Source organism: Sycon ciliatum, chromosome 3 (assembly GCF_964019385.1).
Source record: "Sycon ciliatum chromosome 3, ocSycCili1.1, whole genome shotgun sequence".
In the NCBI taxonomy this organism is placed as follows: domain Eukaryota; kingdom Metazoa; phylum Porifera; class Calcarea; order Leucosolenida; family Sycettidae; genus Sycon; species Sycon ciliatum.
Window position 1 is genome coordinate 21,312,996 of NC_088645.1, and position 72,089 is coordinate 21,385,084.

At 47.3% G+C, this 72,089-nt stretch overlaps 1 protein-coding gene and 1 long non-coding RNA gene across 2 annotated transcripts; both read left to right on the forward strand.

Moving 5' to 3' along the window:
* Positions 1-21,343: 21,343 nt before the first annotated feature.
* LOC135812926 (large ribosomal subunit protein eL8-like) lies at positions 21,344-24,221 on the forward strand. Its single transcript, XM_065326144.1, has 2 exons — positions 21,344-22,139; positions 24,208-24,221. Exons 1-2 carry the CDS (start codon positions 21,353-21,355, stop codon positions 24,219-24,221), a joined length of 801 nt encoding a protein of 266 aa, XP_065182216.1. The 5' UTR covers positions 21,344-21,352.
* A 9,043-nt stretch (positions 24,222-33,264) lies between these two features.
* On the forward strand, positions 33,265-36,832 carry LOC135812577 (uncharacterized). Its single transcript, XR_010552853.1, has 3 exons — positions 33,265-33,318; positions 36,094-36,216; positions 36,789-36,832. It is a non-coding gene; the product is annotated as an uncharacterized LOC135812577 (long non-coding RNA).
* Positions 36,833-72,089: the final 35,257 nt, after the last annotated feature.

Here is a 72,089-nt window from a genome sequence, read left to right on the forward strand (position 1 = left end):
TAATAATAATAATAATAATAATCCTCGTCCGCAGCTGCACAGCTTGAAATACACCACAAGAAAATCCTTAACATTCTCCTTCGTCAACCCCGCATGCTCTCATCATCCGCTCTTTATAAACTCGCTCGCACAACCCCGCTATCAGATTGACGCAGTGCACACCTCGCTGCTCTTGTCAATTCCATTACGCTTGAATTGTGCCCACCTCATCATGTCATGTGTTTTGAATGGTTCTCTTCTCTAAGAAGCTAGGGACTTGCTCTTAATCCACAATTGTAACTTATCCACTCTTTTACGCTCCCCTCTCTGTCTTACTTGTTCTGTTTGGCTCACTCTGCTCAGTGAAGCTAAGGAACTGATCTAACTTTCTTCGCCTGCTCAAGATCCGTGCCGCCCCATATTTACTACGACATAAGTAGTGCGTTATCCACATGTCCTTTGTGTCTCTGTTTCGTTTCACTGTTTTTATTTGACATTCTCTTTCTTTACGCAGTTGTTGTAGATGTTGATTTTGCTACTCTTTCGTTTTCCCTCCCCTTACTTTTATTTATCGCCGTGTTTGACAAGCACCCACTCTATGAATATTGGCCGGTGTTTCCACCAAATGCTTCCACCGAGTCGTGAGATGTTGTAATAATTATAATCACTCGCCGTTTATCACTCACCGGTGTACTCAAACTTCAAAAGTGTGTCTAGGTACAGTGTAGTTAGCGGACGCAGTGTTGGCTTCTCCCTATGCTCGAAAGTTCCCATCTTCAAATGCATTACACAGTGCTGGAAACTGAAATCCGAACGCTGAGCGGTAGGTACACATTCTTTGCGATGTGAGCGCACCGCTCAGGGGGTCGGATTTCAGTTGCCAGCACTGTACATTATATACTGGTATGTAGCTTGCATTGCAACGAAGTGAGATTTGCGCAGACTCAGAGCAAATAACGTTTTGGCGCTACCCGCAAATAGCCTTAGTGCTCCGGTCAGGCGTGAGCGTGCAACACACGGTGGACTGCAATACATGTATATGTGATCATCACTATAACCCTTTTCATTGCTCACGGATAGCGCTTTATGAGCAGCTTGTCTTGACCTATCCATACTGGAAATTCTCACACACACAAAAAAATGTTATGCTCTTGTTTATAAATGAATAGAATCATCGCCCTCGCGCTAATCTTCAAAATAGCGTAACACGAAACATTTGATTTGACTCCGGATAATTGCTCGCATTTTGTAAAGTGAGACCTGGTCAAGAGAAGAGTGATACGTGCTGCTTTCCATGGTTTAGTGTTCTTGACTGGTGATTAAGGGCCTAATTATGTACATTGTACAATTTACATGTTACACAAAGAAAAGTTGAAACATCCACTTTGTAGCTGTCCGGAGAATGATTTCCAAGAATAGAACGTATTCCGATGGCACAAGAGCCTAGCAGACGTTGCCATACACTTGGCGTACAATTAATGTCGTATTGCATTTCAGTAAAATTGTCGTATGCATATTCTCACGGGCTCTCGCGTATTCCATTTTTTCGAGCCCTGATGATGTATAAAAGGAGTTATGGTCGCAGAGCTAGAGGTTGTGCATCGGGGCCGATCAATTGGTGATTTGAGTACTTTACGATTACGGAACATATTCATATTAGTACTGCCAATTTTTGCTCCTTACAACAATGGAATGGATAGAGATGAAGCCTTTAGTAGCCCCTACCACGGCCACCTCACAGCCAGTAATGATGCGGCAGGGGCAAGAACAGAAATTCGACCAGCCGGTAAGTACCCACGTACCTACTACCCCTGCTCTCATCCGTCGCCCGCCAGCCTCGCGGCCTATACCAGTACCAGAAAGAGCTGAAAGACCGGTTGCCAAGACGAGGTATGACAAGGCTTTCCGATTCATAGACAAGCATCCGGATCTCACTGTGGGGGAAAAGTGCCGGGCCATATTAGAATTGCGCGAAGCCACACCACCAATTGAGCGCCGGCCCCGATAACTAGTCAGTCACCCCATATACTGGGCTACTATTGTTCCGTTTTTGACGTTACGTACATTCAACTGTGGCGGTTTTAGTCTGGGCCCTCAGTGCCTAACGTTACTTCCAAGATTACTTCGGTGTGCAAGTATCGACCATTTTCATACATACCTCGAGTCTGTTCATTTAGCTGCATCAAGGCACTCAGTTATGTTGCCCTTCATGGTTCATGTTACAGTACTAGTGTTCCTGTGTTTGAATTATTATTGTTCCTGTGTTTGAATAAAATTATTTTGCTACACACCAAATATGCTGAGAGGATCTGGCCTAGCTCTTGGAATCAGATCTTTGTTGAAAATGAGTTTCGCCGCCTACCTCCAATTACAACCCTAGGACTTCCGGAGGCATCATATGATGCATTTGCGTATTTCAAATTGGGATTGCTGTGACATGAAGAGTTGGAATCTCCCCAAATTTCGTGACTTTTAAAATTTAGTATTTGATATGTTGTTCATGACACTGGGCTGTATCTCGAGAATTTTACTATAGTTCAGAAATGCAATGGGGTGCTAACGTTACCTAGAACTAACGCACAGCATCATATACTCCACATACTATAGGCATCAATAACCGGGCGAATTTCGTTTTTAACCACACGTGAATAACTCAACCGGGAATATGTTTGGGGACAAGGAAATGGGAAAATATGGAGACGGCCATACACGTAATGGAGGCGATGATATGCATATTTCTTCTGTAGCTATGGTCAAAATCGTAAGCCTTAATCTTGTCGAGACAGACAAAATATTTGTTTTTCCCGAAGTTTGGATAATGATCCACTATAATCTGCAGCATAGAACAATGAGGTGGCAGCGCATTAAAAATACGATGAACATCAGAGTTTAGGTTAGTCTGGTGGTAGCCATGTTCTGCAGGCGTAGTGTCGCTGCCAGTATTGAGGCAGGGGCAAGACCAGAAAGTCACTCAGCCGGCACACGAACCTACCCCTGCACTCATCCATCGCCCGCCAGCCTCCCCACCCATAACAGTACCTGAAAGACCAGTGGCCAAGACGAGGTATGATAACTTGATAAGGGTTTCAAATTCATAGACAAGCATACGGATCTCACTGTAGAGGAAAAGTGTCGGGCGATTTTGGAATTACGCGAAGCCACACCACCAATTGAGAAGTGGCCCCTATAAACATAGAGTTTATGCAGACACCCTATGTACTGGACTTGTACATGCATGTTCTGTTATTGACGTTAAGTACATGCAACTGTGGCGGTTTTAGTCTTGGCCCTCAGTGACTATTGTTAGGATTGCTTCAATGTACAAGTATCGATCATTTTTATACATAGCTCATTCTATTCATTTAGCTGCATCAAGGGACTCGTTATGTTGCCCTTCATGGTTCATGTTACAGTATTATTGTTCCTGTGTTTGAATTATTATTGTTCCTGTGTTTGAATAACATCATTTTGCTACACACCAAATATTCTGAGAGGATCTGGTCTAGCTCTTGGAATCCGATCTTTGTGGAAAATGAGCTTCGGCGCCTACCTCCAGTTATAACCCTGGGACTACCGGAGACAACATAATAACAATGCGTTTGCGTATTTCAAATTGGGATTGCTGTGACATGGAGAGTTGGAATCTCCCCAAATTTCGTGACTTTTACAATTTATTATTTGATATGTAGTTCATGTAACTGGGCTGTATCTCGAGAATTTGACTATTGTTCAGAAATGCAATGGGGTGCTACCTAGAACTAACGCACAGCATCATATGACTCCACATACTATAGGCATCAATAACCGGGCGAATTTCGCTTTTAACCACACGTGAATAACTCAACCTGGAATATGTTTGGGGACAAGGAAATGGGGAAATATGAAGAGGGCCATTCACGAAATGGAGGCGATGATATGCATATTTCATATGTAGCTATGGTCAAAATCGTAATCCTGAATCTTGTCGAGACAGACAAAATTTTTGTTTGCCCGAAGTTTGGATAATGATACACTATATCATCTGCAGCATAGAACAATGAGGTTGTAGCGCTTTTGAAAATACTTTCAACATCAGAGTTAAGGTTAGTCTGGTGGAAGCCATGTTCGGCAGGCGTAGTATCGCTGCCAGTATTGAGGCAGCGGCAAGACCAGAAACTCACTCAGCCGGCACACGAACCTACCCCTGCACTCATTTATCGCCGGCCAGCCTCCCGGCCCATAACAATACCTGAAAGACCGGTTGCCAAGACGAGGTATGACAAGGCTTTCAAGTTCATAGACAAGCATCCGGATCTCACTGTGGAGGAAAAGTGTCGGGCCATATTGGAAATGCGCGAAGCCACACCACCAATTGAGAAGCGGCCCCGATAAACATAGCGTTTATTCATGTACTGGACTTGTGCATGCATGTTCTGTTCTTGACGTTAAGTACATGCAACTGTGGCGGTTTTAGTCTTGGCCCTCAGTGAATACTGTTGGGATTGCTTTCTATGTACAAGTATCGACCATTTCTATACATAGCTCAGTCTATTCATTTAGCTGCATCAAGGGACTCGTTATGTTGCTCTTCATGGTTCATGTTACAGTATTACTGTCCCTGTGTTTGAATAAAATCATTTTGCTACACACCAAATATCCTGAGAGGATCTGGCCTAGCTCTTGGAATCCGATCTTTGTGGAAAATGAGCTTCGGCGCCTACCTCCAGTAATAACCCTAGGACTACCGGAGGCATCATAATCACGATGCATTTGCGTATTTCAAATTGGGATCGCTGTGACATGGAGAGTTGGAATCTCCCCAATTTTTGTGACTTATTTTTTGTTTGATATGTTGTTCATGACACTGGGCTGTATCTCCAGAATTTGACTATAGTTCAGAAATGCAATGGGTTGCTACCTAGAACTAACGCACAGCATCTGACTCCACATGATATAGGCATCAATAACCGGGCGAATTTCGCTCTTAACCACACGTGAATAACTCAACGGGAATATGTTTGGGAACAAGGAAATGGGGAAATATGAAGAGGGCCATTTCACATAATGGAGGCGATGATATGCATATTTCATATGTCAATATCGTAATCCTGAATCTTGTCGAGACAGACAAAATTATATATTTTTTCTAAGTCCATCAGCCGGTAAGTACCCATGTACCTACTACCCCTGCTCTCATCCGTCGCCCGCCAGCCTCGCGGCCTATACCAGTACCAGAAAGAGCTGAAAGACCGGTTGCCAAGACGAGGTATGACAAGGTTTTCCAATTCATAGACAAGCATCCAGATCTCACGGTGGATGAAAAGTGTCGGGCGATATTGGAATTGCGCGAAGCCACACCACCAATTGAGAAGCGGCCCCTATAAACATAGTGTTTAGTCAGGCACCCAATGTACTGGACTCGCATGTCCTGTTTTTGACGGTACGTACATGCAACTGTGGTGGTTTTAGTCTGGGCCCTCAGAGCTTACTTCAAGATTGCTTCGATGTACAAGTAGCGATCTTTTTTATACATATCGTTGAGCAGATTTGAGTAGCTTTGAGTCGATTAAATTAGCTGTATTACGGGACTCGACATGTCTTTCGGGGTTCATATCATTATTATTCCTATGTTTGAATAAAATAACTTTGCTACACACCAAATATCCTTAGACGATTTGGCCTAGCTCTTGGAATCCGATCTTTGTGGGAAATGATTCTCGGCGCCTGGTTACAAGCACTCGTCCCCAATGTTAATGGAGCACTCTAATAACGCGTTTTGTTTTCGTTCACATTAGAATGAGATCGTCACAGTCAAAGACGTCCAAAAGAAGCCAACAGTAATGGCGCGCAGCGAATAGCAAGGCAGGGTCAAGAACGAAAGCCCAATCAGCAACATCAGCCTGAATGTACCCACGTACGCAACGATGTACTCGTTCGTCGCCAGCCAGCGACCCATACCAATACCGGAAAGACTGGATGCCAAGACTAGATACGACAAAGCGTTAAAGTCTACAGGCGCCGTGATCGATTATAAAACAACTACCGGTAGTATAAAGGAAACATTTGAGGCAATGCTTGAATAGAGCCAAGCCACACCAGCGATACCCAGCAATGCCACGCCAGCAATAGGGAGGCGGGCCCGGTGAACCCAGTCAAGGCGTTAGGCAAGTGCCCTACGTTCCAGACTGTTGTACATTTACGTCCTGTATCGAAACACCGGTGAGTCTCCTCGACATCCTCGCAGGCAGTCCCAGTAACGAAGAGAGAAGATGGTGAGATAAGGCGTGACCAGGTGTGACATTATCAAGATTATAATTAACTTTTTTTTATCTACTCTTGATCAAATTGATGAGCATTCTCCTCTAACTGTGCAGGAAAATTGGAAACCTATTCTTGATTAATACCAGGCTAGAGCCTAGCTTGACAAGCGACTCCGCCAACATCAGCTTGTGGTCTTGTCTTAGATTGTATGCGCATGTACATGTATGTCATGACTTAGAGGTTAGGCAGGTGCAAATTTTAACAGATGAAAACAACTGAAATAAATCGCATTTAATACATACATGTAAACGAACATCTTGCAAGTTTTTGTTTTCACAAGTATACTTTCAAGCCTTCTCGTCAGGTGAAATACAGAACAAAAACTTTCAAGATGTTCGTAATGAGCCTGAAGTGTGTCCTTTTCATGAGTATTATTGCATTTTTGTCTCAGAGGAAACTGTTTACATGTAAACGCCTTCGAGAAAGCATAGATAGGGATATGGTAAGAAATCTTTTGTATCGTGTTCACAAGAGCTTCACCAACTGGCGGAATATGTCTCGGACGGGCGGGAACAATGCATGCAACCAATCGCGAATGAGGTGATGCCGCAGGAAGCCTTTGGAGGTCGCCAGTAGCTTACACGTTTTGTATTGCGCACGTATACAGAAACGCGGACAACAGGTCGACATGCCCAATTCATGTTTGCACTACTAGTGACCAGCACTGCTGGTCTCTACCATACCTACATCGAGTGGAAATATCGGCCTAAGCTTGCTCCACTCCAACAGATTCATACAACAATACAATCAGTCAGGAGACGAGTATTTTTGGAAAAAGAGAAGAAACGAACCGTTACAAGTTATCCGTTGTTTGTGTCCAACACTAACAATATAAGCTAGATACCAGTTAGTCATTCTTGGCTCACCATCCGAGGCTATGTTGGCTGTAGTTTACAAGGGGCTAAGTTCTCCAATGGGCGATAAAAGTACTATTTTCATGTCAAAACAGCGCAGAATTGTAACAAACTTATGGTAGCGACCTCGGCGATAATTGTATAAGGAATTCGGTTGCTCCCACCCCGGGAGCTCGCGCTTTCCCCGCCGACCTCACTTGACACTTGACTGACTCACGACTGCCAACCAGAGCACACAAGAAGTCCATTGAACCTTCCACTGGGCAAATCTGCGAGAACAGTGAGTTGTTCGTCAGTCAAGTGTCAAGTCATTTCGGCGGGAAAAGCGCGAGCTCCAGTGTGTGTGTTAGCAACCAACTTCCTTCCACAATAATTTTAACGGTAGTAATTAAATAGTATGCAAAAGGGTGTGAAGGTGGTGTGGCTGGGGCTTCCGTACATGCGTAAACTGCGCAGTGATGTAACAGTAGGGACCGTATTACGCAGTTAAAATGTGATGAATAGTGTAAAAAAAAGTAAGTTTGCACGTCGGCGTTACCACCGGCTATACAATTGCGTTGAGAAACACAACCAGCTTAGGAAGTTTCGCATGTGCCAGGCCACCACCATGCCTGTGATACCAGGATGGTAGATGCAGCGCCTAATGGCGAGCGCGAGGTGGTAAATCTCACAACCAATGCCCGACAAGGGGGCTAACCTCGGTAGCTGCATCCATGTTACCCTCACTCATGGATAGCGCGGCAGGAGTAAAAGATAAGGTGTGGAGCTGGTCTCACATACTTTCCGTGTAATCCTGTGGCGTTCTCCCATGCTCTGTCCTGGGATACTTGCAGATGATCGAGACCTTTGGTCGGAGGAGCTACTTTTGCTCCCCCCCCCCCCCTCCACTTCCATCCAATATGGCACCGCGTACCGCCCCCGCTGTGCATCATCTGATGGTTCTGTGGTATTCGGTTAAAAAAATAAAAATACATCCATGGTGGCACTGACACACGCGAGATTCCATTGCACGCTGTGATGCGATTCCGGTTTGGTTAGTTTGCAGATCGCATTCCCCAGATCTACAGCGCTACACATCCCGCGCACCAGTGTCAGGAAGGCTATCCTGATTGATAGCAGAAGTCTCTTAAAAAAGCCTCTTTCAGTCGGTAAAGAAACATGGCCGCAGTCTGTGTATGAATTGCTATGGTGTTTCTATCGCCGTGGTTCGAGTTGCATGTACGACAAGTTAAAGTGTGTGGTTCTGACAGATATTCAATGGACGAGTGGTGCGACTGAATAGTGTAGACGGTCTGGTGTGTTCCATAGGGTGCAGTGGTAACAGCAGTCGATCTCCAATCGAACGGTCGTGGGTTTTTTTTTTTTTTTTTTTTTTTTTTTTCTACAAAATCCACATATCTCCAGACACTGGGGTGAATAATGGAGTGTGGTGGTGGGGCCCATTAAGCTCCGCCGACCAGAGGTCTCGGCTTCATAGCTCCATGGACGCACCAAATTTGCATTTATTCAACATAAAATTTTATTCAACATTTACCGGCTCGTCAACCGACTGCCAATGAATGTTCAATTCCCGATTTCATACGTCTTTCTTCTGTTTCTCATTCTCCTGGATGGTTACCTGCGGCAAGCAATAAAGCAGTCTCTCTCTATCTCTCCTCTTCTCTCTCTCTCTCTCTCTCTCTCTCTTCCTCTCAGCTATTTTGACCTACATGTATCGTGTGAGCAAGACGCACACGACGGGATGTATGGCTGATCCCTGTGTCATTTTTTTTGTCATTGAAAACCAGCGCAGCACGTTCGGGCTGTCCGCCTTCCCCGTGATAATTAGTAAAAAATACAGGAAATAAAAGTGATACGTAATATAGTCAAACCTGTGACTAACGACCACCCCTTGGGGCCAGAAAAAGCGGTCTTTAGTGGCAGGTGGTCCTTAGTTTGTGTTTTCACCGCTCAATCATGTATTAATGTGAGACAGTCCGTCCCTGGCGAAGTGGTCTTTAGTACCAGGCGGGTCACTAGTCACCGTGGTCTTTAGTTACAAGTTTGCTGTAGTACCAGGCTGGTCGCTAGTCACGGTGGTCTTTAGTTACAGGTTTTACTGTAGGTCCAGGCTGGTCTCTAGTCACGGTGGTCTTTAGTTACAGGTTTTACTGTAGTACCAGGCTGGTCGCTAGTCACGGTGGTCTTTAGTTACAAGTTTGCTGTACAGTGATTGGGCGGTGAAAACACAAACTAAGGACCACTTGCCACTAAAGACCGCCTTTTATGGCCCCAAACCAGGCAGGCACAGTGGGTTGGTCAAAGACCATGATTGAGATACGAGCGGTACCTGGTTCAAGTCCTGCCTGGGAGCGGTTCTCCAGCCGTGCTGCTACCCACAGTCAACTGGGAACTTGTGGCCAGGCATAAGGGGTACAATGTACATGGATGCAGCTAATGGGGTCGTTTTCGGCACTTGTGCCAGTGGTTGTGAGACTTACCCACTCACCCCCACCGTTAGGCGCTGCATCTGCCGCTAGGGTTTATCGGGTGTTAGCGGCCGTCGTGGGTTCCCTTCGGGAACGGACACGATAATTTACTTCTTACTTTCTGGCCCCAAGGGGTGGAGGTTAGTCACAGGTTTCACTGTGCATGGATCAAAAAACGATGAGAGGGCTTAACACTGTACGCTTAGTCGCTTACCCTATGTCAGTTGAAGCTAAAGGGAATTCGATACCGTACAGAGTTGTATACGGTGCATAGCCTAACTACCTGTAGGCTGTAGCATGGTTTCGGGAGGAGCTGACTTCTAGTACAATCATGTACTTAGGCTACTATGATTTGGTACGCGGACAGTTAGGCACGGCATTATTGTACGGTGCCTACTACTCAAGCCGTATGCATAATGTGTACGAAATGGCCCAGCCAGGAGGCGCACTTGCCTCATCTTGTCCAACCAGACCATAGATTTGAAACTCAACGCAGCATCTGTCGAGACATTTCTACACCGTCCCACACTGTACTGCTCTTCAGCAGGAAGAAGCCAAAATTGTCCTTGAATAGTGTGTGTCCTCTTCACTGGTCCCCTAATCGAATCTGACCAAAAGTCACAGTTCACTGCGCCCTATAACTACAAGTTCCGTTCTCTTACCACCAGTGTTGTCAAGCCCATTTTGCATACAAAGTGTCATCGTATCCCTATGGGTTCATTTGAGATAGATCCAGATTTATATGATATATCGCCGCCGCCGCCAGCGCTACTTGTCCCTGACAGCATCTTGCGCAGCATCCGACCAAACGCGACGAATCAGTACACAGTAGGAAATTTCGGAGTGGGTTATGGGAGTTTCGGAAGGTATTGGGAAGGAAAGGCGCTCCTTGGTTGGGAAGCCCGCTACCCCGTTTTCTTGAAACCTCTTGGCTCAGCCAAATGCAGCCTGTACACCGAGTCGGGAATCTTGGAGTGGCTCCACCTCGGAGGCGGCCATCCGCATGTGGCGCAACTTATAGACTTGGCGATGGAGGAAGGACACCAGGACCGCTGCGTTACGCTTGTCCTGGCCAAGTGGGATATGCCACTAGACGTTTGGTTAGCAACGAGGGATACCATACCGCCTGGTGTTTTCGACGAAATCACTCGCCAAATCTATTCAGGACTGGATTTTATTCACCAGAAAAATGTCCTTCTCATTAATCCCACACTCAGAAAGATCCACATCACTCGCGCTGAAGGGTGTGTCAAAATCTCGGACTTCGAGTTTTCTGAGATGCTCGTCGGGAACTCGGACCTGGAAGGGCGTATGCGAAACGAGCTGTATCTCCTCTCATGCGAACTGATTAGTATGTGGCTCGGGCGGACATGGTGTTCGGCGACGTTCTCCAACTCGAGTAGTCGGGGCCAGGTCGAGTTTCAAACGCGAGGTGTATCACCAGAATCCATGAGAGAAGTAATTGGCCTTACTTACCATCACAGTCTAAATATGTCCACGAGCGAAGACTTCTACGAAAGGCAGAACTGGGAAAAGTACATGAAACGGCGCCCCGTTGTCCGTCGGCTCGCTGAAGATATAGTGGCCTTTGATTTTAGTCTACCGTGCGCAGGAAAACATCACGCAATTCCTCGCCAGTACGTACCGGCCTTCATGACTGCTCTGCTGGTTGGTCCCTTGGAACATCTTACCGCTGAACACGCGTCAAGGGAATTCGACAGACTGGTAACCAACGACGTACGTAATTCGGCGCAACGTTTCCTTCAGTCCGAGTGAAGAAGAACAGTAGTGTGAATCGTCCGCCCAGCAGCAATATAATTCCATGTCCAAAGCAATGTTCTTCGACAATTGTCCCTTTGCACCTTAGCCAAGCCATTCAGAAGCCATCAAATGCCACTAGCCAAGTATAACCACGTGACGACCACGAAAGCTTCAAACCAAACCCAAGCCCGCTGCCCGTTAGAATCGGGAAGGCAGCCGTTACTTAGTGCGAATGGAGATACAGTGAAGCCCAGCTCGCTCTTTACAATCTGTTGTATCATGTATTTCGATGCGCTCATGGCACCCGAACCACGGCATTCTCGCCAGAAAGATCATTCTCCGGTTGAAACCAAAGTTCTGCCTCTGGATTCCTGGTGCAGACCGATCATTTACCCTTTTGTTGCCTTTTAAAATTCATGTATTTGTCTTTGCTTTGATAAAAGCCTATTTTTGTACTCTTGGCGCTCCTGGACTTAGATTTTGTTGTGTATGAATAGACTCGGCTTGAGAACCAAGGATTAATTTATAGCAAAGAAAAGGATCCAGGAACTACATGCTGATGTCAGGGTGAGTTATGGTGTTAGTGGACATTATAGCGTAACTTGTAGTTCCTTGGTCCTTTTCTTTGCCATCATTTATTTATTTCTGGATTCCCCCTCCAGGCTGGAAGGCCTGTCGAGGGGGTCAATATCAATATGAATGGTTTTAACCGTAAAACAATTTAAGCTGACATTGGCCAAAGTGGGAGAGACTGGATGGGATTGAGTTTACTGCTGCAAATGATCCAATCAACATACTGATGGGCAAAAGAAGGAATGAATTGGCTCAATGATCAGTTTCTCAGGGTATTACCAGTTTGATTACGGAACGACATTAACCCTTTGCATGCTGAGCCCCTTTTCTCCAATCCACTGGCTTTCCAGCGCACTGACTTGAGCCCCTTTTCTCCAATCCACTGGCTTTCCAGCGCACTGACTCTCTTGGTGGAGTATGCACTCACAGCTCCGAACGAAATTTATTTTATTCACATCTACAAATATTTTCAAAAAATTTATTTTATTCCCGTAGCTATGCAGAAGACTTTACTTCAGTAACGTCTGGCGCTAGCCAGGGTCCACACAGCTTTAATTCCCGTAGCTATGCAGAAGACGTTACTTCAGTAACGTCTGGCGCTAGCCAGGGTCCACACAGCTTTAATTCCCGTAGCTATGCAGAAGACGTTACTTCAGTAACGTCTGGCGCTAGCCAGGGTCCACACAGCTTTAATTCCCGTAGCTATGCAGAAGACGTTGCTTCAGTAACGTCTGGCGCTAGCCAGGGTCCACACAGCTTTAATTTGGTGTTTGTTTGTTTGTTTGTTTGTTTGTGTCACGCCTGGCGCTAACCCGTATCTGTCCCGTACTGTACCGTACCAGCAAAGATAGCTGGCCACAATCTTTTTGTTTGTTTGTGCCATCGACATGCCTGGCGCTATCCCGTACCTGTCTCGTACCATTAAGAGTACGGTACCATCAAGAGAATGAGGATATATATATGCGAAGTGTATCGGGGGAATGCATTCAGTGCAGTAACATTTTGTGTGGATTTGTGTGCGAGGCCAAGATCCCACTAGCAGGCTGGCTGGGCTGCCTGTCGACCAGCCCGGGAATCGCATGTAGGCGGATAGCATAATAATTATAGCGTTTATACAGTCATGTAGATGTATAGCAGGGAGTCATATTATGTAAACGACTCCCTGCTGTATGGGGAGATTCTCTGGAAAGAAATACGAAGTAGGGAGACGAGTAAATGCAATCAGAATGGATTGTTAGTTGCCGTCAGTATAATAATAAGAAGAAGATAAACGCCCGTGATCGGCAGAGTCAGCGCCGGTCCCGGGAAACGTCAGGACAGACATCCCGTCGACTCCAGAACGCCCGTGATCGGCAGAGTCAGCGCCGGTCCCATAGCTATGCAGAAGACGTTACTTCAGTATCTCATTGAAACGGTTTTCGAATCCAATGATGTAGCTAATCAAAGAAAAAAGCATTTCCATCAGTTCTAACAACATGCACGAGGAGCTAGGCAACGAAGCATAGCGCAGGGCCCTGAGCTTCCAAGCTCTCTCGTTTGGTGTTTGTTTGTTTGTTTGTTTGTTTGTTTGTTTGTTTGTGTCACGGCTAGAGCTATCCCGTATCTGTCCCGTATCTGTCCCGTATCTGTGACTACAAAGGCTCTACAGGATTGTACATTACAGCTGTCCACAATATTTGCGGGCTCCTGTATCTGTCCCGTACCAATATTCGTCGTATTATGTATACGACTCCCTGATGTAGATGGAGATTTGGAAAGAAATAGGGAGACGAGGAGGAAATTAAATTAGAATAGACGCCGAATAGGTGATAGGATGCGTCAGCATAAACATACTTTGGAAGAGAGATCCCGTCGTCTCCAAAATAAGCGTGAACGAGCGATTCAGCGCCGGTCACAGGAAACGTCGGAAGAGAGATCCCGTCGACTCCAGAATGCCCGTGATCGGCAGAGTCCGCCGGTCCCAGGCAACATCAGGACAGACATCTCGTTGAGTCCAGAACGCCCGTGATCGGCAGAGTCTAAGCTGGTCCCAGGAAACGTCAGGACAGACATCCTGTCGAGTCCAGAACGCCCGTGATTGGCAGAGTCAGCGCCGGTCCCAGTAAACGTCAGGACAGACATCCCGTCGACGCGCAGAAAAACTAAATCTGCAGCTTCCTTTGGCGTCGGACAGGATACGTATTTAAGGAGACTGTAAAGTTATGTAATGTCCAACTTTCGACGTGAGCAGCAGGTCACTCGCATTGATTTTTCGACGTGCGAGCCAAATAACGCGAGCTGAACTTTCGCGTCGCAATCATCCCGTCGACGCGCAGAAAAACTAAATCTGCAGCCTCTTTTGCCGTCGGACAGGATACGTATTTTAGGAGACTGTAAAGTTATGTAATGTGCTCCACAGGCAACCATGCATTCGGCGTCGTCATTGGCTCAACAGGTCAATGTACATGTGTTACTACAAAAAGGCCAGAAAATCCGATTACTGTATTAAAATCAACTCATTTTCGCTGGCGATTTAATTTCGCTGATTTCGCCGCTTGGTACCAACCGGCCAAAGTAAATCGCAGGCCAAAGTTTGTCATAATTATGGGCAAATGATGCATGATTGAGCAATGGATGCATGTGAGAGCAAAAATACCGATCGATTTCAAATTTGACGTGAAATGTGGAAAAGTTTTTGCAATACAGTGATGTGGCCAATCAACGGAAAAAGACATTTCCATCAGTTCTTAAAACATGTACGATGAGCTAGGCAAAAAAGCATAAAAGCATAGCGTAGGGCCCTGAGCTTCCAAGCTCTCTCGTTTGGTGTTTGTTTGTTTGTTTGTGTCACGGCTGGAGCTATCCCGTATCTGTCCCGTATCTGTCCCGTATCTGTGACTACAAAGGCTCTACAGGATTGTACATAACAGCTGTCCACAATATTTGCGGGCTCCTGTATCTGTCCCGTACCGTACCAATATTCGTCGTATTATGTATACGACTCCCTGATGTAGAGGGAGATTTGGAAAGAAATAGGGAGACGAAGAGGAAATTAAATTAGAATAGACGCCGATTAGGTGATAGGATGCGTCAGCATAAACATACTTTGGAAGAGAGATCCCGTCGTCTCCAAAATAAGCGTGAACGAGCGATTCAGTGCCGGTCACAGGAAACGTCGGAAGAGAGATCCCGTCGACTCCAGAACGCCCGTGATCGGTAGAGTCCGGCGGTACCAGGCAACGTCAGGACAGACATCCCTTTGAGTCCAGAACGCCCGTGATCGGCAGAGTCTAAGCCGATCCCAGGAAACGTCAGGACAGACATCTCGTCGAGTCCAGAACGTCCGTGATCGGCAGAGTCAGCGCCGGTCCCAGTAAACGTCAGGACAGACATCCCGTCGACGCGCAGAAAAACTAAATCTGCAGCCTCTTTTGCCGTCGAACAGGATACGTTTTATATAGGAGACTGTAAATTTATGTAATGTCCAAATTTCGACGTGAGCAGCAGGTCACTCGCGTTGATTTTTCGACGTGCGAGCCAAATAACGCGAGCTGAACTTTCGCGTCGCAGACATCCCGTCGACGCGCAGAAAAACTAAATCTGCAGCCTCTTTTGCCGTCGGACAGGATACGTATTTTAGGAGACTGTAAAGTTATGTGATGTGCTCCACGGGCAACCACGCATTCGGCGTCGTCATTGGCTCAACAGGTCAATGCACATGTATTACTACAAAAAGGCCAGAAAATCCGATCACTGTATTAAAATCAACTAATGTTCGCTGGCGATTTAATTTCGCTGATTTCGCCGCTTGGTACCAACCGGCCAAAGTAAATCGCAGGCCAACGTTTGTCATATAGGCAAATGATGCATGATTGAGCAATGGATGCATGTGAGAGCAAAAATACCGATCGATTTCAAATTTGACGTGAAACTGCGCGTCACGTCGGAAATAACGTGCATCTTAATTTTAAAGGGGAAGTTAAGGCAAAAATTAAAATTTCACCAGTTGTAGTCTTCGGGGTGCTGAGTCGAATGGTCTTGGTCCGAGAAAGCTGAGACGCTCCCTTCCTACTTGAATCCCAATCGAACTCGCGCACTTCCACCGAAACTGGGTGACTGCGCCCTACGAGATGGGGATTTGTATGCAAAATGTCACTAAAAGCGCCATTTCGTTCTTCTAAAAGCACGGATGACCGCGATTGGCCCATATGTTGTAGTCTTTTGGACGCTGAGTCGACTGGTTTTGGTCCGAAAAGGCTGCGATGCAGCGTTCGCCCCTAATTCCCAATCGAACATGGTTGAAGAAGCGGTCACGTGCTCCTGCGTACACCAGTCACCTGGTCACCGTGCCTGCAGGGTACAACTTACAGCCTGTTTTGACCTTTTTTGGGTGCAGTCCTGTCACTCGAGTTGAACCTTGGTGTGAAAGTTGTCGCCTGCTGGCGTGGTGACCAGGTGATTTTGGCACCCAGGAGCACGTGACCGCTTCTTGAACCATGTTCGATTGGGAATAAAGGAGGAACGCTGCATCGCAGCCTTTTCGGACCAAAACCAGTCGATTCAGCGTCCAAAAGACTACAACATATGGGCCAATCGCGGTCATCCGTGCTTTTATAAGAACGAAATGGCGCTTTTAGTGACATTTTGCATACAAATCCCCATCTCGTAGGGCGCAGTCACCCAGTTTCGGTGGAAGTGCGCGAGTTCGATTGGGATTCAAGTAGGAAGGGAGCGTCTCAGCTTTCTCGGACCAAGACCATTCGACTCAGCACCCCGAAGACTACAACTTGTTGAAATTTTAGTTTTGCCTTAACTTCCCCTTTAACCTCTCTAATAGAGAGGTTTCTATTTCTCATCGGCCAAAATTTGTTGATTTACAATATAAGGAGATAAAAAGAAAAGAAGGAGCAAAACAAAAGTAGATGATTATTAGAGAAATAACAATCCGCAATAAATTCTGCAAATACTTTTGCCTAACTCATAAGCAAACCGATTGAAACGTTTTTGCAATACAGTGATGTGGCCAATCAACGAAAAAGACATTCCCATCAGTTCTTATAACATGTACGATGAGCTAGGCAAAAAAGCATAAAAGCATAGCGCAGGGCCCTGAGCTTCCAAGCTCTCTCGTTTGGTATTTGTGTGTGTGTTTGTTTGTGTCACGCCTGGCGCTATCCGTATCTGACGGCAAAAAAGCATAGGATGTTATAAATTTTTCAATTCTCCTATTTTTTCAGGCATATCCTGGGATTCGAACCCGCACTATCGCCCTACATGCATTCCCCCATACACTTCGCATTCATACCCATTCTTCCAAGTTGCTTCACGTTATTATCTTGCGTTTGAAAGCCCTATTTGAATATTGCGGGCAGCTGTATGTGGCCAGCTGTGTTTGATGGAACGGTACGGGAGACGGTGTCGTATTACCCTCGATCGTACCTGTCCCGTACCTATCCCCTACCGTACCGTGCCATCAAAGACGGCTGGCCACAATGCATATTCAAATAGGGCTTTCAAATGCAAGATCACAATGTGAAAAAACTTGGAAGAATGGGTATGAATGCGAAATGTATAGGGGAATGCATGTAGGGCGATAGTGCGGGTTCGAATCCCAGGATATGCCTTAAAAAAAATAGGAGAATTGAAAAATTTATAACATCCTATGCTTTTTTGCCATCAGATCACATTGTGAAACAACTTGGAAGAATTAGTATGTCTGCGAAGTGTATCGGGGGATGCATGCAGGGCGCGCGATAGTGCGGGTTCGAATCCCAGGTTATGTCTTAAAAAGAGGATTTTTTTTTTAAATTTATAACATCCCTATGCTTTTTTTTGTCTAGGTCATCAAGGCAAAAAAAGCATAGCGTAGGGCCCTGAGCTTCCAAGCTCTCTCGTTTGTAGATGTGAATAATCGACACTCTTCGTATCGCTTTAACCTTATACTGAAGGTCAATCCAGATAGCTGAGACATTTAGCAGAATTTGTGAAGACCTGTACAGCTGGTACTTCAGTACATGGTTACCCGAACATTGATGGACATCTCGATTTGATTTGTAGATGCAAATCATCGTCAGCCTTCGTATCGCTATTCTCGTTAGCTGTGTACTTGTTTTGCTGTTTGTTTGGTGTATTTGAATTCGCACAGTAACCGTGTACTTCAGCTATTCTCTCCTCCCTCTTCTGAATTTGACTCTCCGCTGGCCTTCTCTCCTCACATCCCCTTACATTGTATTGGGCCTCCACAGCTGTAGAATCGAACTTTCGTAATGTTAGTGTCCGGTTCGTCTACACAACAGCTCGTTCCTTCATGGTGAAGAAGGATGTCCTACCCACCCTTAAATTATCACACCTTATTTAAAACTTCGAGTGCCGGCAATGCGAGAGCCGGTATGTGGGTAGGACCCTTCAGCACCTGGAGGCACGGATCCACCAGCATGTGCCTCTTCACGTTATGCCTGTTGAGGCACGGTCGAAAAGGCCTAGACGAGGTCGTCCCCCAAAGAATGGTACTGAGACTGGAGGTGCACCCTCGCTGGGGACGGAACCAACTGGGGTGTCGTTGTCTTCTTCGTCGGCATCGGCTTGTTCGTCATTGCCTTCGTCTTTACCGTCTCTTCCTTCTATCCCGTCATCATCGTTGGTATCTGCGGTTTCGTCTTCTTTGACTTCCTTGGTACCGTCATCCGGTGTGTCCACCTCCGGTGGCAAAAAGCGTGGCCGGCCACCGAAGAAACCACCGGATGGTGTGTCTGCGGGACCAGTGACTCGCTCTAGGGCGAGGTTGGCAGAGTCTTTATCGTCTCCGTCGTTGTCGTCATCGTCGTCGTCAGCATCTTCCTCATCTCCTTCCTCCTCTTCATCAACATCAACAGCCATTGGAACGTCAAAGGGAGCATCATTGCAGCAGGCAGTGCCATTAACGGACGTGCCTTTGGTACTGACATCTACATCGGCCTCGTCTGGATTGGCAGTAGCGGCAAGGAATGTCGGGTCGGTTTCATTGTCACGTAATTCCAAAGTATGTACTGGTTCTAGTAGTGGTGTTAGGGTGTATGAATCTTCTGTTGCTAACCATCTTGTTCAGAATAGTGATTGTCGTTCTAGTTATACTGATGATTGCTTTTCTGTTTGGTCTCGTTCACGTAGTCAAAGGTATTTGCGTGTATTGGAGTCTATCTACATTTTTACCACCAAGCCGATTTTGTGTAGGCAGAAAAAGAATTTGTTTACGCTTAAATTGTTTGTGAATTTAGATCAGTAGTTCTCGTTTGTGGTTGCATGGTTACTTTCTAGTGGTGAATTTATCGAATCTGTTGTCACCTGATATCGTTGATTGATGTAATGTTTCTTTCAGCTCTCATTTTCTCGCGCTAGTTAGGGTCTAAATTATTACTTGCATTGTGCGTATATATATTGAGTTTAGAGCTAATGTTGATTTGCCAGTAATCCTCTGATGAGATGGCGACGAAAACGTTTAGGGACAAGCTTCTTTATTTACATGAAAACAAGTTTTGCTAATGGTGTTTGCACTGAGTGCGCAGCTTACTCTATTTATTGCATTGATTACATTTTTATCTCCATGTAAGCTTAATAATAATAATAATAATAATATTAACTGGTTTGAGGGAAACAGACAAACGGGAAAAGTCTGAAGAAAAAATTGACTGTCACCACCAGGACTCGAACCAGGGACCCTCGCTTGTAGCCAGCGATGCTCTAACCACTGAGCTATGGTGTAGTCGTCATCCCAGCAGAGGCCGTTCAACATTTTCTTCAGACTTCGTAACTCACACTTCCTGTGAATCCACACAGGCGGGTGGGACGCAGCCCTCACTGTAACCCACACACTTCACGTACAAACTAGCACGCGGGGAGCCCCAAGTCATAAAATATTAACTGGTTTGAGGGAAACAGACAAACGGGAAAAGTCTGAAGAAAAAATTGACTGTCACCACCAGGACTCGAACCAGGGACCCTCGCTTGTAGCCAGCGATGCTCTAACCACTGAGCTATGGTGTAGTCGTCATCCCAGCAGAGGCCGTTCAACATTTTCTTCAGACTTCGTAACTCACACTTCCTGTGAATCCACACAGGCGGGTGGGACGCAGCCCTCACTGTAACCCACACACTTCACGTACAAACTAGCACGCGGGGAGCCCCAAGTCATAAAATATTAACTGGTTTGAGGGAAACAGACAAACGGGAAAAGTCTGAAGAAAAAATTGACTGTCACCACCAGGACTCGAACCAGGGACCCTCGCTTGTAGCCAGCGATGCTCTAACCACTGAGCTATGGTGTAGTCGTCATCCCAGCAGAGGCCGTTCAACATTTTCTTCAGACTTCGTAACTCACACTTCCTGTGAATCCACACAGGCGGGTGGGACGCAGCCCTCACTGTAACCCACACACTTCACGTACAAACTAGCACGCGGGGAGCCCCAAGTCATAAAATATTAACTGGTTTGAGGGAAACAGACAAACGGGAAAAGTCTGAAGAAAAAATTGACTGTCACCACCAGGACTCGAACCAGGGACCCTCGCTTGTAGCCAGCGATGCTCTAACCACTGAGCTATGGTGTAGTCGTCATCCCAGCAGAGGCCGTTCAACATTTTCTTCAGACTTCGTAACTCACACTTCCTATTATTATAATAATAATAATAGTTTTTAGCACAATGTCTGACTGTTATTATATAATGATTTAGCACCGTCGTTAAATTGTTTTTCAACGTCTGCATCACCTGTACTCGTCATTGCTCTCAATAAATTGCTTTCTCCACATAAATCCCATGTAATGCGTGCTTCTGTTTGACCACTTCGCTCCCGAATTACATCCGACAGCTAATATATATACAGGTTCGGCCTCATTTTCTCTGTGCTGCGCTGATGAGTTCAAAAAGAACGAAACAGCATGCTGTCCGCAGATTGAGTATTTCGCTCCTGCTCTTGTAGCAGTTGAGCACTCTTGCGTGGGGTAGTGCCTTTGCTGTTTGCGTTATGCAGAGCTCACTGACTTGTCAGTTTGAGCACTCTGGCAAGGTACGTTCGGGCCTGATTGGAAATTTTTATTTCCATTGCTATCAGGTTCGGCCTCATTTTCTCTGTGCTGCGCTGATGAGTTCAAAAAGAACGAAACAGCATGCTGTCCGCAGATTGAGTATTTCACTCCTATATATATATAACTGGTCCCCGTGGCAAAAGCCATCAGGCGCAACTATATGTAGTCGTTCGTAGGACGTTGCATTCAACCTGGGCGGCTGCACCAAGCAGAGCTGCACACCAGTGCCTGATGTACATAATAATATGTTTGTTCCTGACACAGAGCTAAGAGTGCTCAACACTGCACAGACCATTCATAATAGTAACAAAAAATAATAATGATATACAAAATTAATGATCTACGCGCAGATAAAAAAATTAGTAGTCTTCTACAGCAGCCATGCCGAAAGTCCGTAAGGTCCGCGGCAAGAAGGTGGCCGAGGCCCCCTTCAAGGCCAAGGGTGGTGCCAAGAAAACCGTAAATCCTCTCATTGAGAAGCGCCCCAAGAAATTTAGCATTGGTGGCGATGTTCAGCCCAAGAGAGACTTGTCACGCTTTGTGAAATGGCCCAAGTACATCCGCATGCAGCGGCAGAAGAAGACGCTTTTCCAGCGTCTGAAGGTCCCTCCTGCAGTGGCCCAGTTCACTAACACCGTGGACCGCAACCTTGCTAAGCAAATTTTCAAGCTTGCAACAAAGTACAGCCCTGAGACCAAGCTTGAGAAGAAGGTTCGTCTTCAGGAGGAGGCCAAGAAGAAGACCGAGGGCAAGGAGGCTGCTCCTGGCAAGAAGCCAGTCATGTTGAAGTATGGCATCAACCATATCACGCACTTGATTGAGCAGAGGAAGGCTCAGCTCGTGGTCATTGCCCACGATGTTGACCCCATTGAGATCGTCGTTTGGCTGCCCGCTCTCTGCCGCAAGATGGGCATCCCATACGTCATCATCAAGGGCAAGGCCAGACTCGGCAAGCTTGTTCACAAGAAGACCGCTACCGCTGTTGCCTTCACCAGTGTCAAGACCGAGGACCGATCGGCTCTCAACAACATTGTCGAGGCCTCCATGACCAACTACCTTGACCGCTTCGACGAGATCCGCAAGCACTGGGGTGGTGGTGTCATGGGAGCCAAGACCAATGCTGCCATGGCTAAGCTTGAGAAAGCCAAGAGAAAGACCCACCAGCCCTGTGCTCGCCCAGCTTCTGACCCCGGCACAAGGCACCCCTACCCGCCATCAGCAGTCAAATGGCCTACTTAGGGCGCGCTCACACTGCGACCATGAGCACGCGTCCATGCGTCGTCAAAACGCAGAAACGTGGCAGTCGTGCTCACACTAGGCCTCGTACACGCGTAGACATGAAGTTGTCACACAAACTTGACGAATCGCAGTTCGTATCCAAAAGAGTTCGTACGTTTCCTAATAAAGTTGTGGCCCGTTTTGGATGTAAATTTTCGCATGTTGCATGTTGGAGGAAGTGCCTCGTGGCTCGTATTCTTGAAGTCGACGAAAATAATTCATACAATCAGGTAGGTTTGGACTCTTTGAGGGACTGCCGCTGACATCCAAGAGCTTTCGCTTTCCAGACCTCGTGGTCAGAGCAAGTGCCAGTGCAGTGGAAATTCCGGTAGTGGTTTCTTTCGTCTGTTGCCGAGATGAGAACTGTATTTTTCGATGATATGTAACTGAAATGTCTTGAGGTACATGTATGGCATTCCATCATCGCAGAAAATTAGAGAAAGATGATTTCCCAAACCGAAAAGCCAGACCAAGCTGCCATCGTATTGAACGAGTACACTGTACAAATGGGTCACTGACCCGATCAACTGACAACGAAGCAACTACAAAAACAAAAAACAAAATTGACATCGTCCAAAAAGGGCAAAGAATGCATATATGGCGGTGCGTGCGTGCAGGACCACAAATACAAAATTTTAAAAATGTGCAAATGTCGAGGACGACATCGACAACCGCCGAGTTTCATAAATCAACACACCGGAATTTGAGAAATTGAACATACTTCAGGCCAGGTTGTACACAAATACGCTTCACGTCTACGATCATGTTGCCGCCAAGTCGTGGCACCCCCCTCCGGAGGTCGCGGTCACGATTTGAAACGTGGCCGCGACGTTTTGGTCAAGTTCATGCCGTTGCCATGCAACTTGGCCGCATGGCCGCTTGGACGCTGGTTTTGGTCGCAGTGTGAGCGCGCCCTAAGCCAGGCAAACCGTAGCCGCCGCGGTCAGCGGAGATTTTCTGTTGCTGGTGCTCTGCTGTGGAACGCTCTCCCTGGTGAGGTCCGCACAATTACCCGGCTACCTGAGTTTAAGCATGCATGTGTACCATACGCCTGTAGGGAGTAGTTCGAGTTGCTGCTGATCGCTCTGCTCTCCCTCCCCGTGCAGTTCAGTAACCCGCACGCAGTATCACAGATACATCGTATTCTCTCTCTCCCCCCGTTTACCCGCAGTTATTAGTATCCTATTCTCTTACTATGTGCTTCCATAGCTTTTACTATGTTCTTCCATAGCCGCTTCTAGGCTAAGCCTTCGCCGTCATTTTATTGGGTCGTCATCCCGTTTGAATGTGCGAAGTGAAATAAAAACCAACCAACCATCCAAGTATAGCTATGAATAGGAAGAAGGGCGCAGATATCACGCAACTGCGTTACTTGTTCGATATGTATGTGTATTTTCCAACAATAATATTATTGAAACTCAGAATCGATTTTCTCGTTCCTATCATCAGCGGGGAAAAATACGGAACTAAAGGATACAAACCAATGAAACTGAAGTTAAGTAATAGAAAGGTTTTAGAAATACCGCATAACATCATGATACAGGTGCAATAAAGCCACTAGAGGAAACGCAGAAAGGTAGCAAGATAACGTAACCAAAGGTGAGAAGGCACTGAACGAAGTGTCAACCTACAACAACGACCTGAGTGCAACAACGGAGGATGAGACGGATGAAGAGAAGATGGAAGAGGAATTAAATGATTAAACGGTCGGTGAAGAGACAGAGGAAGAGGCGGATGATGGTGGTGATGATGATCGTGAGGATGACGAACGGAACGAGGAAGAGGACGATGAGATGGACGAGGATGAGTCGGATGGGAAAGAGCGAGATGAGGCGGATGAATGTGTTGTTCGTAAGAAGTCGGCTGTGTATCAACACTTGTTATCTCGTCCTGACTTTCTTGGTGTGTATGATGACTCCCATTTTTCTGTACTGTGTCGTCCGCGTTATGTCCGGCAGTTGAAAGTCCTTGAGGCAGTTTGGATACGTATTCATACCCCTGTTTTGTGTAAGCATAAAGAGCACGTTGTTGCACTGAGGGTATATTCGTAGGTTGACACTTCGTTCAGTGCCTTCTCACCTTTAGTTACGTAATACTGTTACATTTTTGCGTTTCCTCTAGTGGTATTATTCCACTTATACGCGTATCATGATGTTATGTGGCATTTCTAGCTTTCCATTACCTTTGTAGAGAATGACTCGCGATGTCCGAGATATTTATGAGGGTTTGTGAGAATTCTTATTTTATGGCTTTCCTCTCTGAGTCAGTACAATTTTTTCAGTAGCTGTACTGCTGGAACTGGGCTAGCTGAACATTGATGGACATTTCTATGATTTGTAGATGTGAATAATCGACACTCTTCGTATCGCTTTAACCTTATACTGAAGGTCAATCCAGATAGCTGAGACATTTAGCAGAATTTGTGAAGACCTGTACAGCTGGTACTTCAGTACATGGCTACCCGAACATTGATGGGCATCTCGATTTGATTTGTAGATGCAAATCATCGACAGCCTTCGTATCGCTATTCTCGTGAGCTCTGTACTTGTTTTGCTGTTTGTTTGGTTTATTTGAATTCGCACAGTAACGGGGTACTTCAGCTATTCTCTCCTCCCTCTTCTGAATTTGACTCTCCGCTGGCCTTCTCTCCTCCCATCCCCTTACATTGTATTGGGCCTCCGCAGCTCCCCCCCCCCCCCCCCCATCACCACCACCACCACCACCACCACCACCACCCCACGCACACACTACATAGTCATTGTCACATAGCACAACTCAACCATTCGCTACCCTGTTATTGAGCACTCCTGCTCGTTTGGTCTCGAGAATCCAAATAAAATCAATCAATCAATCGCCTATACAATAGAGAGTCGATACAGATGGTCGAGACATTTTGCATAATTTGTGAGCTGTAATAGTACTTCAGTAGACCTACATGGCTAGCTGAAGTATGGAGATCATGGAGATCTGGATTTTGATTTCTGGATTTGAATCACCCTCTGCACTTACCAAGCCATCCATAGAGAGTACACCTAAAGAGGTGATGATAATAATCGTGAACTACGTTGAAGGCATTGGCCAGGATCGTCGTGGTCAAGATGAGTGTTACTACGTGTAAAGCAATCTGCTGTCCACAGGCATTTGGTACCTCACCCTGGACGTTGTCAGTCATTCTCAAATTTGTGTTTCACTTTGTTGTGTGGTGCGAGCCAGTGTCACACCCATGCTACTCAGCTGAATGTATACCGGCAATCTACACGCTCGCTCACTGAAGTAAGCCAGATGTGTGTGTGCATACAAAGAAATAGTTATCACCCTTGAGCGTTTCACCACCTAGTAGCGATTTGGGAGTGGGGCCTGTATGTAGGGTATCGATTGTTTTGCCCCCCCCCCCGTTCATTGTTCAATGCTTCTGTTCCAGAATATGATCAGGTTTAGACTCTTTATTATATCTTTAAGACTCAGGCATTGCGCAGATATCGGGGTTGTAGAATTTCGAGCAGAATAAAGGCGGACGGATGGTTCAGATTCACAAAGAGATGTGTGCTTCTTTATTTTCATAAATTACATTCGATTTTCAGTGAAAGGAAATGACTTCGAAGTTCTCACAAACAGAAAGTAACATAGAGCAAAAGAGAACGCGGACACTAACCGGATTATTTCATCCTACTGGATACTGGTAAGTGCGTTAGAGAACTAGTGGAGCTAGAGGGCGCATAGCGGAACTTGTTATAGTGAATACTAGCAACGAAATCGGATGCAGATGGCATGTGCTCAAAAACAATGACAAGAACTATGTGGGCAAGGGAGAGGGGGGGGGGAGGGGCAAAAACGCAAGACTCCGCCGACTTTTAAGTAAAACTAAACATGCCGACCGCTGGAAGCTTCTTTTCTTGTTGAGTCCTCCTCATGGCATTCTTAGCTTGCTGTGTCTCTCGCCGCTCTTGTCGCTTCGACATATAATCCCAGGTGAAGATCGTGCAACTCGTGACCTCATTAGTCTGCGGTGTTGACCTCTTGACCAACTTCTTCGCCATATTATCTGGATGTTGACCAAAGCTAGGGGGGGGGTCTTTGCAGTAACTCACGAACTGCTGTTTATCGCTGTACAACTCGGGAGCTCCTTAATCAGAGATTATGCTTTTGTACATGTACTGGCTCTCGATCCTCGATACAAACGGCTTGAGTAGGTATTGATCACGCATGTACATATACCTCGTAGAGTGTACTCTGCCGATCTCGTGTACGTGTGGTGATTATAGAACCCGGACCTAAGGCTGGATGGTTCTATTCCCGCCAATTTCCCGAGACTAATTCTTGCCTTTCAGACCGTTATCAACACTGGGTATAGCTCAGGTTTGGGGGTTCTAGACCCTGGAAATGACGCCACGAGAATTGCTATGGATCCTGGACTGAGTCCGGAAGGGCTCGGCGGTCCTGGATATTGCCTGACTTTCAATCCAAACCTGCTCCCTGGACCGTCCGACACCCCACCCATTGTACCCACCTACACAATGCATACCGTACAGTGTATGTGCAGCTAGAGACCTTGCTCGTACCGCTACAAGTACTCTGGGTGTACATCATATCCCGTATGTCTCGTACACACAAGTAGAAATGCCTTAACCCTTTGGCTCCCCACTATACAAATTTCGACGGTATTCCGTCGATGACTTCAAACAGCCATAACTCATTCAAATATTGCACTATCGTGAAAATCGAAGTATGTAGGGTGTAGCTGAAGTCCTCAGCTTTCCGTTGGTGCAATCGTTTTCACGATAGCTCCAACGGTTGTTGAGATATCGCGCTCGAAAGTTGGAGGACGGCACTTTTCTCGTTCCGAGCACATTTTTGAGCATGAACCGGGGAATTCCCCTTGTTCTCAAGTACCTGTGATGAATTTTTTTGCGTAAATCATGGTGCAGGCTACCTGCTACGGCAGTACAAAAAAAATCAGAGCTGGGCGAGCAAGGAAATTGAAATGGCTGAAGAAGAAAGGGATTGAGGGCATTCCCAGCGATGTGGTACCTTCGCTGGGCTGTAGAGCTGGGCCTGCTACTCTGATTTCACTCGGTGATGGCGCATTGTGTTCGCGCTGAGAAGAGCTTTCCGGAGAGCCCAAGAATGTGGAAATCAGGCTACTAGAACGTAAGTTATGACCAAAAGTTGACACAATTTGAGCGAAAATTATGGCTATTGCTAAATAGTGGAGTTATGGGGGAGCCAAAGGGTTAAAATCAATCGAATGCTATTACCGGTATGTGCATAGTCGAACTCGGATGGTGTGCCAATTTAATAATGGTAAAAAAAGAGGACAAAATGTTACCAGTTAAGTTGTGACTAAGGGGGTGACCACCACACTCCATCATTCACCCCAGTGTCTGGAGATATGTGGATTTTGTAGAAAAATATATATATATACCGGTATGTGCAGCTCCAGCCTGGGCTGGTCCACAGGCGGGCCAGCCCGCCTGCAACAGCATCTCGGGGTTGTACACAAATCCACACAAAACATGTTGTGCGTTTACATGTCAAGCGGGCTGGCACGGCGAGGCGGGATCCCGCCCAAAGGAACCTGGGATCCCGGCTAGGCGGGCCAGAAAAAGCACATACCGGGAATTATAAACAGACCAGCCCGGGCTAGAGTTGTATTATTATGGTGTCACAGAGGCAATATGCTTTGGTTCTGCAAGAGTGCTCAATGCCAGATTCAGGCAGAGCGGCGTACACAAAGGCACACAATGAAAACCTTGGCAAATTTATTCCGTTGTGACTCAGAGTTTCATGGCTGAACCAATCATCAGACAACGATAATGGAATAGGAGGCAGCGCTGGTATATCTAAGTGGAGAGAGGTGTGATAATACGATAGCGAGAGGAGTAATCGCGTGAATGTATACAGGGACGGGCTATTTCAGAGGCAGATGCAGTAGGCGCAGGTCTAGCACTAACAAGTACGCGCTTAATCTCGCTCACACACCACACACACACATACTAACACGCACACACATAGTAACACCCACACACACATACACACATACACGCACACACTAACACACACATACACCCACCCACAACACCCTAACTTGCACACGGGCGCACGCACACACAGGACACCCACCCACCCACAACACCCTAACTCGCACACGCACAAACACACGCACACACGCATATACACACACCTATAGACACATGTCCACACGTATACACAGGCATCTGCGTTCGTATGACAAATCTAAGCGCACACAAACTCCTGCAATCACGCGTCAAAAAACCTGCAGCGGTCATAGCTGTCTATGTAATAGGGGTGGCCAGCAGAAACTTGCGCTGGTGAGGGCATTTAGATACCAGGTCACTTCTCTTGTTTAGGGAGGTAGCTTTTGAAGCTTTCAGGATGTGGAACTTTTCGGTTAAGCATAGGCCACACTTCTTGCTGATGTTACTGTACGAAGGTGCTCTATCCTTGATCTCCCATCTGATGTCGAATCCGCGGTTCTCGTTTTTCAGGTCCCAGATGTGCTTGGACAACTTAGTCGATGCGGCGTACTTTTCATGGCGGAAGTCCGAAGTGTGTTTGTTGTAGCGCTGCTTGAATGTGGTAGCAGTCATGCCGACGTAGGTCTTGACTTCGTTGGATGCTACATGCGCCTCGTACACGACGTCGGAAGACTGGCAGTCACCGTTGAGGGGGCACGACGCCTTGACCCGACAATTGCATGGCACAACTGGCGGTCGCGAGTGAAGTTTTGCAGCATTGTGCCCTTTGATAATCGACGCTACGTTCTTCATACAGCTGTAGCTTACTTTTGTTGTGTTCTTGTTAAACACCTTGTGTAGCGCGGACCCTTCAGGGAAGTGTTTCTTGACGAGGTATAGAAACTTTGCGCCAACGTTGGTTTTGACCGTGGTACTGTACGGCGGGTTAAACCAGATGACGTCGCGGCTGCGCCCTTTCTTCGCTTTTTTCTTCGTGTTGCTCGGTTCATCCTTGTATGTCATGGTTTTCGGGTGGCCACTTGAGGCCAGTGCGTCCTCGTATAACGTTTTAGCATCGTTGAACACTTCCTCATTGCATGAGATACGTTGCAGCCTCTTGTTGATGCCAATGGGTATTTGTCTCAGCACCTGCGGTGGGTGACAGGACCGCACATCGACGTACAGGGGTGTACTATTCGGTTTCCTGTATGGTTGGAATGTTCCGGTGGCGAGATTCAGGGTCACATCCAAGTAGTCGACGATCTTCTTGTTGGTTTCGATTGTTATTTTTAAGCCGTGTGCTTGGAATATCTGTATGATCTGTTTGCGCGTGCGGTCGGCATCATGACCCGTGGCGTCCTTCATTATCGCTAGACCGTCGTCACGGTAAAGACCCACGCACTAGTCGCCCAGGAGTGGACGGAGTTTGCTGAGGATTAAAGCCCCAACAAGCTCGCAGGCTTCTGCGCCGTCGTACGACCCCATTGTTACGTCGAATGACCCGTCCTTCTCCTTCTTCATCCATGCTTTGCCGCCGTCGAACAACAATGACTTCCGTGCGTGCAGTATCGTCTCAATGTCCTTCTTGGACATTGGAACGTGCGTCCCGGCGTACGACAGGGCATCCAGCAGAAGGTCTTTCGTTATGCTGGGGTAAAACTCGACGATGTCGAACACGACGAAGGTGTACCGCGGCTTGTCTTCAATGCCCTTGAACCACTCGATGACCACTTGCGTGTTCTGCCACAGATTCTCACATACGCTGCTCCGCATGGGGCCGATAACACCATCCAGTATGGATTTGCTTACGACGCCTATTTCGGACTTGGCGGGGTTAATCAGCCTGCATTGCAGCTTGTCATGGAAGTCGGCTTTATGATCCTTTAATGTGACGAACGCTTGTGCCTTGGCCAGACATTCAATTGGGCATCCAGGTGCAGATCGGCAGCTATATCGCGGGCTTCGGCATTAATCGCCGTGTAGTCGGTGTCTGGGGCGAGTTTGTACTGCTTCGTCACGTTGTCATGTAGCAGCTTTTCATACTGCGGGGCTGATACTCGGTACAAGTTTCTTGTCTTGTCCGCTGGTACCACTATATCATCACACTCTTTAAATGCATTGCGCCCACTAGCCATGGCTGAGGGACGGATGTAACAGTGGTGTGTATAACCTCGCTAATGGCAGTGTCCTCAATGCTAATGGACGCGTCATGTTTTTGTTTATAATTTAAGGTGCAATTTAGCGCTGATGTGGGTATTTCTTTGCTTTTCTTCATTGACCAGGCAGGCACAGTGGGTTGGTCAAAGACCATGATTGAGATACGAGAGGTACCTGGTTCAAGTCCTGCCTGGGAGTGGTTTTTCCAGCCGTGCTGCTACCCACAGTCTACTGGGAACTTGTGGCCAGGCACAAGGGGTACATGGATGCAGCTAATGGGGTCGCTTTCGGCACTTGTGCCAGTGGTTATGAGACTTACCCACTCACCCCCACCGTTAGGCGCTGCATCTGCCGCTAGGGTTTATCGGGTGTTAGCGGCCGTCGTGAGTTCCCTTCGGGAACGGATACGATAATTTACTTTTACTTTTACTTTTTCTTCATTTGGTCCTTTAAAATGAAGCGGCTTTTTATTTCCTTTTTTCTTCTTTTGCACCGAGATATTATTTCTTGCTGTTTTTTACCGGATGTGTCACGACTTTGAATTGAATTGAATTATCACACTCTTTATGGTGTCGACACTGCGTTCATACTACAAAATAGGCACTTTTACAATTTGAGGGAAGTTATAATGTGTAATCCTGATATTGTCTTGCAACTCTATGAAGCTTTTTGTACAGCAACAAGAAGGGCGTTCCGTAAGCACTGTTTATTTGTCGACATGCATGAATTTTTTACAATAGAAAGGGAACTACTTGCAAAATACAGTGCACTTCGATATGGACAACTAAAAATGAGAAAAACAGGAAAAGAAACGAAGTGATACAACACACCAAGCATGTGCCATAGCGCGAAAAGAAATCAGCAGAAGAATACATTGTGTGAGAAAAAAGTCGCAATCGAGCTATGTCGTTGCTGTGTCATCTGCTATGTGCCATGCACTACTTGATGTACCAGCCTGCTATGCCGGATACCGCCAACCATGCATCGACCAGGCGCCAGGCGCGAACTGATGGTGGTGGTGGTGAGAAGGAGAGCTCTGTGCCAGAACTTTGCAGCCTAGAGAGCGTGCGTGGGCAGGCGTGTGTTTACCGCCATATTGCCAGGTGTGTCTTTACCACCATATTTATCAACCATAAGTACAGCTGCAGTGGTGTTTTCAAATTCATTCTCCCGAGAAAAAAGCTTTTAGGTTTACAACATGAGTGTACTCTCTCTATTGTTGTTGTTGTTGCTGTTGCTGTTGTGGTTGGTCATTTTGTGAGAGCTTGGACAATTCACTTGTCCAGGCAATAAAGCAGTCTCTCTCTGTCTCCCCTCTTTCTCTCTCTTCCCCTCTCTCTTTCTCTCTCTCTCTCTCTATTTCTATCTCTATCTATCTCACCTCTCTCATCATGCATGCGTCACGCTCTCATGGAATTTTCTCTTATAAGATTGCACGTTTCACACTCGTTCCCTTCGGGAACGGACACGATAATTTACTTTTACTTTACTGCTGTGCATAATCAGTAAATTGATGTTGCTGGGTTTTTTTGTTTTTTTTTGTTTTTTGGATTTTTTTGGTTTGCCGCTCTCGGGGCCTTCTATTCGGTACTCTTTTTAGTTGTACTTCTGTACTGTTGAGCTATCCGAATTCAAATAAACACTAAAAATAAAAATAAAATTACACTGTCATGTAATATTTCTTTCCTTTCTTAGTCTTTTTGTGAGAGCTTGGACAATCCACTTGTCCAGGCAGGAAGGCAGAAATGCCTGTCCATTCTGGCGAAGTAAAATAAAATACACCAACCAACCAACCAACAGTATGGCTTGCAGCCCTGCGTTTCAGCCCGGGGGCAGCGCACTAAAGTCGTACCAGCCCGCCGAGAGTGTTTACATCTCCCCATTTCTCTCCTCATCAATCCCTACTTGTCTTTGTACATACAGTCAAACCTCGTTAGGACGAACACTGATAAGGCGAACTTTCCATTAGTACGAACTAAGGTCAATCCTATGGTTGGCCAGGCATCAATTCTAGTCAAAATTGTTCGTTTAAGACGAACTTCTGTACAGCGAACTTTCGCGAAGACGAACTATTTTCAAGTGTGATTTGAACAAAGTCAGTGTGGTCATGTACATGTAGTACGAACTTTCGGTCCAGGAGCGTGCGCGTGCGCTGGCTGCCTTTTTTCTTCTTTTTTTCAATAGTCGAGGTCATTACTTTACGTACAGTGCAAATTGTTTTCAAGCGTGTTTTGAACAAAAGAATCAGTGCGTTGTACGAACTAACTTTCGACACAGTCGTGATTCATTGCACTTTAAACTTTGTCATTGTACTTACATGTACATGTACCTGTTTCTGGCTTATGCTAAGAATAACGTGCTTCCCATGTACCACAGCATGCACCTTCACGTAAATACAATCCATCTGATATGCATATCGATTTTTTGTCAGATCTGGATAAGAAGAACTCCCGATAAGACAAACAAATTTGTTCAGTCCCTTGAAGTTCGTCCTAACGAGGTTTGACTGTATATCTACATGTACATGTGTTGTGCGCCATCTATGGATCTGCCACATCGATCGATTTGGCTGCGCGATCGATCGATTTGGCTGCGCGATCTGTCGATCGACAGATGGCGCAACGATCGATCGATCGCGCAACTATCGATCGATCGCGCAAAAAAAGAAAAGCCAAATCGATCGATTGTGAGCCGTTCGCGGAGTAGGTATTTTACTACTCAAAGAACTTTATAGGTAGGTATTTTACTACTTCCTGGTGAACGGCATCAATGCAATCAGTACTTGGCGACTGGCGGAACATCACTCAGTAAATAAAACAGTAGATGACGACGATTCCTTGCTTTGAAGAAGTAATGGCCTACGTTGTCGAACATTCAGATCCACTGGAGGCGTTCTACAGCCTGGAGCCCACTGATAAGGATTTTGATGCGACTTGAGTAAGTACTAAAGTGATGCATAGTATTTTTGGGGTCAACTAGCCATTGGGAAATTCACTCTTTTCTTTGATATTCACCTGGAAATAATTGACTCCATCAAATCTTACACAATATCCGAGATAGCAGAAAGATAGTCCTAACCCTCTTGTGCAATGATTTTGTCATAATTATGTCTATGTCCAGACCTACTGCTAACTAAAATGGCATGAAATGGAAATATTTTTGGTGATTATGTGTAAAAAGTAGTGGTTGCGACCTCGGCGATGATTTGTAAGAAAAGGGTTTGCTCCCCACACCGGAGGACGCGCTATTCCGCCGACTTTACTTGACACTTGACTGACTCACGACTGCCATTCCTCAGCCTACTCAAGCTCAACTGATGAGGGGTGAATTCCCCGAAACACTGTGTATTGAGCAGGGAGTGGTGCTTTCTTGCAGGTTTGCCGAGTCGAAGGTTCGATGGACTTCTCGTGTGCTCTGGATGGCAGTCGTGAGTCAGTCAAGTGTCAAGTAAAGTCGGCGGAATAGCGCGAGCTCCGGTGTGGGGAGCAAACCCTTTTCTTACAGATTGTGTGTAAAAAGTCCATTAAAAGACATTTTCATCACAATATACACCAGCCTACCACTACAATTTATAGTGTCTCACCCATATGACTGCAGATGGATTGTATTCTCGGTATATTCCCGTTTCCATCGGAAGTATTGTCTTTTCCGTGTATCTGTTCCACGCATTCTGAGAATGGCACGTATTCATCTAAAATGGCGGACGCCCACGCTGCATACATGGTATGGGCGCACGTGAGCCACGCTGTGGGGACACTTGTTCGATTCCGCATACAAATGTATACAAATGCGTGGAAAAGAAGTTTCTCTAATCGCTGGAACTTGTGAGTTTCTTTCGATATAGACTACTGGTCTTCAAGGTATAATAGTAGTAGCGACTTCAATCACGTGAACAAAAGGCAGAAATCCTTCGTCGTACGAATGTATGGTGCAAGCATGGCGTGCACGGAACAATTTTTCTCTCGACGTTCCACGCCTGCCTACGCGTTATTCACGTATCTGGCGCCTTCATTTTTACATGATGGTCAAGCACACATTTAATAGCTTTCCAACGGTGTGTCGCATGTCAAGAGTCATCGAATTTTGGATATATCGCTCCGTATTTTTAGTTTTCAAAGCAAACTTTCGGCATCTCAGCTACCTTGCCCGTCAATGACCGAGTCACCATCGTGTTCAGAGCCCTCAAATTAGTTTAGATGGGTTCATGGTAAGGTTCTCCTCCGTAGCCGTTTTTAGCAGTTTGAAGAATTTGTGCGCAGCGGCTGAAGTCGGCTATGGAGTGCACTATTTTGACGGGCTCTGCGTGACGGAGCGAGCAGACCTTTGGCTTGTAAATCCGCTAGTAATGATTATGTTCTTCACGTCAAGATTCTGGAGGTGCTTGACCAGTGAGGAGGTGATTATTTCAATCCATCGGCATCGAAGCAGAGCACGTCCCGTCCAACATCTATGTGTCCGACGGTTTCTCCGTCACCCTCCAAGAACCCCAAAAACCCGCATATCGCGCATACATTTACTGTGTTGCATGATATTCATGAGGTCCGAGAAGCCCACTTTTGTGCCATCGCTCTGCATACAATTGCATACATGGGCTCCAACGATTGCATACCAACTTTGGGGCCTGATATCTCCGGTTTGGGACAAGATATACTCATGAAATTTTCTGTATGTGCTCTGCAGAGGTTTCTCTTTCCAGTCGTGTAATTTGTTGGCCCTAATTCCGATTGTAGAATTTTGGACTGAAGTCGCTAATAGTAGTGACCCAACGAAGTGGAATTTGCGGAATACAACGTTCGAGGCGGCTCAACAAGTCAAGAGTAAAGTGCGAATTTTCTATGTACGCAAATGAGAAAACCTACTTGTTTCCCCGCAGCGCTAGTCACGTGCGCCTTCAGTGAATACGTGCCATTTGCGCGATCTGCAGATCGCGCTGCGCAATCTGGGAAATTTCAGATTGCCCACACGGACCACAGATTGCGCCCCACAGGGAATCGCCGTGCTCTTCATGTTTTTCAACGCAATCCACAGATTGCACCCCGCCTGGATTCGCTGTGCTCTTCACTGTGTTTTTCAGCTAAATCCACAAAATTGTGCCCCGCACAGATTCGCCATACTCTTCATGTTTTTTCAGGGAAATCCACAGATTGCGCCCCACATGAATTCGCTCTGCTCTTCAGGTTTTCGATGAAGTCAACAAATTCCATGAACCACTAACGTGAATTTTTCCCCACGCGTACTTGGGTGTGTTCCCAAAAGTCTCACCGTAGCTCAGGGACGCGGATTTAATTTCCACCATGCCTAGCCGTGTGCCACAAATACCTTTGTGTCACCCCAGAATGCATGCGCAATCTGGAGTCTTCAGATTGCGCAAATTCTCAGGATGCGTGGGACGTATCTGTATAGTCAATGCCCACTTAAACTTGGGGAACTGTGTGTATTTTCTGTATATCGTGTCAGAATTCATGGTATATTCCAAGTCTCCATCCATATGTCTAGTAGTCAAAATAACACCTGTGTGGACATTGATTCAGTCTTGGTCTAGTTTATTACTGGTTGGTTTCTTTCTTTTCATTCTCCTCACTTGAATCAACCTCTTGCTCACTGGAGCTGTCTCATTCTTCCCTTACAGAGGTGTTGGTGCAAGTGTGGCATTTGTACCCTGGCACGCATGGCTGACTTTCCTTTTTTCACTTGCATTGTGTGGTCTTGCAGCTGGAATTGCACCCACAGCCTTTTGTCAGGCCTGTGACAGGCTGACTGTGGTTGCAAGATGTTAGCCGAAGCCCCACACCATGATTAGGGCATTGGTTCTTGGTCATCGGTTACCTTAAAGAGGTGGGCAGTTGATAGTAAATTTTGTGACTTGAGCGATAACCAGAGACCACACTGTTAGTGCATCTTAATTGCACTGTTCTAGATTGCACAGTATCAGCATTAAGCCACACGTTTTTCTATGTTTCTCGTCACCCGCGTGCATACGATTCAGGAGTCTGGAAGAAAAAAAAACTGTGCTACACTGTGGGGACCATGTGCAGCCTGGCCTGGCCTGCGCGACACATGATGTTGTTGGAGTTGACTCTTCCATTTTCTCCTCCTCCTTTGGTGTCGGCAAATGAGGCGGAAGCTCTGTGGGTGGGAGCTCTACTGGGGTTTGATCCACAGCACGTTGGTACATCACGTGGGTTAATGACTTAATGTCACCACTCAGTGGTGGCTGATTTACATGTTGGATCGATTTGCCATGTAGCACTCTGCTGGCATCCTGGCAATGCATTCATTTCCACGGTGCCTCTTTGTCGATTTTGTCCATAGACCCCACAGGCACACTGAGCATTTGTAGCTGAAGTAGGTCCTGAATGCTATTATCTTTTACTGTGTGCACCGTTGTCATTCTGTATCCAATGTAGGTACCACAGCCTGGCGTTATTCTCCGTTGACAATAGATCCCTGGAAAGTGTACTTGACTGGCTGCACCTGTCTAACACGACTGCAACCAGCAGCTGGAGTGGGTGAGTGTAAACTGAATAACCTACCGTTATGCCGCGTATTCCTGCTTGGAAGCGGAAGGATTTTTTTCCAACCGTGCTGCGACCCACAGTTAATTGGGAACTCGTGGCCTGGCATGAGTAATACATGGATGTGGCAAATGGGATTGAGGCCTTTGGCCTCCGGTTGGTGGATCTGATCTATCCTCCCCCACCGTTTAGGAGCCGCATCTGATGCCTGATCATGAGGTGGCGTCTCACGGAAGCGGAAACGTGGTTCTTGACCAGGGAGATGTACGACTCCTTGCTTTTGTTTTCGCTCACTGCTGAGCTCATTACATGATGCATGTTTGTCCAGAAACGCCCCTTGACATAGGCACTCCACTGTACCAGCCTTCGGGTTATCCATAAATATCAATAAATAAACATGTAACCTGTTGTCATGTACCATTGCTGTACATGACTTATTATCACTGTCGAGAAGGAAAACACCAATTTTCCACAGGCCTAAAAGTCTGAATTATACATATCAAATGCACTGCCAAAGCAAACACCAAATATGAAATCCAAGCTCATGCCTGAGGGGAAGACGAGAAGGGGAAAACGTGGAGATTTTTGGGACAGCACGAGAATCCAAAAAATCTGGCTGTCGCGAATTCAATATTACGTAACATTCGCCAATGCTAAAATAACTCAGTTTGAATGTTTCACGTAACTTTTCTCCTTTTTTTGTCTATCGCCATATTTGCCATGGCGATGTGCAGTGCAGGAAGTTTTTCATGCGCATGCTTGATCCTTTGGCGATCATCTTTTTGCTTGCTGACTACACTCGAGGAGTTTCAGTTTTCTTATCCTAATGGTACGTCTGATGACGATCAAGTCCAATCCTTGTTGCTCTGTGTCTAATGTCAGTAACAATTAATCCAGTAATGATAGAGCTACAATTGTAGAGCTCTCTCGACTCAGCGAATAGAATATTTCAGTCATACAGTATTTTGTGAGTGGCAATCAGGCCGGGAAATTCAAACTGTATTTATGCCACCACAAACTGGTGCCGAAACCCGGGATTTGATAATTTAGAGCCATGAGCTCCCCGGCTGTTACTTCGAGACTTTCTCCGAAGCAGAGAACTGACAAGAAGTTATTGGACAGAAAACATGCTGACCTGGAAAAGGACCTTGAGAAGTCAGATGAATTCTCAGCGTACCGAACAACTCCCAACGATCAACTGGAAGACGCCATAGCAAAGCTAAGTCCTTTTTTGATTGAATTTCGTACCTCTGTCTCTTCTTATGGGAAGGTGTGTGAATCATTTGGGGATAGTCTGTCAAACCCTGCGGAAGACGTTGAGGCTGCTGTTGACTGGCACCTAGACCAATTTGTCCAACTTGAGAGACGAGTCCTCTCTTTGAATGCTACCCTCTCGTACTTGGAGAGCAGACGCCCCTCAACTCAAAATGTACAACAGCAAGTACCCTCGCAGGATGCTGCCACAGCAGCACTCATTAGCACCATGGAATCTTTGATAAAGGTCCAGACCAGTCAGCAGCAACAGCAACCAGGTCCAAGTACCAGTACTAATTCTAAGACCACAGCCAATGTTTCGTTACCGAAACTTTCATTGCCTACGTTTGATGGGAATGTCATGAAGTATGCTGAATTCTCAGATATGTTCCGTTCTTGTGTTGATAATAACTCACTGTTATCTAATGCCGAAAAGCTCACGTATCTCAAGTCTTGCCTCAGGGGGGATGCACTAGATGCAGTGTCTGGTTTCCTATGTACGGATACAAACTACCAACCTGTTGTCGATATCTTACAAGAAAGATTTGGTAATACTGAACGGGTCATTCATGCTCGTTACACTGCACTCATGGGTATCCCTGCTTGTTCAAACAAAACCCAGTGCATCAGGTCATTCTACGACCAAGTTGAAGAGCAGTTACGCCCCTTGCAAGCATGTGGACAGGATATCAACCAAAGTGTATTTGTATCGATGATATTGTCAAAGCTTCCCCAGCATGTTGTTCTCCAGTTGGAGTTGAAGAAAGTTAAAGTTCACTGGTCGGTGAAAGATCTCCGCAAAGCAATTCAGGAATATCTCATGGCCAAAGAAGCAGCAGAGGCACAGTCCTCACTGGCCACACCAAATCAGCCGAAACATACGGAACACAAACCGAGATCAACGTCAAATCAGTCTGCTGCTGTTCTGTTAGGCAATTCACGTCCCACCGAACAGCAACCACGGTGTCACTTTTGTCAAGGCAAACACTTTTCTGACGAATGCAGTACATACACGTCTGTCGATAGTCGAAAAGCCAAGCTGAATGACCAGTGTTTCCGGTGCCTCCGAAAAGGACACCCAGCGCGAGCGTGCTCTATTTCTCGTCTTTGCTATCATTGCAGACAACCCCATCACCGTAGCCTGTGTCCGCAAAAGTTTGCAACAAGCGTATCCACTCTGAATGCTGATGCCGAGGCGTACACTCCACAGCATACTTTAATAGCACTAGGCGAGCACACTTTCATGCAGACGGCGGTCACTACAGCACATCATGGAACCGGACAGTGTGAAGTACGGATTCTTTTTGTCACTGGCGCAACTAGGTCATTCATCACATCTAAGGCACGTGACATTCTTAGCTCACCGACGATCCGCAAGGACACCTTAGCGACATCAGGCTTCGGTAGCTCCGACAGAAGAATTCAGTGTCTAGATGCCACGGAAGTACTTATCAAGATAGCAGATGGATCGAAAATGCCACTGTCACTAAAATTAATGTTGTACCGGTCATTTCCAGCCCGATTTTGAAAGTGCCGGTAGTCGTGAAGAACCGCCCTGAACTAGCAGGCTTCCGTCTAGCTGAACCGTTGTGTGAGTCAGAAGAACGTGTCAGCATTGATATACTGATAGGAGGAGATTACTACTGGTGTACTAGCTGTGCTAGTACTTGTTAGCAACAATCCGAACTAGCGCACACACTGCACTGCATTGCTTTGTACTGCATTCAAGACTGACGTCATGCGCTTTGTTTTGCTGCGTAATCACAAATGGCACTAGCCCATTTTGCGGAAAAGAAAAACAAATCTTGCTTGCCCTGTTGTGCTCTTCCAGACAACGGATCGTGCTTCAGCAGTGTTTCTTTTCCTTTCGTAGCTTTGCTGCCAGCCCGAGTGTCACCTCGACACTGTATTTCTTCAGTACGTCTGACCTAACTGTCGACACTGTCAAGGCAATGCCTTGCCAAGCCCTCCGCAGCGAGCCCTCTCAGCGCGGCTTGAATCCGAAAGGAAACTTAGTAAAAGTATTTTACAGGACCGTTTGCTGGCACAACTAGCCCTTGGTAGTGAGGTCTCCTCCGGCCAGGAGAACCAGCAACATGACAGTGCGGACATGGCTCGCGAGCCCATAAGCCCGACTGACACCAATGCCTCCTCCGCCAGCTCAGGTGATGCGGGCTCAACGGATCTCTGCGCTCTCGTACGGGACGAGGTGTAGTCGGCTTTGTCGGCCGCCATTATATTATTATCGGAGAGCATTGTGCCGCTCCTCACCCATTGCCAAGGCAATGCGGCTGCTGCCGCCACTACGCCAGGCCAATCTCCTGTAACCCACCCGATCAGCCACCTGCACCAGCTGTGCCCAAGGCTGTGCAAGAACGTATCTTGGGAGGGGAGTTCGTAGATTTTTCAAGTTTGTTGCCTGAAATTCTTGCACACTTCCGGCCCAACATTCCGGCTGGCGCACAGCCCGAATAACGATAGCCAGCTAAATATCGTTGAGTCGGATGACGCGAAGCAGGTGCGTCGCAAGGTTCACGATAATTATACATGTACCTACCCGGCTCGAGGCATGGACCACATACATGTCTGTTATCACGGCTGCTGCCCTACACCGCACTGCTGAACTTTCGCACTGATTGCGTACCAGCAGTTGATCCTGACTGCTAACCGCCAGTTCTTCCCAAGCGCGTGGCTAGAGTACGACCGTCAGCTGCGGATGCTTGTGGCCCAGTAACCAGGCACGAAGAGGTTGGACACCATTGACGTTAACCTATGGCAGATAGCTGTCACAGGCCATGCACACCCAAAATGCGCTTAATGTAAGACGGTCCATCCAGGGGCGGTTTGCGTCCTTTTCGTCCCCAAGCCAGCAGCATTTACCTCCAGCGACGGCCAAGAAATCTGCCGCAACTTCAATGGAGGTCGCTGTTCTTCGTCGTCGTGCCGCTTCTACCACACCTGCAGCCAGTGTGGCAAGGACCACCCATGCATCATGTGCAACCAGCGGCAGCACAGAGCCAATCGGCCACCCCGCCGCTCCTAGCAGAATGGCCACTGAATCGCTTGACTCGGTACGTAGCTTCTTTCCTATACACTCTGCAGACACCACACTGCTAGCTGACCACTTTGCCCGCGTGTTACGTAACCACTCAGATCAATCATGTGTTGCGTATGTTCTCAATGGCCTGCGCCGTGGCTTTACTCTTGGATCTGCCGGCCAACACGACATTTCGGTTTTCTCTAATAATCTACCCTTGGCTTTCACTCACGCGGCATTATATCCGAGCAATTAGCCGCTTCCTGCACCCGCAGCGAGACCACAGGCCCATTTCCGTCACCTCCATTTCAGTTCATGCGCCGCTCTGGTATTGGTGCCATCCCCAAAAAGAACGGCAAGCTGCGAATGATCCACCATCTGTCTACTCCGGAAGGCACCGGCGCGAGCGACAGCATTCCTGCCGAGCTGCTCTCTCTGCACTACGCGAGCATTGACAAAGCGATCAACATCTTCATGTCATGCCCACAGCCTGTATATTTGTCCAAGCTCGATGTACGCAGTGCATTTCGGCAGATCCCAGTCCGCGGTCAGGACTTCGCTGGGAAGGCTCCTACTACTACGAGCGCTTTCTGCCTTTCGCCTCCGCTCCAGCCCAGCCGTGTTTGACTCAGTAGCCACAGCAGTCAACTGGATCATGCAGCACGAGTTTGCTATAGATCACCGGCTTCATTACCTCGATGACTTTCTCGATATCTCCACTGGCTTGGCTGCAGCCAACCAGCAACTCACCATCCCCCTCCGGGCATTCACGTATCTCGGCACTCTTTGCTCCATCCCAGCTCAAAGAGCCATCACCATCATTGACCTTCCTTGGTATTGTCCTAGACTGCGAGCGCCACGAAGCTTGGCTACCAGAGGACAAGCTGTCCGAGATCCATGCACCACTCATGGCTACTATCAGCGAGTGCAGCATCGGCCAGCGTCAACTCGAGTCCCTCCTGGGGAAGCTCACTTTTGCTGCCCGAGTCATTGTTCCTGGACACACATTCATGCGTGAACTATGATCAGCGTGCCCTGAACTGTATCTGTGTATGCGAGTGCGGTGCATAAAGCCCACCTTGAGAATGGGTTTGCCGGCCCCTTAGTAGATGCGTGGCTTCTGAAGAGGGTGTTGAAGGGCATCCAGCAATGCCATGGTACGGCTGTACTCACCCCTCGCCTTCCTATAACTATGCCAATCCTACGACACCTGACGGATGCACGCCGGAAAAGTAGTATCCTGAATGGCCATGACAAGCTGCTCTACCAAGCCGCCATGCTGCTTCTTTGGATTTCTTCGGTGTGCTGAATTCACTAATGGCATCACACGGGGCTGTACTAGCTCCCCTGGTGACGGACGCCTGCAACTCTTCCTGCTTTCATCCAAGACAGACCCATTCGGTAAAGGCGTTACTAGTGACATTGGCCCGTCTGTACCGCCGTACTGCCCTGTCCGTGCCATTGTTAGCTACCCATTTGTCACTCGTCGCGAGAGACCGGAGCAACCCTTGTTCGTACTCTCGAACAGACAGCAGCTGACCAGGCAGTCATTCACAGTAACAGTATGGTCTCTTGTCGCTGCGGCCGGTGTACCATCCCAGTCGAACTACTCCGGGCATTTGGTCCACATTGGTACAGCCACCACCGCTGCTATGGCTAGTGCCCCCGACTCCTTCTTCCGAGTGGCAGGTCAGTGGAAAGAGCGATGCGTGTCTATGCTACATCCGGACTACAACAAGCGCTAAGCGCCAGCTATCGTCCCGGCTTGCTGCCGTGTCATAGATGCCATGATCCCCAACTCGGGTGAGTAATGAGCTACTGAACTCTAGCTGCGCAATGCTTGCCTGTGCTGACAATAATTGACCCTTGCTGCCCTTGCTGTGCGTCAATAGTGCCTAGCTAACGGAGTGCTGGTTTCATGGGTCCACTCTCACAACTGGTGTTATCTAGCTATTTGCTGCGGCTCTGCCTTGCGCTATATTACATCCATTTAGCATTGCAGCTCTACGTTGAGCTAACAGCAGCTCTACTTTGAGCTAACAGCAGCTCTACTTTGAGCTAACCGCAGCTCTACTTTGAGCTAACCGCAGCTCTACTTTGAGCTAACAGCAGCTCTACTTTGAGCTAACAGCAGCTCTACTTTGAGCTAACCGCAGCTCTACTTTGAGCTAACAGCAGCTCTACTTTGAGCTAACAGCAGCTCTACCTTGAGCTAACAGCAGCTCTACCTTGAGCTAACAGCAGCTCTACTTTGAGCTAACAGCAGCTCTACTTTGAGCTAATCGCAGCTCTACTTTGAGCTAACAGCAGCTCTACTTTGAGCTAACCGCAGCCCTACTTTGAGCTAACAGCAGCTCTACTTTGAGCTAACAGCAGCTCTGCTCTGAGCTAACAGCAGCTCTGCTCTGAGCTAACACCAGCTCTGCTCTGAGCTAACACCAGCTCTGCTATGAGCTTCAAACCAGTTGTTTCGAAACCAGCACTCCTCAATCCAAAGATGCCTCTTTGTTGACTTGTTTGTGTGAGGGATGGGGCGAATGGTGTACTAGCTGTGCTAGTACTTGTTAGCAACAATCCGAACTACCGCACACACTGCACTGCATTGCTTTGTACTGCATTCAAGACTGACGTCATGCGCTTTGTTTTGCTGCGTAATCACAAATGGCACCAGCCCATTTTGCGGAAAAGAAAAACAAATCTTGCTTGCCCTGTTGTGCTCTTCCAGACAACGGATCGTGCTTCAGCAGTGTTTCTTTTCCCACCATCCCTCCCTATCCAACTTATTCACACCATCACAATTATCGTACCCACTAATCGGGTCCACTCTCACAACTGGTGTTATCTAGCTATTTGCTGCGGCTCTGCCTTGCGCTATATTACATCCATTTAGCATTGCAGCTCTACGTTGAGCTAACAGCAGCTCTACTTTGAGCTAACAGCAGCTCTACTTTGAGCTAACCGCAGCTCTACTTTGAGCTAACCGCAGCTCTACTTTGAGCTAACAGCAGCTCTACTTTGAGCTAACAGCAGCTCTACTTTGAGCTAACCGCAGCTCTACTTTGAGCTAACAGCAGCTCTACTTTGAGCTAACAGCAGCTCTACCTTGAGCTAACAGCAGCTCTACCTTGAGCTAACAGCAGCTCTACTTTGAGCTAACAGCAGCTCTACTTTGAGCTAATCGCAGCTCTACTTTGAGCTAACAGCAGCTCTACTTTGAGCTAACCGCAGCCCTACTTTGAGCTAACAGCAGCTCTACTTTGAGCTAACAGCAGCTCTGCTCTGAGCTAACAGCAGCTCTGCTCTGAGCTAACACCAGCTCTGCTCTGAGCTAACACCAGCTCTGCTATGAGCTTCAAACCAGTTGTTTCGAAACCAGCACTCCTCAATCCAAAGATGCCTCTTTGTTGACTTGTTTGTGTGAGGGATGGGGCGAATGGTGTACTAGCTGTGCTAGTACTTGTTAGCAACAATCCGAACTACCGCACACACTGCACTGCATTGCTTTGTACTGCATTCAAGACTGACGTCATGCGCTTTGTTTTGCTGCGTAATCACAAATGGCACCAGCCCATTTTGCGGAAAAGAAAAACAAATCTTGCTTGCCCTGTTGTGCTCTTCCAGACAACGGATCGTGCTTCAGCAGTGTTTCTTTTCCCACCATCCCTCCCTATCCAACTTATTCACACCATCACAATTATCGTACCCACTAATCGGGTCCACTCTCACAACTGGTGTTATCTAGCTATTTGCTGCGGCTCTGCCTTGCGCTATATTACATCCATTTAGCATTGCAGCTCTACGTTGAGCTAACAGCAGCTCTACTTTGAGCTAACAGCAGCTCTACTTTGAGCTAACCGCAGCTCTACTTTGAGCTAACCGCAGCTCTACTTTGAGCTAACAGCAGCTCTACTTTGAGCTAACAGCAGCTCTACTTTGAGCTAACCGCAGCTCTACTTTGAGCTAACAGCAGCTCTACTTTGAGCTAACAGCAGCTCTACCTTGAGCTAACAGCAGCTCTACCTTGAGCTAACAGCAGCTCTACTTTGAGCTAACAGCAGCTCTACTTTGAGCTAATCGCAGCTCTACTTTGAGCTAACAGCAGCTCTACTTTGAGCTAACCGCAGCCCTACTTTGAGCTAACAGCAGCTCTACTTTGAGCTAACAGCAGCTCTGCTCTGAGCTAACAGCAGCTCTGCTCTGAGCTAACACCAGCTCTGCTCTGAGCTAACACCAGCTCTGCTATGAGCTTCAAACCAGCTGTTTCGAAACCAGCACTCCTCAATCCAAAGATGCCTCTTTGTTGACTTGTTTGTGTGAGGGATGGGGCTAATATGACATTCTCCTTAGTGACCGAGTAACCTTCTCCGATGGACTCATTCTCCTCAATTCAAAGCTAGGCTACATCCTCGCAGGCAAGTCATCAGAGAAGTGCAGCGAGGCCCAAACCCTGTTCGTGGATAGCGAAACGCCTGATCCACTCCAGCGATTTTGGGCTATAGAAGACGACACAACCACAGTAAATGCTTCAACTAGCGATACTGAAGCCATGCAGGCTTTTGAAGATAGTATCACTCAAGACAACAACGGAAGGTATGTCGTCAAGTGGCCTTGGCGCTCTAACTCGCCCCCACTACCCAACAACTTCGGTCTTGCGTACGGTCGCCTGAACTCACTACTCAACCGTCTCAGGCAGGAACCGTCGAAGCTTCGAGCCTACAATGACATCCTTGTGGAACAGCTAAAGCTAGGTGTAATCGAGGAAGTCGACAGTCAAAGAAGCCAGTTCCTCACCCATTACTTGCCGCATCACTGCGTCGCAAAGGATAGCACTACGACAAAGCTCCGTCTTGTATACGACGCTTCCGCGAAGTCGTCTCCGAACAGTCCATCACTAAATGAATGTCTTCACCGCGGTCCAGTACTGTTACCAGATCTCGCTGGCGTTCTTTTGAGGTTCCGCCTTGAACCCATCGCTGTCTCTTGCGATGTAGAGAAAGCATTTCTCCAACTTTCACTCGCTAACGAAGATCGAGACGTCACGAGATTCCTATGGGTTCGAGATCCTTTCCAGCCACCCGCTGGAGGAAATATCATCACGTATCGCTTTTGTCGAGTACCATTCGGAGTTATCTCGAGCCCTTTCTTGCTCGGAGCTACCACCCAACACCACCTTGAATCATCCGGTAGCCCAGAGGCATCCAACATCATGCAGAATACGTATGTTGACAACGTCCTTCTTGGTGTAGACTCCGTCTCGACTGGTATCAACCTCTACCATCACGCCAAGTCAGTCTTCGCCGATGCCTCCATGAACCTCAGACAGTGGTCCTCTAACTCAGCAGCCCTCATAGAGAGCATCCCAGAATCAGATCGTGCGTCTGGCGAACACCAGAAGGTCCTTGGGCTAGATTGGCACACTGTTACTGATCACCTCAAAGTTGCAAACACATCAGCGTCGGACACACTAGTCCGAACCAAGCGCGAGTTACTTCAGGCCGTAGCTCAGTTCTTCGATCCACTTGGCATCCATTCACCCATCGTCGTGAAGGCCAAGCTCCTCTTACAGGAAGTGTGGCGGCAGAAGCTCCAATGGGACGAAGCACTCCCAGTTTCTATTCTCCACACGTGGAAAACTCTCGCTGCAGAACTCGACGATGCTACAAATCACAGCATCCCACGTCCATGCTGCATTCCAGAAGCCGACCAACACACACTTCATGTCTTCTGCGATGCTTCGCAAACTGCCTATGCTGCAGTTGCATACTTGTCATCATCGTCCGGATCTGCTACTGAATCGCATCTCATTCTTAGTAGATTTAAGTTAGCTCCGCTCAAGCCATCTCCGAAGTTAACCATCCCAAAGTTGGAACTCATGGCAGCAGCACTTGGTGCTGATCTCATCGCCTTCTTGAAAAAGCAGCTCCCGATTAATCTTGATCACATTATTCTATGGTCCGATTCTACATGTGTGCTAGGATGGATCAACAGTCGCAAGGACTTACCTTCCTTTGTCCAGCGTCGAGTCACTCGGATACGTAAATCTGAAGCCGAGTACCGCTACGTTCCTTCGCGAGACAATCCAGCTGATCTCCCGTCGCGAGGAACATCTTCTCACCTCTCCGAAGAGTCCATCTGGTGGCACGGCCCAGAGTGGTTGCAGAACCCACTCGTTCCAGAACCTGAACAGCCCAATACGGAAGAATCGAGGTCTCCGTCCAAAAAAAAAAGGAGGTAGTCCACCCTCGGTTTCATTACATCCGCTCAAAAAAAAAGGGTGTAGTGATCCTATTGAAGCTGTCTCTCTTGTTGTTGGGGAAGATCCTTCGGAACCATTTGATCTAAGCGCGTCGGACTTCTCAACAATGGGTCGACTTGTGCGTGTCACAGCATGGGCTCAGCGTTTCGTCCGAAACTGCAGAAAATCAGCAACCAAGAAACTTAAAGATCAGCTCACTGTTCCCGAACTGTGTAGTGCACGCAACCTGTGGCTGCAGTCATCCCAGAGAAACCACTGTACCGACGTAGTATCAGCCATCCGGGAACAAAGGAAGAACAACACCGTACAGTCTCTTCGTCTCTACATCGACGACAGAGGACTCATCCGAAGCTGTGGAAGACTTGAACATGCGAACCTTCCACCTAGCTCTAAGTTCCCTATTTTCTTGCCTAACAAAACAGCTGTAACACGCCTGCTCGTCGAAGAGCATCACCGCATCCTCATGCATTCTGGAGTGTCGCATACTCTTGCTAGCATAAGGGAGAAGTACTGGATCCCTAAAGGCCGCAGTACAGTGAAGACCATCCTAAAAAAGTGCATCACATGCCGTCGAGCTGAAGGTGGTCCGTTTGACATGCCAGCAATGGCTCCATTACCACCGGAAAGAGTCAACATAGCAGAAGCATTCCTATACACCGGCGTCGACTACTTTGGTCCTCTCTTCGCGAAGACAGCTGAAGCATCGGTAAAGGTTTGGGTAGCCCTCTTCACATGCCTATCAACACGCGCAGTCCATCTCGAGCTTGTCACGGATATGTCTTCAGAGCAATTCCTACTAGCCTTCCGCCGTTTCGTATCACGTAGAGGTGTGCCCAGAGCGATGTGGTCAGACAACGCGCCACAGTTTAAAATGACGAAGACAACCCTCGACAAGGCTTGGAAGGAGGTGATCAGCGACCCAGCAGTAGCCGACACCATCACGGCACGCGGCACCGACTGGCACTTTAGTGTGCAGCACGCCCCTTGGATGGGTGGAATTTATGAGCGAATGGTAGGGCTTGTGAAACGAGCTCTCCGCAAGACTGTCGGATCAGCCCACCTGACCCCAGACCAGTTGCGGACATTTCTTACTGAAGCGGAGGCCGCAGTTAACAGTCGGCCTCTCGTTAACGTGGGGGGAGACACACCTATGGCTAGCACTGATGTGATCACACCTTCCCACTTTCTATCTTTAAAACCTAATTTAATGTTTCCTGAGTTAATTGATGAACAGAATATCTACCCAGACTTTTTGTGTCGCCTTTCTTCTGCCTCTTCTTTGTTACAGGGCTGGAAGAAAGGCCAAGCCCTCGTCAAGGACTTCTGGACAACTTGGCAACGGGACTACCTGCTAAGTCTCAGAGAGCGCACCAGTGCTGGACGCCACAAGCGAGGCACAGAAACCTACGTACCCAGAGTCGGACAGCCGGTCCTCATGGGTGACAGCCAACCACGCGGCACGTGGAAGCTAGGCGTAGTCCAAACTATCCACACGGGGAAGGACAACGTCACTAGGTCTGTGACACTCAGGACCACTACAGGCAAGTCGTTGCAGCGCCCAGTTAGTACCCTGTATCCACTAGAATGTGAGTTACCTGATAGTGTGGATGTAACATGTGAGGATGTACCTTCACCAACCCCAGTACCATCTCAAGATGTGCATACACCTGCTGTTGATGTAGCGTCCACCATTAATACCAGACCGCAGCGCAGAACTGCAACACAGAGCCGGCGTCAAACGGTCGCTCTGAGAGACTCCAATCTTGTGTAAACACCACTCGTTCGAGTCAGGTTACAATAACACGGATGATTTCTTGCAATATGTCAAGCTGAGACCCAATCTCAGACAATCCGTTTGCTTTCAGCTCTCCCATGTATTCTTTGCTATTTCAGTCAGATTCTCAGTCGCAGTATTTCAGTCATACTGCTTTCAGCTCTCCCATGTGTTCTTGCTATTTCAGTCAGATTCTCAGTCGCAGTATTTCAGTCATACTGCTTTCAGCTCTCCCATGTGTTCTTGCTATTTCAGTCAGATTCTCAGTCGCAGTATTTCAGTCATACTGCTTTCAGCTCTCCCATGTATTCTTGCTATTTCAGTCAGATTCTCAGTCGCAGTATTTCAGTCATACTGCTTTCAGCTCTCCCATGTATTTTCAGTCACATTCTCAGTCGCAGTATTTCAGTCTTACTGCTTTCAGCTCATGCTACGTCAGTGTAGCTTCCGATCCCCTTTATATTATGGTTTTTTCAGTCTAGGTCTTAGTCAGACTATTGTCAACTGTACTGCCTACAGTTTCAGCGGCTGTGTGTTCGCTCAAATTCAGTTTTTTCTTCTTTCGTTTTTACGCTGCCTTCAAGCAGCTCAGCCTAGTTCTCAGTTTTCAGGTGTACTTGCCTACACTTCGATAAGTAACTTCAGTTCCAAGTCACTTGGACTCAGTGTCAGTACTCGCAAGGTTTTCATTTACAACCGCTTTGCCTCAGCACAATTTAGAATTTCTTTCTTTCATTTTCTACCTTTGTTGCATTCACCACCTTTTTCGTCTCTTGCTGTCTCGGGAGTGTCGCGAATTCAATATTACGTAACATTCGCGAATGCTAAAATAACTCACTTTGAATGTTTCACGTAACTTTTCTTCTTTTTTTGTCTATCGCCATATTTGCCATGGCGATGTGCAGTGCTGGAAGTTTTTCATGCGCATGCTTGATCCTTTGGCGATCATCTTTTTGCTTGCTGACTACACTCGAGGAGTTTCAGTTTTCTTATCCTAATGGTACGCCTGATGACGATCAAGTCCAATCCTTGTTGCTCTGTGTCTAATGTCAGTAACAATTAATCCAGTAATGATAGAGCTACAATTGTAGAGCTCTCTCGACTCAGCGAATAGAATATTTCAGTCATACAGTATTTTGTGAGTGGCAATCAGGCCGGGAAATTCAAACTGTATTTATGCCACCACACTGGCTGCTTCCCTTAGTTCCATAATGGGCTAGTAGCTGCATCACAAAATTAATAATACCTTGTAGTATGTGCAGAGACATACTTCAAGTATCAATAAACACTAACCTGAGCATGAGAGCCCCTCGTATTCATTTCGATCGTCAAGGAAATAATACGATGAACGAAGGACCAGAAAATTGTTGACTATGACAAACAACTGCATATCCAGACGACATACGGCTTGCCACAGTGAGTCGAGTAACATCTTATCCAATACTATTTGCTTATGGCGTTCAGTTTCGAGGTCCAGCACGATGGAATTTTCGGAAGGAACTAGTATTTTGGAGAAGAAGATTGCTCTCAGAAAAGCTAACTGGTTTCCGTAGTTTGAAAAGCTGTTCACGGAGTCGTAAACATACAACGTTTCGAAGCTGCTCCAAATCGATCGATTTGTTTTGAATGGTTTCGCGATAGTTTCACGATCGATCGATCCGTGCGCGATCTGTCGATCGACAGATCGAGCAAGAAAATCGATCGATTTTCCAGATCGACAGATGGCGCACAACGCATGTACTAGTAGTAGTACTGTTCTTTCAATCAAGGCTGCATTCGATTGTAGAAACTGGATCCCGATTAGGCCTAATCCCGATCCCCGCCGACCAGATCACTTCGATCGGACGGATACAATCGAATCACGAATGTGCACAACCGATAATCCGTTTCAAGGCCTTAGCAACCGCGTTGCTACAGCTCATCCCGTCGTATCTGTACGCGTTGTGGTAAACTCTTGACCTAGTGTACGCATATTGCCAGTTTTGAGTAGATACGAGTCGTACTATCGAAATGAATCCGTCGAATCCGTCTCTGGGAGGTGGGTTGACTGGATCCGAATCCGTGCTCTCGGGATCCGGATTCGTACAATCGAACATGCACAAATTTGGCGAATCCGGGTCCGGGGCTGATGGATTCGTACAATCGAACATGCCCCAAATGAACCCCTCGATTGCCTTTGGGTCATTTCATAATAATAACGAGAGAGCTTGGAAGCTCAGGGCCCTACGCTATGCTTTGTTACTTAGCTCATCGTGCATGTTGTGGGAACTGATAGAAATGTTTCCTGGAACGGCGCTGACTCTGCCGAGCACGCGCGTTCTGGAGTCGACGGGATCTCTCTGCCGACGTTTCCTGTGACCGGCGCTGACTCGCCCGTTCACGCCTATTTTGGAGACGACGGGATGTCTCTTCCAAAGTATGTTTTTACTGACGCATCCTATCACCTATTCGGCAACTAACATCCATTCTAATTTCATTTCCTCCTCGTCTCCCTATTTCTTTCCAGAAAGTCTCTCTATACATCAGGGAGTCGTACTGTATTGGCAGCTACCCTAACGGGTCACGCCGCCCACCACCCAAGCATGGGTATGATGAGGGACAGTGGCAACAGAAACAAAAAAACAGCAAGCAGGGAGAGAAAGCAAGAGAAAGACGGCGATAGTAGTACATCTGGTGTGCGACGTATAGAAAAGAGAGATGACAAGAGATGCGCACAAAATAGGAAACAATAATTATTTTTGCGGTTCCGAAACAATCAACCAGGTGATGGAGTGTGGGCACCCGAAGTCCCACCTGGACTCCACTGGAAGAACATCCCACGCAGGGATATCAGCGATAGGCCAAGCGTTGAAAAACAGCCATGAGGACACATCGTCTAGAAGTCCACCGCGCTCGAACTGAAATTGCAGGTTCAAACAATTTCCCACGCGGCGTCAGGCAGCGTAACTCTTCTCCCTGCATCACCATCCATCTCCAGCAACCGTCTCCACTCACAGCTCATGCCTCTGCCACCACTGTACTCCTCCGAGCTTCGCAGTTTGAAACCATTCGGGGGTCAGCTACACCACCGCGAATGGAGAGACGAGGACGACAACGGTCGTGACTGAAAAGACATTGCCTTGGCGACCGCGTCGCGGAACCCTCGCCCCAGCAAATTCAGAAATACGCCAGGGGCAACTCTGGTGGACCCAGAGCCACCCCCTTGGCAAGACTAGTAAGAGGAACGACTGAAAACTCAGATTAAACGGACCTACGAAAAGTGCAACCGTCCCCTTCAAGCACAGTTGCAACACACAGGGAGTCGTATACATGTACATGTACATAATATTGTGGCCAGCTGTTTGTAGCCAGCTGTGTTTGATGGTACGGTACGGTACGGGACAGATACGGGAGCCAGCAAATGGCCAGCTGTGCGATACGGTACGGGACAGATACGGGATAGCGCCAGGCGTGACACAAACAAACAAACAAACAAACAAACACCAAACGAGAGAGCTTGGAAGCTCAGGGCCCTGCGCTATGCTTTGTTGCCTAGCTCATCGTGCATGTTGTTAGAACTGATGGAAACGTTTTTTTCCTTTGATTAGCTACTTCATTGTATTGCAAAAACGTTTCAATGAGTTACTGAAGTAACGTCTTCTGCATAGCTATGGGACCGGCGCTGACTCTGCCGATCACGTGCGTTCTGGAGTCGACGGGATGTCTGTCCTGCCGTTTCCTGGGACCGGCGCTGACTCTGCCGACCACGGGCGTTCGTCTTCTTCTTATTATTATACTGACGGCAACTAACATCCATTCTAATTGCATTTACTTGTCTCCCTACTTCGTATTTCTTTCCAGAAAATCTCCCCATACAGCAGGGAGTCGTTTACATAATATGACTCCCTGCTATACATCTACATGACTGTATACACGTTATAATTATTATGCTATCGGCCTACATGCGATTCCCGGGCTGTTCGACAGGCGGCCCAGCCAGCCTGCTAGTGGGATCTCGGCCTCGCACACAAATCCACACAAAATGGTACTGCACTGAATGCATTCCCCGATACACTTCGCATATAATATTCATTCTCTTGATGGTACCGTACACTTGATGGTACGGGACAGGTACGGGATAGCGCCAGGCATGCCGATGGCACAAACAAACAAAAATATTGTGGCCAGCTGTCTTTGTTGGTACGGTACGGTACGGGACAGATACGGGATAGCGCCAGGCGTGACACAAACAAACAAACAAACAAACAAAACAAACAAACAAACAAACACCAAATTAAAGCTGTGTGGACCCTGGCTAGCGCCAGACGTTACTGAAGTAACGTCTTCTGCATAGCTACGGGAATTAAAGGGGCACTCCGGCTTCATTTTCGACGCCGAGTTTTCGATGCCAAGACGAAGGTAGGTGAAAGAGAAGACCCCTCGAACAAGAACGAGTCTCCAGAAGCGATCGAGTCGAGCAGGAAGGCGACTTTTGAATTTCGCCGAGCGAGCGCTGATGACGTAATGAGGGATTAGCTTGCCAGTGGAAATGCATCTGCGCACATACATTTCACATACTTTTTGGCCAATTTTCAATCGAAGAGGAGGTTGTTTTCTATGTTCTCTCAACGTCGTGAGCGATCCCGTCTTCTATACCCTTCCAGGTACCCTGAAGGTCTTTCAGAGGAGAATTTATCTCCAGCGAAGCGTTGTTGATCCGCTAAATTCGTCTCGAGACATATTCACCCAGTGCAGTGCTGATAAATGTAGAATGTTGAATCTGTGATAATTGTTGACGATGGAGAGAGAGGTTGATAGCCGCTGTCGCAGGGAGAGTGAAGCTGCTGGAAGTAACAACGGGGAGCCCGTTTGTATCACCTGCACAACCAGACTTCAAAGCAGCTTGACCAAATCGGAGGGTGCCTCGTTGCTTACCGTGAATATTACACCGACATGAATTACTACAAGTACACTGGTGAGTTTTTATCTTGTTTTGTTCGTATGCTAGTACCCTGGCCTGAAGTTCTCGTTAGCAAATTCCTATTCCCTGGCGTTTTCTAAACATTCCGTGTAGTACTGAATACGTGATCAAGTATTCCGATTGGGGTAGATGTGGAATTTGGACATGTATTTTATTTAAAAAAATCTATTTTCCCAATAGAGCTTTGTAGTGAAATGGTTGCCCAAATACAACGAAATTGATTCTGCATTTCTACAACTTGTACTGAAATCCAGTCAAAGTAAAAATGATTCTTCATGACAGTTGGGGTCAATGAAATCTGATCCAGGCATAACGAATAGTGACGCCTGCCACCCCGAGAACGAATGCCCATTTGGTGGGGGATACCAAAGTACTCGAAAGTGGTGCGTGTTTCAATGTGGCATGGAAGTTTTATAATATGATCTCTGGTCAATGCAACATACGATAGCCATCATGAATTGCAGGCCTCGAACGCAACTCAGACCAGAATCGGCAGTTCCCTAAGTTTATAATTCCATGGCCCCAGCTGTGGTTATAGAAGTTTGTTTGCACATTATTCTTATAGTCGATAGCCTATACTGATGGCCACAAACAACGGCAGTTCAAACTTCACTGACGTGTTCATGAGCTTAGAGATTTCTCTCCACTATTTCTGTTGTGCATACAGGTCTGTCCAATATGCATTGACGGTATTGGGTGTGGTATCTGCTCTGAGAAGGGAATCGCTGGAGCCACAGTCCAATTATACAGGCTTTCAAGAAACAGAGAGGAGCCATCTTTTCAAGCTGATACCTGATGTGTACCGACAGAATTCTCACGAGATCCTTACGGACTACGTGTGGTGTGTACTTCATAGTACTCCTTCGACTACTATCTAGAATCAAGTCGACTGAAACAAGTTCAAACAACTCTGGCTTCAAACGAGCCTTCGATTAGACAAACAAAACATTCTCTCATATACTGGAGCACTCTGACAACTCACGACCTATTCCTAACGATTGCCACCGCTTATAAATATGTAGAGTGCTGATTGGAATGTGCTCACAATCTCAACAATTCAGTGCTATAATTATTTTAACGTGTTAGAAATTATTCCACTTTTCCTTCCATAAATGTTGTATCCACATATAATCCACAGTGCTCCAAAGTTTCAGAGTTCTCAGGGTATCAAACAAAATTATTTCAAATACAGTTAAATTGTTCGTGGAAATTATAGCGTAACTAATTTACTTGTAGTTCCCTGGTCCTTTTCTTTGCTATAAATTAATCCTTTCCTCTCTAGCCGCCTGCGAGTCCAACAGTGAAATTGTTAGTTCATATTTATAATGTGGGTATGTGGGAGGGGGTTGAACATATTTTATATAAGGGACCTGCAACTGTAATACCACAGTACAGTAGCCAGCAAATATGTAGAAAACAGAAATGCATGTTCCCATCATTGTACATGGACGGGCGCAGCAGGCCGAAGCTATCAGCCAGAACAGGATTTACAATCACTTAGAGATACTTGAGCTATTCCAGTATTCTCCGTGAGCTGTCCCATTCCACAATGGTTCATGCCACCATTATTTCTGGTAGTATCCATGTGCATAGTTCCAAGACCATCTCGGATTCTTCAGCAATTTGTGCCACGGCAAAAGACAACGCTTGACTCGGTCACTGGGGCTGTCAAACTTCCCATCACAAATGAACTTCAATTTCTCATCTGTTTCAAGTATATGTACTGCCATGACTTGACCATGCTTCATCCACAGCTGGGCGAAGATTGTGGCGTTGAATTCCATTGCGCACCTTCTTGCTGCCATGCAGGAGTATGTTGAGAGAAGTGAACATATTTTTACTAAAAAACAACAGCCACTGAAGAGGATAGCAATAGCCTTGGGTGAATTTCCTGCAGGTACACATTGTTGGTAGGTCTACTGGTCTGTCTCCATATCGTCAAGTTCAGAAATCACCTGTACTACACATCTTGTAGAAGGGATCCTGATCGAATAATTTTCTGGTCATAAAATTCACTAAACTGAGGGCGAGACAAATAGTCAGTACTCCCCGATTCCGTCAAGCTGCTTTGAAGTCTGGATGCATATGTGATGCTAACAAGCTCCCCGTTGTTACTTCCAGCAGCTCCACTTTCCCTGCGACAGCGGCTATCAACCTCTCTCTCCATCGTCAACAATTATCACAGATTCAACATTCTACATTTATCAGCACTGCACTGGGTGAATATGTCTCGAGACGAATTTAGCGGATCAACAACGCTTCGCTGGAGATAAATTCTCCTCTGAAAGACCTTCAGGGTACCTGGAAAGGTATAGAAGACGGGATCGCTCACGACGTTGAGAGAACATAGAAAACAACCTCCTCTTCGATTGAAAATTGGCCAAAAAGTATGTGAAATGTATGTGCGCAGATGCATTTCCACTGGCAAGCTAATCCCTCATTACGTCATCAGCGCTCGCTCGGCGAAATTCAAAAGTCGCCTTCCTGCTCGACTCGATCGCTTCTGGAGACTCGTTCTTGTTCGAGGGGTCTTCTCTTTCACCTACCTTCGTCTTGGCATCGAAAACTCGGCGTCGAAAATGAAGCCGGAGTGCCCCTTTAATTCCCGTAGCTATGCAGAAGACGTTACTTCAGTAACGTCTGGCGCTAGCCAGGGTCCACACAGCTTTAATTTGGTGTTTGTTTGTTTGTTTGTTTTGTTTGTTTGTTTGTTTGTTTGTGTCACGCCTGGCGCTATCCCGTATCTGTCCCGTACCGTACCGTACCAACAAAGACAGCTGGCCACAATATTTTTGTTTGTTTGTGCCATCGGCATGCCTGGCGCTATCCCGTACCTGTCCCGTACCCCCGTCCCTCATTACTATTGTACGGCCGCAGGCTCCGCACCAATCTTCCGTGCCCACCTGATCTCCTGCAACCCTCCTGGCCAGACATCACTGCTCTCCGGGCCAAGGAGCAGGAGGCTAAGCATCGGCAAGAAGATCACTTCGATCAACGCTTCGCAGCAAAGTCGCTCTCCCCTCTGCCACTGGGAGCGAAAGTGTGGGTCGACGACAAGCGCGAGGGTACAGTGGTTGAGCAACTCACCGATCGCTCCTACAACATCGCCACCTCATCCGGTCTTCTGCGCCGAAACCGTCGTGCAGTGAAGTTGCTCCAGCCAGTGACTCCTCCCGGACCGGTGCCAGCAGTACCACCGGCCGCGCTAGTCCCGCAACAACCGCCTGTGCCTACGTCACAGCCAACTCTCCGTGCTCGCAACAACATCCAGCCACCGCAGAGATTGATCGCTACCATATAACTCTCTCTGGCTTCATGCTATTGCTATTGCTCTCCCGCACATTGCATAGTTCTGTTCTATGTGCCCGGCTTTGTACAACCCGTACATGTATCTGTCTTGCCTTTTCTCCATAACAGTTTTTTTCCCAGCTGTTGCGTTTTTGCTCTCTTTAATTTTTTTTCAAAAAGGGGGAGATGTCCTATCCTGTATCATGTTATCCTTTCACCCATTCACGGCATAGTCCTTCCCCTGCCTGTCGCCATGTATAGACGGTACGTGACCTCTCACTACCCCCGTGCTACGCACGATACCATGCTCTGCTGGGCATGGCCTCCCTGACTCTTCACTATATCTACACTCATCTGTCTGTAAAATAAACTACTTCCTTATGTCAGTACATGACACAACATCAGCGCTCGCTGCATCGAAAACGCTGCATCGAACGCTGCATCGAAAACTCGGCGTCGAAAATGAAGCCGGAGTGCCCCTTTAAAGCTGTGTGGACCCTGGCTAGCGCCAGACGTTACTGAAGTAACGTCTTCTGCATAGCTACGGGAATAATAATAATAATCTGAACGGCCGGGCTGGTCGCCAGTCCGTAGTGAGTTTATACATGTATGCGCTTAGCACACGCCAGCCCGTTGTGAGTATGCAACGAACACACTATGTGGTGTGCTGTCCCGGGCAGAAACGCAGGGCTGCAAGCCATACTCATGTTCTAAACCTAAAACCTTTTTTTTCTCACACAATGTATACTTCTGCTGATTTCTTTTCGCGCTATGGCACATGCTTGGTGTGTTGTATCACTTCGTTTCCTTTTGCTGTTTTTCACATTTTTAGCTGTCCATATCAAAGTATTTTTTTCAAGTAGTTCCCCTTCAATTTCAATTGTAAAAATTTAATACAATCATGCATGTCGACAAATTAACAGTGCCCTCGGCACGTCCTTCTTGTTACTGTACAAAAAGCTTCATAGATTTTCAAGACAATATCGCGAATACTCTTTATAACTTCCCTCAACAGGTAAAAGTACCTATTTTGTAGTCTGAACGCAGTGTCGACACCATAATACAGTGGTCCCTCTATAATCCGGCACCATTTGTGCCACGGAAATCTGCTGGATTAGGGAGGGTGCTGGATTAACAAATCTGATCTACTGCTGCAATGTGCATGAAGAGGACATTTGGCTACTGAAAGTTATGCTGGTTTATAGAGGGTGCTGGTTTATAAAGTGCTGGATTAGAGAGGGACGACTGTAATACAATTCTGGCCCCGGCTGGTCTTTTTCTGGCCCGCCTAGCCGCGATCCGAGGTGACTTCGGGCGGGATCCCGCCTTGCCGGGCCAGGCCACCTTACATGTACACAAACGCACATGTTTCGTGTGGATTTGTGTCCAAGCCCGAGATCTCGGTGACAGGCGAGATCTCTGTCTACACGTCGTATGCACGCACACTCAATCTGCCGACAGAACTGTTTCTTCCTTTGTGGACTGATCGACGCAGCACAGAGGAAATGAGGCCGAACCCAATAGCAATGAAAAATAAATTTTCCAAAGCCCTATTTAAACTAGGCCTGAACGTACACGTATCTGCTCAGTCTTCCTATTCCTTCCCTCTCGCCTTCTGAACTGACAACTTAGCACCGTACAAGTGACCAGTGCTGTGCAGATGGTAAGTACATGTATGTACAATTCATATCTGCACATGAATTCATCATATTATTACTGCTACACAAGAAGAAGAAAAAACAGAGTGAATTTTGAGTTTTCATTTCCATCTTGCCGAGTAACTCGATAGCGCAGAGCGAAACTAGGCGCACGCTTCTCTTGCTCACGAGTTACGGGTAGGAAGAGTAAATAGGTTTTTTCGTGAAAAGAAGAGAAGGCCTGGTGAATACGTTACCACCAGACGCATATGCCAGCATACTCCCGACGAACAAATTCACTGGAATTGAATTGTGTGAGGCATGAATGAGATCCATCCTTGAAAGCATCATTTTGCCTCATGTTTCTTCCTGGTCAGAAACGAGAGCGCCCATGTGGTCGGAGGAGGCGCTAGCCAGACAAAATACATTTGCCAACTATAGGCGAAAAATATTTTCATCTAAATCATGGGCCAGTGTCTTGTCAGAGTCTAACTGCTGTCCGTCTTCTTTGACGGCAAGTGATGACTCGTGTGAAGGAGAACTTTCCGATTCCTCTTCTGGAGTTGCTTCATCCTGCTGAGAAGGCTTTTTAATCCATATCACAGTCATATTAGGAGTTTGAGTAGGTTGAGTTGTTAGCGTTGTTGGTATGGGCTGGAGCAATGCGGACAGTCGGACGAAGGTGATGCCGGTCTCAGCCTGCGACAGTTTCAGCCCCATGCGTGGAAACCGCCCGGCGTAAGCCTTCTCTTCCGCCAGGCAGGTGGCGAAAATGCCGACTCTGGCCTTGTGATATGTCGGCCTCCATTCCTGTGGGGCTGAGAGATAACCTGGCTCAGTGCTTTGCGTCCAGTGTCCTGAGTAACAACAGTCCGAGATGATCGTCAGATGGCGACCTTCGAATGCCCGACTGTATAAGCCGAGCACCTCCTTACGCGTTATGGTATCGACCACGTGAACACGAGTATCGGACAGGTCCGCCAGGCGTATTGGTGCTGTGAAGCACCAGTCACCCGTCCGACGATGACCGTGGCCCATGAAGAGAAGCAGCATCTCTTCGCCCGGCCCCGTCCGCTTCATAACTAGCTGTATGACGCTCTTGATCTGCACAGTGCTGTAGCGATTATCGGCCGTATCGTGCACAAACCAGCAACGATCCGGATCGAACCCGTCCATCTGCGCCAACGTCCGTCGCACCTGTAACCAGTCTTTCACGTTGGCCTCGGTCAGATCCGTCAGTTTGCGTTTGTTGACGATCGCTCGAGCACCATCGCCGCTCCCGCTCGACTCCGCATGTCGCTTGACGTTCAAGTTTCCCGCCGAGGCTATACACAAAGTCAACAGCCGGCGTGGTAGTTTGGAAGGGCGTACATCACTGCTTGTCTCTGTTACCTCGGGTGGACATGATGACATACTGTCATTTCCATCAATCTATGTAATATAATAATAATATAATTTACATGCATACAATCTTAGTGCCTTCTTCGATCTCTTAGTCCTTTCACCTATATTGATAAAAACATTCCCTATTGCCAGTACGCATCTCGAAGCGACGCAGCTATGACGTGAGCAGGGATTTTTTACCAACATTTGCACGCCAGCCAATGAATCGGCGTTGTTCTCGGAGATAGTGCACTGATACGGGTGGATGGTACGGTAGTGTACGGTACGGCATCATACGGATCGATGGAACCATGCAACCAAGAGAGTACATAACCCATGTACTCTTGATACAACTTATCGTACGGGATTCTGAGTTCGCTCTGTCATTCCCGTACCGTGCAAGCGCACATACGGCACCGTACCGTGACGCTGATGTGTGGGGTACAAATATCTGTGTGCGTCTCCTCAGTACTCACCGCTTCCAACAAGCACCCTTTCAGTGAATAAACGTGTACGTGTCGGCCTGTGAGATTCAGAGCAATTATGTCACGTGATTCACTTGATGCGGGTGGTTCGTTGGTCTTCGATTTTGTGGACGGTGGTGAATCCTCGACAAGAACGTTATCAAGCACGTCTGTATCGTCGGACACCAACGACGAACCGATCATGGTCAACAGAAGCCTTTCCAGCTCAATCCCGATCCGAGTACCGGGGAAAAGCCGTCCCCTAGCGCCGCGGTCTAGGCTGTTGGACATCTTCAATCGTCTTGATCAGTATCCTGAGCTCACGGTGGAGCAGCGCTGGTCAGTACTGATCGGGAGAGTTTCTGCACCACCGCCAAGAAACAGACGCCGTGTGTGATAAACTTCGCTTACACTGTAACTCAAGTTATCAAGTACTCGGCGACCCGGCGACTTAATTTAGTGATTTATGTGCTTTTTTCGCATATCTATCTCCCCCCCCCCCCCCATCCCCATCTCTCTCTCTCTCTCTCTCTCTCTCTCTCTCTCTCTCTCTCTCTCTCTCTCTCTCTCTCTCTCTCTCTCTCTCTCTCTCTCTATCTATCTATCTATCTATCTATCTACATAATACTAATATCTATCTATCTCTCCTTCTCGATCTCGAGCTCGACATCCTCCTCCTACTGCCGATATTTGGCATCATATCTATAAGCATTGACCGCTTAACATTGAGCAAGAAGATGTTTAGAAAGCAAGAAGATGTTTAGAATACCTTGCGAGTCAGGCAAAGGAAGAGTGCCTGCGTGCGTGTGTGGCACGGTGCACTTGCCGCAAATGGATAAGAGCTCTAGCGCCACCCTACTGCAGTGGTAGACGTCCCACAGTAGTGCCTGGGATACATGTACAACATGTACATGGTGACTTGGGTTGGTTACGTCGGTTACAAGCCGGACAGCACACTGTGCTTGAAACAGTGATCCTGACCACCGCCATCACCGGTTGGCAGAGCCATCTTGACGACCATTTGAACTGTAAGGGCCCCGTGCACCTGCTCGGACCCGCATTACAGTCCATTTCAAAACTATAGACGCGTACCTAGGCAAAAACCGTTATGCCAGCATCTATACCACATAAAATCTGTGATCACTTTGTGCATAATTTTTTCCAAATTGGGCGTCTGTTATCCAATCCTTTAAAAACTATAATTATGAGAGTAATTGTGGAGCGATCCTGAGCAATATTTCGAAAACTATTCTCAAAAAGTTCCAGCCAAATTTGAAATATTTCAAAAACCCTACGCAAATGCACTGTAGACATGTTAAACTCGTTTACTTCTCGCCGACATCCCTACCACCACTGTAGGTACAGTATGCAGCTCATGAGTTGGTCGAATGTGACTAGATGTACATGTACATGAACTGTGTGACCATCATGCAACGCTACATGCAACATTAGTTTCAATTGACCATAACTTTGGTGTTTCTCAATGAATTTGAGTGAAATTTTGACCACACACTCCTGCCACTATGCTGGCCCTCAGGCCATGATTTACAAGTTCTTGCGCCTCACTGACAGGCTTTCCAGGCCGGAAAAAGTCAAATTTCCGGCATAGTGCCAAGGTGTGCGAGCCACCCAGGAGCCAAACAAATGCATTTACAATTTTTTCACATTTTCGTGCCCATTCTGTCCGTGCGCGGGACCCAAACCTAAAACAAGTCCAGAAGCAGCCATGGGTGGTGGGGTAGGACCCCTCCACGTGTCCCTGGAATCTGTCACAACGAAAGGAGTGGGCGTTCTCTCACAGACTCCCACAGACCCAAGTCAATTTTTGAATTTTTCTAGGTTTAGCACGTGCTACGAGGTCGCACCTTTGATACAACATCCAGTGCTGGGACGTCCACAGCAAGCTATTTCCACAGCGCTGCACACCAAATCCAGGATACCCTCAGAAACCGGCAAAGACTACCACTCACGTTCCACTACTGCCTAGTACTGAATCCTACCTGACTTCTTGACACGACTCAAACTTGCCAAAGTCACTAAATCAACGTCAACTACAATAATCAAGCCACATATCTGCAACGTAACGAGGGTGCTGGCAAAAGTCCTGCTGCACGGCGGCGGGCGAAGCCCGCCGCCGTGCAGCCCAATACGTGGTTTTTCAACGTGATTTTTTGGACTTTTTTGGACTTGGAGCAAAATTCTGCACACTTTCGCGTGTTTCCATGATACGACAAGTTGCGCACGGTCTGCTCGCATTCAAATACAGTGCTGCCAACAAAATGACAGCGTGCAACAAAAAAATCTTTCCTTGCAAGGGCACATGTTGGGCCATAACTCTTGAACGGCTGGTCAGATCGCGACACAATTTTCAGAGAATTTGCAGCTATTCATGCTCTTTCAACTGAAGTTGCACTCAATATGAATTTACAGATTCGAATTTTTCAGCGAATTTGTTGGTAGTCTGCCACCTTAAAAGCTCGTGACGAAACGATAGAATTCTTCATTCTCACGATGGCACCATCGCCGATAAGAGAAGTAGCTGTTGCTGTTTCTTCACATACTAGTATTACTAGAATGGTAGACATCACACGAGACGGTTTGCAGGGTTGCAAGAGTGGCCATTGATACCATTGTACCCTTAGCCTTTTGCTCACTGAGCAATAAAATCTTTCATTCTGTTTCGTTGGTCTTTTTCCTTTTTCCACAATTTGATTCTCCCTACCCGATCTCCTATTGGTGCGTCCATCGAGCTATGAAGCCAAGACCTCTGGTCGGCTGATCTTAATGCCCCTCCCCCCCCCCAGCTTTGATCGTGTAAACGCACGAAAACTAAAAAAGAAATGCGGGACCGAAAACAGAAAACTGGCCGTGCGTTGTCGTGTAAACGCAGCCTAAGACTAGAACTCCTCCGTACCCCCCTGTGAATCAGCCTTTAGCATACATGTACATGTACTTGTACACTTTAGCTTGTCATACCATAGTTCAGTGGTCGGCAGTATGACATTTTATACAATGCGTATCGACTGTTTGTACGCATTTGCTAGCATTGACCACGTCTAGTCGCCTTGATCTGGAGATCGACAACTTACAAGTTACATGCGTGGCTTCGAGAGACAGAGCGTCTCGTTTGAGGAATAGAGCGATTGTAAGTGCTGCAAAAATATAGAGAAATGGCGGAGAGTAATCAGTACGTTCCGGATAATTACTTCCTCAGCCAAGAGGACTGGCTGACTATACACCACGAAGTCCAGGAGAGCAACGCATCATTGTCGCGAGAAGCCCACAGGCTCGTTGACAAGAAATTTATTGAGTATAGCCGCTTCGCCGTGCGGGCGATCCGGAAACAGAGTGACATCTTTCTCAAATTAATGAGCGGCTGGGCCGAAACATTATTTGCGACTGACGGTTTGCGAAAATTTTGGAGACGCGCCTCGCCGAAATTGCGGAGAAAACTCCTGGCGTACCACGATAAACGAATAATGCACTGGGCAAACCTTTTCGGCACAGTAGACATTATGGAAAACATGATTCAACACCATGAGGCAGAAATTAGGAGGCATGCTCTTTCGCTGAGCAGAGACGACCTCAAAGGAACCCGAAATGTACTGTTCATGCTGAAATCGCTGGTTGAAGGTTATCTGGCATTCGCTGATCACGTCCACAAACACTCAGTCGCCGACTTCGTAATATTTTCCTCAGAACTCTCAAGATTCTTCAAAGATCTGAGGGACAGTAAATTGGAAAGTGAGTTTTTGAGACTGCAGAAGGAACTTAACCCCCCAGGATACAAGCTGTGCACGTCAGGCTCACTTACTCGTCGCCTGGAGGATATCACACCAGCTATACCACTTCTTCTTGGCGCCTGTCTGCAGGAAATCCGAGGGATGTTGATATTGGTGGCCCTACCGATCCTTCAGGATAGGATAGACAACCTCGACAAATTTGCACAGCCGGAAGATGTGGATAGAAGTTTCCTGACGCTGGCGGGTGTGGTCCTTCACAGGCAGGATGGTTTCATCGCGGTCGTAGGCCCACCACAAGAACAAAGAACGTTTGCTGATATTCTTAATCAGTTTCTGCGAACCAGGAGAGGAGCTTAGCTGTCACCCTCAAGGAATTCTATCAGTTCATACATGTGGATATGCGTAAGTAGGAAATAATGCATTGGGCGTCGTAGTATGTAAGTAGTTAATCCACCAGTTCATTCAGGTAGATCTACGTAAGCAGGAAATAAAGCATTGTCCCAATATTATGTAAGTTAAAGTGAACAATAAAGTCTTCAATCGAATGTTATGAGAGTAAAACCCAGATTTTGTTCATCCCTGCCCATCGTTCTGTGAATCCTCGTGTCAGCGTTATGTACTCTGGAGTTCAACTGGCACAAGTCGAATCCGCAAAATATCTTGGTGTCCACATGGACCAAGATCTCAAGTGGACCGCCATGGTCAACCAGATCGCCAAGCGAGCTGCCTGTAGAATAGCTGTCCTGTTTAGAAACAGGCGCGCTGCATGCCCCTCCCGTGCCGCATCACGTACCTGAAGTCCCTGATCCTTCCTGATTTCCTGTATGCTAGCAAATGTTTCTCTGCTGGCCTCACCTCACATCAGCTCGAGCGCCTAGAGCGTCTACTCAAGCGCGCAGTTCGCTGTGTTTACAACGCTCCATTTGCATCCCCATCTGCGCCGCTGTATTGCCAATTGCGCTTGCACTCGCTAGAAGTTATGTACTGCCACAAGTTCCTTGGCTACACATTGGAATGAGGCAGAATGTGTGTCAGCGGATGTCTTAGTGACTGGAAATAAGTACTCGATTTCCCTCACTACGTGTAGCACGGCCGGAATCACTGTGGAACAGGCTCCAGCCCGACATCAGGAAAATCCCACAGTACCACCGATTCATGCGATCCCTCCCACCACATGCTGCTTTTCAGTAATGCCACTGCCCGCTGTATTCTCGTTTCCTTTACTGGACTAACTGGCTTTTAATACTTTATTACCCACTCTGCTCAGTATCATTACCTTCACTGGCCTTTTATACTTTGAAAAGGCGACGAGGAGACAATAACTTTATTAATGCGATTAATAGTATAAGTGAAGCGGACATTACGAAATGATGAATGAGAATACATGTATCAAAATTGATGTTCCTAATCGACTTTCTTGAGACTATCATCAGGGAAAAATCGTCTCACAATAGAGGCTATACGGAGAAACAAACTACTTAGAGGTCTATAGGATAGTGGGAAGTATACAAGGTGAGGTGTGAAAAAAAACTAAAGTGGGAGAGAAGACGAAAGAAACTAGAAGAAAAGATGTGAGAGTGTTCCGACGGTGTGAGCTACTACAAATTCACCTGCTTCCACGCCTTCATTTCACTCACCTTTTGTAGTAGCTCACACCGTCGGAACACTCTCACATCTTTTCTTCTAATTTCTTTCGTCTTCTCTCCCACTTTATTTTTTTTCACACCTCACCTTGTATACTTCCCACTATCCTATAGACCTCTAAGTAGTTTGTTTCTCCGTATAGCCTCTATTGTGAGACGATTTTTCCCTGATGATAGTCTCAAGAAAATCGATTAGGAACATCAATTTTGATACATGTATTCTCATTCATTTTCGTAATGTCCGCTTCACTTATACATGCACTACAGGTGGAATCCTGATACATGTAATTCGAATATGGCTTAATTCGAACATACTGCTTAATTAGAAGTTTTTCCAGGAACGATTTCAGTCAATACGATTCCCATATTATAACAAATTCTGATAATTCGAACCTCGAATCGGACATGCCCGTTTAATTAGAAGTCCCACAGATTCCACTTACATAGAAAATGGGTGGGATTTGTGCTGATAATTCGAAGCTAGCAAAGTGTAATTCGAAGTTCACTGTACACTGTACTGGTCAGTTCAGTTTGCATGAGCAGGCTGTGCCGGTCAGTTCAGTGTCCGTAAAATTTGTGTCTAAGGTCCATAGCGTAACTCTGCGTGACTATGAGAGCATTTTGACATACATATTGAGTTGTGGGTTCATGTTTGGATAATTAGAATGTCCGGATAAGGCCACACTGAAGAAGGTCTGTGGTTCGACTCACCCGACCGACCGTACATTTTTCAGCCCGACCGTAACTTACTTGTTTTTCGGCGGGCTGTCGTGTGACTGACGTACGTGGACTGAACACGTCCACGTCTACGTGCTGTGCAGCGTGAGTCTGCGGACGCAGGCGGCTCCTTTTGGACTTGACTTGTAGTTGTACTGCAGTGCAGTGCAGTGAGTGGTACGACTGCTGCCTTGTGCTGGTAGTAGAGTCTACTCGATACGACCACCGGCAGACTGGCGAGACTTATTTTGAAGTGACCGTCCGGTTGAGAGTGATTGCCTCGTTCCAGATTAAGGACGGCCTTCTGTTTTGGGATGAAGGACAGACGAGATTGCACTTTCCTCGTGTGGGAACGATATTTCCCCTGTACCGGTAAGTTGCTGCTCCATGTGTGCAAGCACAGGAAGCGTCGATGAAAAAAGCCCATGTATTCGTGCACGCCGACACCAAACTAGCAATACATGTACCGGTACATTGTACAATTTGTACTTCGAAGTAGTTCCCGAACTTACTTTTTATTTCTGCCACACAATGTTTCAAAGTATTAGCCAGTGATCCCTTTATACAACATGTATGGCATAACACTGCGTAATAATGCCGATGTACTGGGTGTCTGAAGGCAGTACAGTGTATTTACATGTACTAAAAAATATATTTAAAAAAAATCCGCCCGCCCGCCTTTAAAACAAATGTCCATGTTAGTCGAACCACACACCTTCTTTAGTTTGGCCTAATTAGAAGTTTTTTCCTGGCATTTTGAGGTTCGAATTATCAGGATTCCACCTGTATTTATAATCGCATTAATAATTTTATACTTTCTTCTCCTTTTTAGTCGATATCATGTAATTAGGCAAATTTGCCTGTTTGTTCTTCGCCTCTCAATGAATACCCAAAAAAACAAAAAATATGTTGTGCTTTGTACGCCAGTAGTTGCGCTTAAGGCATTTAAGCCATAGGCTTATTCTCTGACACGTTCGAAGCACTGAACGTGAACGGCAGCAGTAGCTGACCCCGTACGTACACTAATGTCCGCGGACGACATAATGCTGTACATGAGCCACACTAACGCTCACACCATAACTATCATCCTCTCCGCATCAGTGTCTGCTGTCGCTAGGCTGCTCGGTGCAGACGGACATATCCTCAACACCGGAAAGACGCAAGTGCTTGCAATCAAAGCTGGACGGCAGGCACACGTCGACTTACACATTACTTGCACTGGCACACCTCTTGCCCTGACCTAAACGGCTCGCTACCTCGGAGTCACTCTGGACGAAAATGTCCGCTGGTCACACAAGTCACCTATTTCGTCCGACGCACGGCTCTGAAACTCCTATGAAACTGCTGATCCTCCACCAGGTCCGGCACTGCCTAACAGTGCGCTAGGCTTTACTGTAATGCTCAGCCCTTACAGAACAACAAGGACAATCTAGGCTTGTTTTTGTTTGTTTTTTACTATTATTCACAAACCCAACTCGTAAAAGGGCGCGTTCAGACTGGCGTGAATAGCCGCCGGAAAGCTGCAGCGTAATCCCGGGAATCGCAATCACACTGCACGTGTATCCCGCTGGAATGGCCAGTACATGTGAAGCTTCGACATTTGAAAAATTTGAGTTGACTCAGTTTGAGTTGGATATCAAAATAAACTAATTCAGTCTGTTGAGATACTGGATCATTGTGCTTTTGCTGGTGCTTGTCGACGGAAAGAATACTATGTCCGGAGTGTTTGGTGCCTGGGTGGCATTCATCCGCTCCGCGATCAGAGTATGCTTCTCGTTCGCAGTAACGTTTTGCCTGCAGAGCGGCCCGCAAAAATCACCACGTGCAGCTCCATGAACTCCCTCTCCATTGCTGAGTCGAACAAAGGCATGATGGGAGAAGTTGGCAGTCTAGAAGTCAAAACTCAAAAGCATGCAGTCAGACTGCAAGAGTAGAGGCTGAAATAAACCCCGCCCATGTTTTGGCGATAGACATAGCAGGCGCCTTTGATTAAGTCAGCCATGCTGGCCTGCTGCATAAGGCTTCCGTGTACGGTCTAGACGGCCCGCTTCTCGGATGGCTGGAAAGCTACCTGCACAACCGGCGCCTGCAGGCTGTTGTGGGCGGCCAAGAGTCCTCCCTGCACCATATCCAAGCAGGGGTACCACAAGGTAGCATCCTTGGACCAACGTTATTCCTCCTGTACGTAAATGACTGCGAGGACACCTTGCCTGCTGGTGCTGAGCTTGCCACGTATGCAGATGACACAACACTGTATCAGTGCATCTCTGCCACCGCCAGCATATCCGACTCTGCAGCACAACTCCAGGAAGCAGTGGACGCCGTCTCCCACTGGGGTTCCAAGTGGAAGGTCACCTTCGAGCCATCCAAATCTCAGGCCCTCATCATCGACCACCGCAAGCCTCCCCCAGCGTTCCCACCAGTGCTCTTCAATGGAGTGACTGTTCCTGAAGAGAAGGAAATTAAACTTCTGGGCACAGCATTCGACTCGCAACTGTCCTACGCAGCACACCTCCGGGCCGTGGCCTCAAAGGCTGCCCAACGCCTACACTTCCTGAGAAAGGTTGCGCCCATGTTGGACTCCAGCGGCCGCACGGCAGTCTACAAAGGCTTCGTGCGGCCAACAATGGAATACTGCTGCCTGGTGTGGATGGGGTCAGGTACATCCAGACTGGACAAAATCCAGCACAAGGCACTGAAGGTGATTGGCCCAGGCGCCTGGCTCCCCAGCCTGAAACACCGCCGACTGGTTGCTGCGCTTTCGTTCACGTTCAAGCTGTCTTACCTTCCAACAACAAGCCCCCTGAAGCCCATCCTCCCACCTCCAGCCAATCCCCGCCCAGTGGGTGGTCGATCCACTAGGTTAGCCACGGAGACTGCCCACTGCCACCCGCTCCAGCTCAAGTCGACGCTGCCCGTGCGCATTCGTAGCAGCCTCCAGGGTTCCTACCCAGACTGCATTATTCCCTTGTGGAACAGCCTACCAGCGACCATTCTACCAGCACGGCCGCAACCCAGCCAGCTCCAATCATTCAAAGAAAAATGCAACAAGTATCTGCTGCACCTGAACTGGCAAGCAGCCACCGACGCCCTATGAAACGGTTTAGACCAGTGCCTCACTAGCATCCTCCCCCCCCCCCCCCCCCTTACCACAGTGTGACGTTATCTTTCACTCTGCTTCTCTCACGACCATCTACCCATTGTCCTTGTTTCTCACTATTATTCATTTCCCCTCTTCCTCCTCTCTACATGGTTTTACTGCATTATGGCGCGTTTTGTCTGCGTAGACGCCGAGACCTTGAGGTCGGCAGAGCAGCCTGGCTCCGCCACCACTTCTCGCACATATTCGGGAATATAGTGGACTTTCGTATAAAAAATAAATAAAAAAATAAAATAAAAAAAACGAAAAGACGGAACATGTGCTGCAAGGATATCAAAAGCGCTCCGCGTGCCGCCGGAATCTGCATTCCACTGGCCTGCAGATTGGTGGGAAACCTTTTCTGTGTTTACGCTGGCGGGAACGTCACGTGAGCGATTCACCTTGACAACTTTCACATTCCGCTTGTTTTTTACGCCAGTCTGAACGCGCCCTAAAGAAAGGAAAAGGACAAAATGTTACGAGTTATGACAAACTGTCCACCAACGTAACCAGATCTTATACAGCCAGCAAGTGCCACAAAATGGCACAAAACTGACAAGGAGTACTGAGACATTCGGCGACCTGACACCTAGCTCCAAGGCGCAAACCAACAACCTTCCAACTTGGAAGGCTCAGGTTCGGAAAGGTCCAACTCGTAAAATAAATAATTATGTGGACAAAAACAACCAGCTACTGAGCAGGGGCTGTTTGCTGCTACAAGTGTACTTCAAGTTTCATGCTCTCGCAATCATCAGGCAACATGAGGATCGGGTGCCGACCATGCCGGTATATTATGCCAGGAGAGGGTGAGTCTTGTAGGGCTGTGTGAAACGCTGTGTGAGAATGTGGGGCTCTATAGGTTTCAGCGCTAGTGGTGCTATTATTAGGCAGGAGGCTGTGTGCAGAGTGTGTGGTTGTTGAAGGCAGGTGCTAGCAGTGCAATGCTAGCGCAGGATGTGTGGCTGATGTGGGCAGGAGGTAGAGAGTAAGGTGTGTGGATGGTGTAGGCAGGAGGCTGTAGAGATAATGTCAGAGCTAGCAGTGTGATATTAGCGCAGTGTACATGACATAGTGTTATGAGCAGTGTGTGTGACTGGTGTAGGCAGGAGGCTGTGGAGACATATTTAGGTGACACGGTCGTATTTGAGGAGATACTTGTTCTCGTGTCGGCACTTGGACACCATTTCCGAACGCTTATTGAGGCTGGATGGTGACCCTAGCGGCTTCAGGATGTGGTATACTTTTCTCTGGCGCAGAGGGAACACCGCTTTCTGATGTTGGAGTATGCTCGGGCGCGATCTTTTATCCTCCATTGACCTTCGTACTGGGCGTTACATTTCTTCAGGTTCCATAATGCAGTTGGGGAATTCAGTGCTGCTGGAGCACTTTTAGTATCTGGTTGTTGCCATGCGGTTTGCATGGCGTGATTTGAACGGTGGCGCCGACATACCGGTGTATTCCTTTTTGGTGGGGCCTGACGTTATGGATGCCACATATATCAGCTCCGTGGTTTGGCATTCGCCGCTTTAAAGTGGACAGGATGGCTTGTCTCGGCAGTTGCAGGGCTTTTCCGGTTTTTTTCGTTCCGGTTAGCCTAGTCTCCGCCAGACACACGATCCTTTTCACTGACGCGGGAACATAAAAGTTCTCAAGGAACCCTGAAATCGTGATATCTCGCCCTGACAAGGGCCGCGCAACGGTAATCATGTCGGCAGAGGAGTATAGAGCGAAGATGATGGTCATACTCAATGACACCACTAAGTTCTGTAGACTCGTCCCGCGCGATCGTTATGATCACACTGCAAACATAGATACGAAAAATACCTACTTTTTCATGCTGTCCGCAGATTGAGTACTTTTTCTACTGTGTACTGCTCACCCACGGCTGCAGTGCATGG

Coding starts and splice junctions, on each gene's coding strand:
- LOC135812926 (XM_065326144.1), top strand. CDS start 21,353: ATGCCGAAAGTCCGTAAGGTCCGCGGCAAGAAGGTGGCCGAGGCCCCC.